This window comes from Rutidosis leptorrhynchoides, chromosome 2 (genome assembly GCF_046630445.1).
Source record: "Rutidosis leptorrhynchoides isolate AG116_Rl617_1_P2 chromosome 2, CSIRO_AGI_Rlap_v1, whole genome shotgun sequence".
Taxonomy (NCBI): Eukaryota; Viridiplantae; Streptophyta; class Magnoliopsida; order Asterales; family Asteraceae; genus Rutidosis; species Rutidosis leptorrhynchoides.
This window is the reverse complement of record NC_092334.1, coordinates 38,908,906-38,980,994: the sequence shown is the minus strand read 5'-3', so window position 1 is coordinate 38,980,994 and position 72,089 is coordinate 38,908,906. Positions and strand designations below refer to the sequence as shown.

At 34.4% G+C, this 72,089-nt stretch overlaps 5 protein-coding genes across 6 annotated transcripts; 1 reads left to right on the top strand and 4 right to left on the bottom strand.

The window, feature by feature from the left end:
* The first annotated feature begins 27,117 nt into the window (after positions 1 to 27,117).
* On the top strand, positions 27,118 to 29,506 carry LOC139890742 (stem-specific protein TSJT1-like). The gene is made up of 4 exons (XM_071873654.1): positions 27,118 to 27,370; positions 28,170 to 28,410; positions 28,540 to 28,660; positions 29,120 to 29,506. The coding sequence occupies exons 1-4, from the start codon at positions 27,168 to 27,170 to the stop codon at positions 29,305 to 29,307; spliced, it is 753 nt and encodes a 250-aa protein (XP_071729755.1). The 5' UTR covers positions 27,118 to 27,167; the 3' UTR covers positions 29,308 to 29,506.
* Positions 29,507 to 29,713: 207 nt separating this feature from the next.
* LOC139890741 (meiotic recombination protein DMC1 homolog) lies at positions 29,714 to 32,804 on the bottom strand. The gene is made up of 15 exons (XM_071873653.1): positions 32,756 to 32,804; positions 32,581 to 32,654; positions 32,015 to 32,106; positions 31,866 to 31,937; positions 31,747 to 31,785; positions 31,574 to 31,631; positions 31,416 to 31,461; positions 31,282 to 31,327; positions 31,002 to 31,063; positions 30,800 to 30,866; positions 30,632 to 30,724; positions 30,459 to 30,527; positions 30,267 to 30,345; positions 30,003 to 30,169; positions 29,714 to 29,921 (listed from the first exon to the last, which is right to left on the bottom strand). The coding sequence occupies exons 1-15, from the start codon at positions 32,767 to 32,769 to the stop codon at positions 29,877 to 29,879; spliced, it is 1,023 nt and encodes a 340-aa protein (XP_071729754.1). The 5' UTR covers positions 32,770 to 32,804; the 3' UTR covers positions 29,714 to 29,876.
* Positions 32,805 to 34,742: 1,938 nt separating this feature from the next.
* Positions 34,743 to 36,893, bottom strand: LOC139890740 (photosystem II D1 precursor processing protein PSB27-H2, chloroplastic-like). 2 transcript variants are annotated; one of them, XM_071873652.1, is made up of 4 exons: positions 36,877 to 36,893; positions 36,592 to 36,742; positions 36,050 to 36,462; positions 34,743 to 35,078 (listed from the first exon to the last, which is right to left on the bottom strand). In XM_071873652.1, exons 2-4 carry the CDS (start codon positions 36,665 to 36,667, stop codon positions 34,941 to 34,943), a joined length of 627 nt encoding a protein of 208 aa, XP_071729753.1. In that variant the 5' UTR covers positions 36,668 to 36,742; positions 36,877 to 36,893; the 3' UTR covers positions 34,743 to 34,940. The 2 variants fall into 2 exon arrangements, with proteins under 2 accessions (XP_071729753.1, XP_071729752.1); XM_071873651.1 differs by lacking the exon at positions 36,877 to 36,893 and having other exon boundaries at positions 36,592 to 36,844.
* A 12,413-nt stretch (positions 36,894 to 49,306) lies between these two features.
* Positions 49,307 to 54,506, bottom strand: LOC139890739 (uncharacterized). Its single transcript, XM_071873650.1, has 3 exons — positions 53,718 to 54,506; positions 52,039 to 52,352; positions 49,307 to 49,879 (listed from the first exon to the last, which is right to left on the bottom strand). Exons 1-3 carry the CDS (start codon positions 54,467 to 54,469, stop codon positions 49,521 to 49,523), a joined length of 1,425 nt encoding a protein of 474 aa, XP_071729751.1. The 5' UTR covers positions 54,470 to 54,506; the 3' UTR covers positions 49,307 to 49,520.
* A 1,794-nt stretch (positions 54,507 to 56,300) lies between these two features.
* Positions 56,301 to 58,898, bottom strand: LOC139890738 (Golgi apparatus membrane protein-like protein ECHIDNA). Its single transcript, XM_071873649.1, has 6 exons — positions 58,785 to 58,898; positions 57,808 to 57,864; positions 57,525 to 57,728; positions 57,339 to 57,398; positions 57,087 to 57,213; positions 56,301 to 56,655 (listed from the first exon to the last, which is right to left on the bottom strand). The coding sequence occupies exons 1-6, from the start codon at positions 58,797 to 58,799 to the stop codon at positions 56,567 to 56,569; spliced, it is 552 nt and encodes a 183-aa protein (XP_071729750.1). The 5' UTR covers positions 58,800 to 58,898; the 3' UTR covers positions 56,301 to 56,566.
* Between the last annotated feature and the right edge of the window lie 13,191 nt (positions 58,899 to 72,089).

Here is a 72,089-nt window from a genome sequence, read left to right as displayed (position 1 = left end):
ATTCAAATGTTCTAAAAGGAAAATGTTGTCTAGAGTTAGTTGTTCTGTTCTCGTGTAGTTCCGAGAATGGAATCCGATTGGTCTTTTTCGCTAGCAGACACTAAAGAACTAGTTTTCTCCCTCCATTCTGAATCTTTTTATTTAGTAGGTTTTATATAAAATTAATATGCTTTTTAAATTTATGTTTTGAATGATTTTAAAAACAAAAATTTACTTTATTTCATTAAGTTTAAAAAATGATTTCTAAAATTCGTCGTGAGTTAAAGACTAGGTCGTTGAGCCGAAATTGCTTTACCCGAGGGCGGGGCGACAAATTTTGTTATCATTTAATTTTATTGATCTAAAGTATGCAAAAAAAAAATATTATATTAATTTTTGAACGTAGGGGTTATATACCAAACTTCAAAAATATGTATATATGTTTGTATTTTATGTTATGTACACAACAGGGTAAAACAGCGCACTTTCAAAGACTGTCATTAAGTTCAACAAAAAGCTACTAATTTTGATGACAAGGCGCAAAATATCAAATGTGATGTAAAATAATATGCTTACAAACTGGGTATTTTTAATCACTTTTCTACGCTAATCACCCTCATGAATTTAAATTATAGTCTGATTTCATGCAAATGAGGGCATTGCATGATCTTAAGTGTGGGGAAGGGTTATAAATTCTCTCGGGTTTACACTTGGTTTATTTGCCAAATTTTGGGAAAATTTGAAAAATTTTCAACTAAATGAACTCAAAATCATGTTTATACATATTTATGAACGATGAAAACTAGGTGATAATACCGAAATTATCGTTACCTCGAAAAGGACATAAATTGAGAAACACCCTAAAACGCTTGAATTCATTTAAAATGAAATAGAAGAAAATAAAAAGGCAAAGAAAGAAACTAAGTGTGGGAAGAATGTACCAAGTTATTCAATTTAAAACATATATCACATATTTTTGTACAAGATTATTGCAGGTACTTTTGCTTTGGACGATACTAATCAGTTTTACCCAGTTTACTGTAATACATTTGAAAGAAAGATGGATCTACACGATGAATCAATTCCATCATTAAAAGGAAGTAAAGTCTTCCGAAAAAGACACGCGCTTCTTGATTTAGGTCATGAAGTTGTCGTCCAGACCAGCTGTAGGTTGACGAAAAATCTAGAAAAGTCATTTCTAAAATCAGCAGGAAATCCACGGACCTCAGCATCAAACAGGGTCGCCAAGTGGTCAGATTTATCCTAACCATGAGAAGGGTTTATCTCGTACAATGGGGAGGCACCGTGCAAATTAGCTTGATAAGACTAATGAATCAGATCCCCAGAAAGGATAATCTCCTTAAAGATTAAAAATCAGCTTTTAAGCCTGATATTACTCAATCCTTGAGATTGACCTTAAAGATTGAGAATTTAAACTCATGGAATTCAATGATATCTATACTCGAGCTTGAACGAGAAAATACTTTGATCAAAATTACAAACCGATTTGTTTTCTGAAAACCCATTTTCAATGCGTTCATTACCATTGAATGTAAAATCCTAGGAATTCACCTGGAATTCATTAGGTCACCTGAACCAAATCGGGTGTCAACCGTAAGAACGGTGGTTGCATAGCATGGTCGGAGACAGGACCTTGTGCCAGACCGAAAAATCATAGGATGATCTTTACTATCGCTCCTACCAAGGATAGTTCTAGCATCCGACACGTTAAAAGACCATAATCATCTGCATGTCATGGGACATTGCCTTAACAGTTTCTTGTTCATCGCTTTCCTTTACAACCGGACGGTAGTTTACCGAAAGGTAATATACGGAACAAGTAAACTGGATGTGTGCTTTCCGATACCAGGATAGCAGTGGATTACAGGAGCCTAAAAGTTTTAGCCAAAATAATGATCCACAAATATATTTTGCAACACCAATGATGGATCAAATCAGAAAACTTGTCTAGGGTAAAATCAAGCTTGAATTTTCAAAAGATTAAATGTTTTCATAAAGATCCAATTTCCTTAAAGGATCTAAATTTTTATAGTCATGTGGGACTGTAAACCGCCTTTCAAATGTGCACTTTGCTTTGGAAACCGAAAGTAAATCGGCTATTTGATTGCAAGTGTCGTTGACCTAAACCCAAAGCAACTGTGGATGACACACCCACCTTTAACCATCATTACTGTCATTGTTTATACCGCTATATCAAAATCACTGATGTACAAAATGTGATGAATAAAAAAGTGATTCATGTATGTTTTTATTTCAAGTTCTGTATTGCTTGAGGACAAGCAACGCTCAAGTGTGGGGATATTTGATAGTGTTCCAAATGAACATATATTTAGTAGCAATATCGTTCCAATATGTAAAGTTTTTAAATGTAATTTCCTTATTTTTAGTTGTAATAGTTAAATAAATAAGTGCGAAGACGAAAGACGCAAATCGCTCGAAAATGAAGATTTAAAGACAAAAACGAAGATTTGAAAGACCAAAACGTCCAAAAAAGCTCAAATGTACAAGATACAATTCAAAAGGTTCAATTTATTGATGAGAAACGTCTAAAATGACAAGAGTACAAGTTACAAAACGCAAAGTACAAGATATTAAATTATACGAAAGGACGTTCGAAAATCCGGAACCGGGACATGAACCAACTCTCAACGCTCGACGCAACGGTGTAAAAATTACGAGTCAACTATGCACAAGAATAAAATATAATATTTAAATAATTCATAATAAGAATAATATTAAATAATAAAAAGTTGTTAATTGAGCATAGTTCAGGGGTCGTAAATGAAAATTCAATTTCATATTTTGCATATAAGGCGATGATTTACGATCAAAATGAGGGACGACCTTTTTCTATCAATTTTCTATCGATCCATCTATCTATTATCAATATCAATTATCAATATCTATATTCTATATCTCTATCATAATGTTAACTTAATAAGATATAACAATAATCTTAATTTTAATTTTAAATTATGATAATAATAAGATTTATGATAGAGATCTTTTGAGTGTGTAAGTCGAAATTCTGTCCGTGTAACGCTACGCTATTTTTAATCATTGTAAGTTATGTTCAACCTTTTTATATTAATGTCTCGTAGCTAAGTTATTATTATGCTTATTTGAGCCGAAGTAATCGTGATGTTGGGCTAAAATATTAAGAAGGGGTTATTGAACTTTGGACCATAATTAAGGTTTGGGCAAAAGACTGACACTTGTGGAAATTGAACTATTGACTATTAATAGATGGGGGGTATTGTCTAATTGAGTGACAACTCATTGAAGTCTGTCGAACCTATCTTCAAATTAATTAACCTAATAATTAATAATGATTATGGTTGTCCTATTTAGTGATGTTCATATGGAATCTGTTATAATCATTTAATTAATCAATTGGGTTGGGTAATTGATTATTCATTCTGATCAAGTGGATGAATTAATATTCATAAACTAATTAAAACAGGGGTGGATTACATACAGTGATAACTGGTGTAATTGTTGACAGAAGTGATAACTGCGTCACAGTTTAAATCCTTAATCAGTTGGAATATTTGACTTCGGGTATAAGGGTAATTTGACGAGGATACTCGCACTTTATATTTATGACCGATGGACTATTATGGACAAAAACCAGATAGACGTATCAAATAAACCAGGACAAAGGACAATTAACCCATGGTAATAAATTAAAATCAACACGTCAAACATCATGATTACAGAAGTTTAAATAAGCATAATTCTTTTATTATATTTCTCATCGTATCTTTATTTACTGTCATTTTATTACTCGCAATTTTATTTACTGTCATTTTATTTATTGTCATTATTTTACGCACTTTAATTATCGTCATTTATCTTTACGCTTAAAATATAGAATCGACAAACCGGTCATTAAACGGTAAAACCCCCCTTTTATAATAATATTACTACTTATATAATTATATATATTTTATATAAATATAGTTAAAAATATAGTAAGTATCACCAGCTCCCTGTGGAACGAACCGGACTTACTAAAAACTACACTACTCTACGATTAGGTACACTGCCTATAGTGTTGTAGCAAGGTTTAGGTATATCCCATCCGTAAATTAATAAAACTTGTGTCATATTTTGTAGTATTTTGTATTAAAAATAATACTATTTCGTACCCTCACGCTACATCATCAATAATTCATGACAAAAATTTGGCCATAACCTGTTTATATCAAAAAGCCCCAAATTGCTCAAGAACACAAACCCTAGATTTCTAAAAATTTTAAAGTTTTTGGCTTCAAATCATGTTAAATAGTATCAATCTAGGTTATACATGCATAAAATACTAACAATTTAACACTAATTACACTAGAAATCAACAAAATTGCATTAGGTAAAATATTGGTAATTATCACAAAAACTAGGATTTTATAGAGTTTAGGGGTGTAATTTTTACCTTTTTGCTGAAGAATGAGAATCTAGGCATGATTAGAGCAAGAAAAATGACGAATTACGGTGAAAAATTGCAAATTTTAGAGGTGATTTTGGGGTTGGTTCGTATATGTGTGTGTTTTGTGTGTTGAAGAACAGAAGCAGACTGCCTTATGTTTGTGGCCTAGAATCCAGCTCCATGCGATCGCATGGAGTTGGAGTGCAATACCCATGCGATCGCATGAGGCTCCGGCTACAGTGTTCTGGGCTTTTGTTTTTTTTTTTTTTTAAAAACTTATACTTTATAAAACATATAATTAATTAAATTCTAAAAATTTTGTTTTCCTTTAGGATCGAGGGTGTTTCGGATCGTTGTCCTAGTCCGTCCCTCGACAAAATTTTAAAATTTGTCACTTTTTAAAGCGCGGTTTTAAAAGTAAAGATTTTTGAGTTTTTTAAATGTTTTTGGCATACTTTAATTCAATAAGATTAAAAATAATGATAATAAAAGTTCTCGTCCCTCCCTTGGGTAAAGAAATTTCGGTTCAACGACCTAGTCTTCAACTCACGACGAATTTTAAAAATCATATTTTTAACTTAATGAGATAAAGTAAATTTTTGTTTTTAAATTCACACCAAACTTAAATTTAAAATGCATAAAATTAAAAATTCATATTTTTAAAAATTCACACCAAACTTAAATTATATTTTTGTTTTTATACATACAAACTTATATTAAAAATATTAATTTTTCAAATATTTACAATTTTAAAGAAGTTTACAATATTAAGTTAATATTTATATATTAATTTTAAAAAAACATGGTAAAAATAAAATTAAAAATCTTTTTGGTCTTTTATCCCACTTTAATCAATCAAATATTATCAAAAATATACGCCCCTCTTTTCGGTAAAGTAATTCTGGTTCCATGACCTAATTTAACTCATGACGAATTTTTGAAATATTTTGAGTTGATTGATTAAAGATATTTATACCTTAAGAATAAACGTTAAATTTCGCAGTGATGTAATAAATTTTTGTATGATATCAATAATTTTGGTCGCAAGACCTAATTTTATTGAATACCAATTTAATACTTTATAGCGAACAAATTAGCGTTTATTATCAAAAGGTTAAAAATAAAAATAAAAATAAAAACTGTACAGACTTACCTGTGAAATATATTTCTTAGTGATATGCTCTAGCCCACTCATAAGATAGTCGGACTAATTGATTTTCCATGGCTACATAGGCGTAACCTCGAGCATTTAATGTTTTTTCTTCTAAACATATGAATGGTCCATCTCTGCATAAAGTAACAAATTCGGTGTTTGAATAGGTTTGATTATTTGAACATTTACCTTCGTGTGACCATTTTCCGCATTTATGACATTTTTCAAGGTGTCGTGCTCTTCTTTTCGCTGCGGATTTTGATTTTCCTTTACCAAATTGTAACTTATTATCTTCGCATCTGGATTCTTTTCTTACTCCGTCCAATTTTTCTCTGATTACTGATACCAGTTCACTCGGAAGTGTGTCATTATTACGTTTAGTGATCAAAGCGTGTAGCATTAGACCATGATTTAGTTCACAGGAAGTCTTCATTTCGTAAAACCTAAAAAAAATAAAAATTCAGAATGGGGAGAGAAGACTAGTTCTTTAGGGTCTGCTAGGGAAAGACCATACGGGTTCCATTTTCGAGAACTACACGAAAACAGAAAATCTAACTCTAACAGAAAAACATATTATCCTTTAAAGACTTGATTCTCCCCACACTTAGTTAGCTATGGTATCGAAATTGTGATTAACATCGTTGTCGACTTCCATCGGACTATCTATGTAGTGTTTAACTCTGTGACCATTAACCTTAAATTCAATCCCATTTGAATTTATTAATTCTACTGTTCCGTATGGGAAAACTCTTTTGACTATGAATGGTCCAGACCATCTTGATTTCAATTTTCCAGAAAATATCTTGAATCGTGAATTGAAAAGAAGAACTCTGTCTCCTTCTTTAAATTCTTTTGAACTTCTGATTCTTTTATCATGCCATTTCTTTGTTCTTTCTTTATAGATTAACGAATTTTCGTATGCTTCATGTCTTAATTCTTCTAATTCATTTAATTGACTTAATCGTAGACGTCCGGCTTCATGTAAATCAAGATTACATGTCTTCAAAGCCCAAAATGCTTTGTGTTCAATTTCTACTTGAAGATGACATGCTTTTCCATAAACGAGTCTAAAAGGTGTGGTACCAATTGGAGTTTTGTAGGCTGTTCAAAAAGCCCAGAGTGCGTCCTCCAATTTAATGGACCATTCCTTCGGATTTGATCCTACGGTTTTCTCTAGAATACGTTTTAAAGCTCGGTTGGTATTTTCAACTTGTCCACTTGTTTGTGGATGATAAGCAGTGGAGATTTTATGAGTTACTCCATATCTTTTAAGAACTTTCTCAAGTTGATTATTACAGAAATGAGTACCCCGATCACTTATTAAAGCTTTCGGTATTCCAAACCTTGCAAAAAGACATTTTAAAAAGTTGACTACAACTCGTGCATCGTTAGTTGGGAGAGCTTGTGCTTCCGCCCATTTAGATACATAATCAATGGCTACGAGAATGTATAAATTATTATGAGATTTTGGAAATGGACCCATAAAGTCAATACCCCAAATGTCAAATACTTCACATACTTGAATGACATTTTGTGGCATTTCATCACGTTGACTTATTTTTCCGGCCCTTTGACAAGCATCACAGGATTAACAAAGAAGGTGTTCGTCTTTGTAAATTGTAGGCCAATAGAATCCAGCATCATAAACTTTTCTTGCTGTGAGTTGAGGCCCATAATGCCCTCCTGTTGGTCCTGTGTGACAATGGTTTAAGATTTTACTAGCTTCATCTCCGAATACACATCGGCGTATTATTCCATCGGGACAACTTTTAAACAAATGTGGATCTTCCCAGAAATAGTGTTTTATATCACTAAAGAATTTCTTTCGTTTTTGGTACGATAATCCTTTTTCAAGGAATCCACATACTAAGTAGTTTGCATAGTCTGCAAACCATGGTATTTCATTATAATCTATCTTCAATAGATATTCATCAGGAAAGTTGTCTTGTATGGCCGATTCATTTAGAACTTCTAAATCAGGATTTTCAAGACGAGAAAGATGATCAGCGGCGAGATTTTCTGCTCCTCTTTTATCTCGGATTTCAATATCGAACTCTTGTAAGAGTAAGATCCAACGGATTAATCTTGGTTTGGCATCTTGTTTCAAAAATAGGTATCTAAGAGCAGAATGGTCGGTATAGACCACCGTTTTAGCTAGAACGAGATATGATCGAAATTTGTCAAAAGCAAAGACAATAGCAAGGAGTTCTTTTTCAGTAGTTGTGTAATTTGTTTGTGCTCCTTGTAACGTCTTACTAGCATAATATATAGGTTGAAATCGTTTTTCAATCCTTTGTCCTAAAACGGCTCCCATTGCAAAATCACTTGCATCGCACATAAGTTCAAACGGTAGATTCCAATTTGGTGTTATCATGATCGGCGCATTAGTGAGTTTTTCTTTAAGAATATTAAAAGATTTGATGCATTCATCTGAAAAGGTGAATGGAGCATCTTTTTCTAGGAGTTTATTCATAGGAGTGGCAATTTTAGAAAAATCTTTTATGAAACGTCAGTAAAAACCGGCATGCCCTAGAAAACTCCTAACTCCTCTAACATTAGTGGGATGTGGAAGTTTAGCAATTACATCTACTTTAGCTCTATCCACTTCAATTCCTTCCTTTGAAATTTTATGACCAAGAACGATGCCTTCTTTAACCATGAAATGGCATTTCTCCCAATTAAGAACTAGATTTGATTGTTCGCATCTAATAAGCATTCGTTCAAGATTAGCTAGACATGATTCAAATGTATCACCGAAGACTGAAAAGTCATCCATGAAAACTTCCATGCATTCTTCTATCATGTCGTGAAAAATCGCCATCATGCACCTTTGAAAGGTTGCAGGGGCGTTGCAAAGTCCAAATGGCATGTGTTTGTAAGCAAAAGTACCATAAGGGCACGTGAACGTGGTTTTCTCTTGATCTTCGAGTGCTATTGGAATTTGAAAGTATCCGGAAAAACCATCAAAAAAATAATAGTAACTGTTTCCGGCTAATCTTTCCAACATTTGATCAATAAAAGGTAAGGGAAGGTGATCTTTTCTGGTGGCGTCATTTAATTTTTTATAATCAATACACACACGCCATCCTGTTACAGTCCTAGTAGGAATAAGCTCATTTTTTTCATTTGTGATAACAGTCATGCCACCCTTCTTAGGCACGCATTGAACTGGGCTTACCCATGGACTATCAGAGATTGGATAAATTAAACATGCATCAAGCAGTTTAATAATTTCTTTCTTAACAACATCTTGCATATTAGGATTTAGTCTTCGTTGGCGTTACACATACGTTTTATGACCTTCTTCCATAAGGATTTTATGTGTGCAATACGAAGGACTTATTCCTTTAATATCATGAATCTTCCATGCAATAGCTGGTTTATGAGCTTTTAACACAGAAATGAGTTAAGATTTCTCATTTTCAGTAAGAGAAGACGATATTATTACAGGTAATTCAGATTCACCATGTAAATAAGCGTATTCCAAATGGTTTGGAAGTGGCTTTAACTCTAATGCTGGTGGTTCTTCTATCGATGATTTATATCGATATCTGTCTTCATCTTTTAGCATTTGAATTTCTTCTATTATTGGTTCATATCCATTAGCCATTAGTGTAGCTAACATTTCAGTTTCATCAATTGGTTCAGTTCCTTCTCCTAAAGAACATTCTCCTGTTCCTTGTAATTCTGGAAATTCTTCTAACAATTCTGCATGTGAATCTATAGTTTGAATATAATAACATGTATCATCTGCAGATTGTGGTTATTACATTGCTTTATCAACAGAAAAGGTAACACTCTCGTCCTCTATACTTAGGGTCAATTTCTTACCAAACACGTCTATCATTACTTTAGCCGTGTTTAAGAATGGTCTTCCTAATATGAGAGGAACTTGAGAATCTTCTTCCATATCCAGAACAACAAAATCTACTGGAAATACTAAAGTACCAACTTTAACTAGCATGTTCTCCATTATCCCTCTAGGATATTTTATTGATCAATCGGCTAATTGTATACTTATTCTTGTTGGTTTCAATTCTCCAAAGTCTAGTTTAGTGTATAGTGAATACGGCATTAAATTTATACTAGCACCTAAGTCTGCCAATGCTTCTATTGAACTAAGACTACCCAGAAAACATGGAATTGTAAAACTTCCTGGATCGGATAATTTTTCTGGTATCTTATTCAACAGCACTGCTGAACAATTAGCATTCATAGTAACAGCCAAGAGTTCTACCATTTTCTTTCTATTTGTGATCAGATCTTTCAGAAATTTAGCATATCTAGGCATTCCTGAAATTACATCAATGAAAGGAAGATTTACATTTATCTATTTAAACATATCCAAGAATTTAGATTGCTCGGCTTTAAGTCTTTCTTTTCTCAATTTACTTGGGTAAGGAAGTGGTGGTTGGTATGGTTTAACATAAGGTTTATCCTTAACTGTGTTATCTTCATTAACCTTTTCAACTACCGGTTCTTTTTCCTTATCTTGTTCAGGTTGTGGTTCTTGTGGAGTAGGAATAGCTTCATCAGAAATTACAGGTATTTCAGGTGGTTTAAGTGTAATACTACTTCTTGTGGTAATGGCTTTAGCTGTATCATTCCGGGAGTTAGCATTTGTATCGCTAGGTAGACTTCCCGGTTTTCTTTCACCTATTAACCTTGCTAGGTTACTTACTTCTTGTTCCAGATTTTGAATAGAAGCTTGTTGATTTCTAAATGCTTGAGTATTTTGTTTATTGGTTTGTTTCTGAGATGTGAAAAACTGCGTTTGAGTTTCAACTAGCTTCGTCATCATATCTTCTAAATTCGGCTTTTTATCATCGCTTTGTGGTGGTTTGTTTTGAAAATTAGGTCTTTGCTGGTTGTAAGTATTATTGGATACTTGTTGATTGCTAGGACCTTGTTGGTTGTTGTATGGAACATTTCGGTTATAATTCTGGTTTTGATTGTAAATTGGTCTTGGCGGTTGATAATTATTCTGATAATTATTTCCAGGCCTTTGGTTTATGTATGAAATATTCTCTCTTTGTTCCATTGTTAGCTCAATACTGAGACAATCTTTTGTCAAATGTGGTCCTCCACACTGCTCACAACTAATTCGTATTGAGTGAATATCCTTAGTCATCTTTTCCATTCGTCTCTTGACAGCATCTATCTTTGCGGAAATGGAATCTAAGTCATGGCTAGAATCGGCTCTAGCTGCTTTAGATGATCTAACGATATCTTTTTCGTGGTGCCACTCATGTGAGTGGGAAGCAGTGTTATCAATAATTTTGTAAGCATCAGTTTTGGTTTTCTTCATAATAGAACCACCAGCTGCTATTTCGATGTCTTTTCTTGTAGTGATGTCGCATCCTTGGTAGAATATTTGTACTATTTGACAGGTGTCTAAACCATGTTGCGGACATCCTCTTAATAATTTTCCAAATCTTGTCCACGCCTCATATAGAGTTTCATTTGGCTTCTGTGTGAACGTAACAATTTCTCCTTGAAGTCTTACGGCTTTAGATGCCGGAAAGAATTGTTTAAGAAATTTTTCAACTAAAACATCCCATGTATCAATCGCCCCTTCAGGTAACGATTCCAACCAATCTTTGGCTTCTCCCTTTAAAGTCCAGGGAAATAATATGAAATATATCTGTTCATCTTTAACTTCTCGGATTTTAAATAGTGTGCAGATCCTATTAAAGGTACGAAGATGTTCATTTGGATCTTCCTTCGGCGCACCACTAAATTGGCATTGATTAGTCACCATATGTAGAATTTGTCCTTTGATTTCATAATCTGGCGCATTAATGTCTGGATGAGTAATTGCGTGACCTTGGCCAGTGCGTTTAGCTCTCATTCGGTCTTCCATACTTAAAGGTTCCAGTTTTCCATGATTGAATTTGTTGAATCTGAATCACTAGATGATTCTGATTTAATGGTTCGTTCCTCAACAATCTCTGTTTGAATGATTGGTGGTTCCGGAGGAAAACTTAATGGTTCAGGATCTATGAATCGTCCCTGAATATTCTCCGGATTCTCAATTGTGAGGTCGGGTTCAAAAAATGGATTATCGGAAATTTGAATTGGAGTACTTGGTCGACTGGATGACGATTCTAAAGAAAAATCAACGGCGACAATATTTGCTAGATGTCTTGATCGAGTTACAGGTGATGAACGTACAAAAGGTGGTGAACGTCTTGCTCGGTACATTCACTGAATATCCTATTAGTTTTTAAAAGGAAAGAAAAATTATATAAGGTATCCAATTAATAGACTTTTCTGATTTTGTCCACGTTTCGAATAGCCAAAAGATGCAGCAGAGGGGCAGGATTCGTTTGGTCTCAATATAATTGAGTACTGTTTGGCTCCAATAACCCGGTCCACGTACAAATCCAACTATTACTACGAACCAGAAAATTTTGATGTCTATCAATTTAACCACTTAAAATAAATTTTCGTAATTTTAAGAAATTTAGATAAGAAGTAGAATAAAAATCTATGTCCTAAAACTAGAATGGCGAGAAATAAGAAAGAAAAAGAGCGCGTCGAAAAAGGTCGAAAAAGAAAAGAGTTGAAAAATAAAAGGCGTCGAAAAATAAGAAAGAAAAAGAGTGACTATAAAACTCTAAAACACTCGACTAACCCAACCTTATTATTATCACTAACTTAAAATTAAAATTGCAAATTGAGATTACTAATTGGAGTGATAATTGATACATAGGTAAAAGGCTTCGAAAAATAAAAATAAAAATAAAAATAAGAAAGTAGCGCGTCGAAACTTAAAAAGGAACTAAAAACTAAGAATTAAAAGTTGCGTCTAAAAATATTAAAGCTTACAAGTAAAACTATATCCCAAATGGCAATATCTTAAAAAGGTACTAAAACATAGATAGGCGTCGCAAAATTCTAAAGCACCTAAATTTTAGTCTAAAGAGAAAGCACTTAAGGGATTTTACGGCAAAGCCTAAAAATCTAGAAGTAAAAATAACTATGGCAAAAACTATGACTTAAAACTAAAAACGAGCGAAAAATACAAAAATTACCCTAAAACAAATAAAAAGGAACAAAATATAAAAATATACTAAAAGTTGTAAAAAGTACAATTTTTATAAAAATATTATTTTTATATTATTTATTTTATAAAACTATTAATTTTATAATTTAATAAAACTAATTAAACTAAATACATAAATTAATTAATAAAACTAAATTAACTAATTAAAAATTAAAAATATAATTAGGGTTTTAATTTAATTATAATAAATTATAAATTATACCCCGTAATTAATGCAAGATTAGGGTTCTGGACACGCGTGTCAGGGTGGCTCCGCGAGTCGCGGTGCCACGTACCAAAAAAACTCCGCGAGTCGCGGTGATTGAATTTTCAAATGAGGTGCAGGCCAAAATCGTTCGGTTTTTAATATTTTTTATTTATATTTTTTATTTTTCTGTTTTAATATTTATATAAAATATTTATATTAATTAAATAAAAACTTATGTTTTAAAAACTAAATTAAAAATAAAGATACTTATAATAAAAATCTTAAAAATAGATTTATATATATATTTTTTTCGGTTTTTTTTTTATATTTTTGATATTTTTAAAAAAAATGTATTTTTACAAAAACTAAATAAAACTTAATAAAAATCTTTTTTTTATATTATATTAGCGTTGCGCTTCCGGCTTTTAAGCTAGATTTTGATCCCCGGCAGCGGCGCCAAAAATACTTGATGTACGCAGAGGTGTATATGAAATAGCTTATATTTTACTAGGAAAAACTATTAAATACTATACAATTTTACACAAGATATTTATTTATTTATAGAATGGATATACTTAAACCTTGCTACAACACTTATAGCCAGTGTACCTAATCATACAGTAGTGTAGTTTTTAGTAAGTCCGGTTCGTTCCACAGGGAAAATCTTTAAACAAAGCTTAACGCTATATTAGTTTTAATTTATAAAAATACAAATATATATATAAGTAATATTATTATTATAAAGGGGAGTTTTTACCGTTTAATGACCGGTTTGTCGATTTTTAAAACTTAGTCGCAGTTAAAACCTAATGTAAAATATTAAAAATAAATATAACTTAATTTTAAGCGTAAAGTAAATAACGATAATGAAATTGCGATAAAATAAACTTGCGATAATTAAAGAGTGCGATAATTAAAAGTGCAATTAAATATAATGACAATAAATTAAAGTGCGATAATTAAAAGTGCAATTAAATATGAAAATAAAGGAATTAAATATGAAATAAAGGAATTATGCTTATTTAAACTTCCGTAATCATGATGTTTGACGTGTTGATTTTAGTTTTATGCCCATGGGTTAATTGTCCTTTGTCCGGGATTATTTAATATGTCCGTCTGGTTTTTGTCCATAACAGTCCATCAGTCATAAATATAAAGTGCGAGTATCCTCGTCAAATTATCCTTATACCTGAACGTAACAATTTCTCCTTGAAGTCTTACGGTTTTAGATGTCAGAAAGAATTGTTTAAGAAATTTTTCAACTAAAACATCCCATGTATCAATCGCCCCATCAGGTAACGATTCCAACCAATCTTTGGCTTCTCCCTTTAAAGTCCAGGGAAATAACATGAGATATATCTGTTCATCTTCAACTTCTCGGATTTTAAATAGTGTGCAGATCCTATTAAAGGTACGAAGATGTTCATTTGGATCTTCCTTCGGCGCACCACTAAATTGGCATTGATTAGTCACCATATGTAGAATTTGTCCTTTGATTTCATAATCTGGCGCATTAATGTCTGGGTGAGTAATTGCGTGACCTTGTCCAGTGCGTTTAGCTATCATTCGGTCTTCCATACTTAAAGGTTCCAGATTTTTCATGATTGAATTTGTTGAATCTGAATCACTAGAGGATTCTGATTTAATGGTTCGTTCCTCAACAATCTCTGTTTGAATGATTGGTGGTTCCGGAGGAAAAATTAATGGTTCAGGATCTATGAATCGTCCCTGAATATTCTCCAGATTCTCAATTGTGAGGTCGGGTTCAAAAAATGGATTATCGGAAATTTGAATTGGAGTACTTGGTCGACTGGATGACGATTCTAAAGAAAAATCAACGGCGACAATATTTGCTAGATGTCTTGATCGAGTTACAGGTGGTGAACGTACAAAAGGTGGTGAACGTTTTGCTCGGTGCATTCACTGAATATCCTATTAGTTTTTAAAAGGAAAGAAAAATTATATAAGTTATCCAATTAATAGACTTTCCTGATTTTGCCCACGTTTCGAATAGCCAAAAGATGTAGCAGAGGGGCAGGATTCGTTTGGTCTCAATATAATTGAGTACTGTTTGGCTCCAATAACCCGGTCCACGTACAAATCCAACTATTACTACGAACCAGAAAATTTTGATGTCTATCAATTTAACCACTTAAAATAAATTTTCGTAATTTTAAGAAATTTAGATAAGAAGTAGAATAAAAATCTATGTCCTAAAACTAGAATGGCGAGAAATAAGAAAGAAAAAGAGCGCGTCGAAAAAGATCGAAAAAGTAAAGGGTTGAAAAATAAAAGGCGTCGAAAAATAAGAAAGAAAAAGAGTGACTATAAAACTTTAAAACACTCGACTAACCCAACCTTATTATTATCACTAACTTAAAATTAAAATTGCAAATTGAGATTACTAATTGGAGTGATAATTGATACATAGGTAAAAGGCGTCGAAAAATAAAAATAAAAATAAGAAAGTAGCGCGTCGAAACTTAAAAAGGAACTAAAAACTAAGAATTAAAAGTTGCGTCTAAAAATATTACAGCTTACAAGTAAAACTATATCCCAAATGGCAATATCTTAAAAAGGTACTAAAACTTATATAGGCGTCGCAAAATTTTAAAGCACCTAAATTTTAGTCTAAAGAGAAAGCACTTAAGGGATTTTACGGCAAAGCCTAAAAATCTAGAAGTAAAAATAACTATGGCAAAAACTATGACTTAAAACTAAAATCGAGCGAAAAATACAAAAATTACGCTAAAACAAATAAAAGGAACAAAATATAAAAATATACTAAAAGTTATAAAAAGTACAATTTTTATAAAAATATTATTTTTATATTATTTATTTTATAAAACTATTAATTTTATAATTTAATAAAACTAATTAAACTAAATACATAAATTAATTAATAAAACTAAATTAACTAATTAAAAACCTAATTAGGGTTTTAATTTAATTATAATAAATTATACCCCGTAATTAATGCAAAGATTAGGGTTCTGGACACGCGTGTCAGGGTGGCTCCGCGAGTCGCGGTGCCTCGTACCAAAAAAAACTCCGCGAGTCACGGTGATTGAATTTTCAAATGAGGTGCAGGCCAAAATCGCTCGGTTTTTAATATTTTTTTATTTATATTTTTTATTTTTCTGTTTTAATATTTATATAAAATATTTATATTAATTAAATAAAAACTTATGTTTTAAAAACTAAAATAAAAATAAAGATACTTATAATAAAAATCTTAAAAATAGATTTATATATATATATATTTTTCAGTTTTTTTTATATTTTTGATATTTTTAAAAAAATGTATTTTTACAAAAACTAAATAAAACTTAATAAAAATCTTTTTTTATATTATATTAGCGTTGCGCTTCCGGCTTTTAAGCTAGATTTTGATCCCCGGCAGCGGCGCCAAAAATACTTGATGTACGCAGAGGTGTATATGAAATAGCTTATATTTTACTAGGAAAAACTATTAAATACTATACAATTTTACACAAGATATTTATTTATTTATAGAATGGATATACTTAAACCTTGCTACAACACTTATAGGCAGTGTACCTAATCGTACAGTAGTGTAGTTTTTAGTAAGTCCGGTTCGTTCCACATGGAAAATCTTTAAACAAAGCTTAACGCTATATTAGTTTTAATTTATAAAAATACAAATATATATAAATAATATTATTATTATAAAGTGGGTTTTTACCGTTTAATGACCGGTTTGTCGATTTTTAAAACTTAGTCGCAGTTAAAACCTAATGTAAAATATTAAAAATAAATATAACTTAATTTTAAGCGTAAAGTAAATAACGATAATGAAATTGCGATAAATAAAATGTGATAAAATAAACTTGCGATAATTAAAGAGTGCGATAATTAAAAGTGCAATTAAATATAATGACATTAAATAAAAGTGCGATAATTAAAAGTGCAATTAAATATAATGACATTAAATAAAAGTGCGATAATTAAAAGTGCAATTAAATATGAAAATAAAGGAATTAAATATGAAATAAAGGAATTATGCTTATTTAAACTTCCGTAATCATGATGTTTGACGTGTTGATTTTAGTTTTATGCCCATCGGTTAATTGTCCTTTGTCCTGGATTATTTAATATATCCATCTGGTTTTTTGTCCATAACAGTCCATCAGTCATAAATATAAAGTGCGAGTATCCTCGTCAAATTATCCTTATACCCGAAGTCAAATATTCCAACTAATTGGGGACTTAAACTGTAACAAGGTTTTAATACTTTGTTATCAATTATGCCAAGTGTCCTTGTACATAATTTCACCCCTGTTTTAATAATTCTAGTGGCTATTAATCCATTCCCGTGTCCGGTTAAATGAACGATTATTCGTACATATAAATACCCCGCCCATCGTATCCGATCGAGTGTATATGGTTATTTATAGGGACGTCCAATTGTAAATCTTTATATTAAAATTAACAAACTATCATTTAGTTAAACAAATATAAAGCCCATTAATAGCCCATAGTCTAATTTCCACAAGTGTCGTTCTTTTGTCCAAACCCCAATTATGGTACAAAGCCCAATTACCCAATTTTAATATTTAGCCCAACATCATGATTACTTCGAATTAAATAAGCGTAATAATAATTTAGCTACGAGACATTAAATTAAAAAGGTTGAACATAACTTACAATGATTAAAAATAGCGTAGCGTTACACGGACAGAATTTCGACTTACACCCTTACAACATTCGCTAACACACCCTTATTATTAGAAATTAAAATTAAAATTAAAATTATAATATAAATATAAATATTATACGCTGAATGAGGAGAAGAAAAAGATGTTGTTTGATGTTCACCAAGCTGCGAATTTTATAGGCATGTGGGCTGGAAAAGTGGCTCATGCGATCGCATGAGCTTTGCCCTTCAAGGCCATGCGATCGCATGGCCAGCTGGAGAGGCTCAAAAGTCTACAAAAACGTGGGCTGCTTATTTATTTATTATATAATATAATATATATAATTAAATTTAATTATATATATATTATATTATATTCTTGTACTCCGTTGACTTGTAATTTTTAGTCCGTTGCGTCGAGCGTTGAGAGTTGACTTTAGTCCCGGTTCTGGATTTTCGAACGTCCTTGCGTATAATTTAATATCTTGTACTTTGCGTTTTGAATCGTGTACTCTTGTAATTCTGAGACGTTTCTTATCAATAATTGGAACCTCTTTGATTGTATTTTGTACTTTTGAGCTTTTTGGTCGTTTGCGTCTTCAATTCGTCGAATCTATCTTTTGTCTTCACCTTTTATTATACAAACGAATATCACTTGTAAATAGAACAATTGCAACTAAAAGCTTGTCTTTCTTGAGGAATAATGCTATGAAATATATGTTCGTTTTTAGCATTATCACAGAGTTCATTGGAACGCAAGATGAGGACCCGAGTTTACTTGGGAACGTGAAGATCAAATGAAGCAAAAGTATCCACATTTGTTCACTGATATCGCTCATAACACATGTACTACTCAAAATTTCAGGACGAAATTTTCTTTAACGGGGAGGTACTGTGATGACCCGAAAAATTTCGACTTATTTAAACCAATTCTCTATACGATTTATTATTTTGACACGTTAAACAAAGTCTGTTAGATTGAGTCTCAAAATTTTAGAACTGTTTCATATATTCAATTACCTTTGACTACTCTCGACGATTCATAAACAATTATATGTATGTATATATATATATATATATATATTATAAGATGTACAAGTAAAAAAAAACGACTTTGCTACAGTAAAACACTATTTGCTACAGTAACACTATTGCGACAGTAAACACTATTTGCTACAGTAAAACACTATTTGATGCCGATGAACTAGCAAACAAAAGCGGATCAGGCGGCCATGTGATCGCATGACAAAAACACTGAAAACTCATGCGATCGCATGAGCTACAGTAAATGAAAAAGTACTATAAATTCGCCAGTTTGCTCGACGAAATAAGATGCACATTCCTTCTTTTCTTTCTGTGTTCTATATTTATATTTATAATTTTAATTATAATTTTAATTTAAGTTTAATAATGATAAAGTATATACGAGGGTGTTTTAATTTGGGTTTCAAACCGTTTAAGCTAAGGAAATATTGGGTATTGTTCGGGGTATTGTTCTTGAATCCAAGGTCAACCATACAGTCATCTACCATCATTACGTCTACGCAATTTGCCTACAATATTGAGTCTCAATATTGAACCGTGAGTTTATAGTCTCCCTTTTTAAATACTTTAAATATTTTTAGGCTGAGAATACATGCAATTTATTTAAACGTAATAAGACACAAGTACATACTAAATTCTACACTGAGTTAAACCGAAAATCCCTTAGATTTGGTAACTAGTAGCTACCAGTACATAGGATATGGACTGGTGGGCGCGAATAATTGTATATGGATCCATAGGGCTTGACATTCCAATCCGAGCTAGAACGCTAGCCTTTTAACGGACGTATGTTATTTGAGTTTATGACACGTTGGTTTGCGTGCATTAAAATGAATGGGGTAATTTTTATTATAGCGTTAAGTTTAGTTACCATGGTGCTCTGTTACGTAGAATCTATTGATAAGATTTTGATGAAATCTTGTGGTCTATCTTTATATACTTATGACTCGAGCAATTAAACCTATAACTCACCAACATTTGTGTTGACCTTTTTATCATGTTTTATTCTCAGGTCCTTAGACTACTTCCTCTGTGATGTGCTTGTTGCCTGCATGGAGTCTTTCATGCTTTGTATAAAGTTTATTGCATTCTAAATAAAATTGCGTTGTGTAATAAATAATTGGACTGTGATGTCAACCTGTAAATTAAAGACATGTACTTTGGGGTTTTGCTTATACCTAAGCACTCGCCCACATGATTATGACTTTCTATGTTTAGAAAGTCACGTATTTTAATGAATGCAATATTTTATCAAAACGTATCATATAGAGGTCAAAACCTCACTGTGGAATAGCGATTTTGACGGGTCGTTACATTAATAGATTATGAAAATGCTTCATCCAGTTTTGATTCTTGGTATACTCCTAACTTTCATATCTATCATTCTTCTTTTTCATCTGCCGCCGGAGGAATCTATTCACTTTTACTATACTCTTGGCTTTATAGTGTTTTTAGTTCTCCCGTGTCTTTACGTTGCAACACTTATTGATATTCATGGTTTGTAATTTATGTGTTTTTATCGGGCTTTATATTCTCCGTTATATTTCGAAGCTTCATGCTTTCGTTCTCTCTTCCCGCCTTCAAGTCAAGCGAATAATGGTCCAGAATTTGTAGGTATGGATTTTGAAATGAACATAGTTAATGTTCTAAGAAAGAAATTGAAATGACACGATCTTGATTTGTCAAATTACCAGAATATCCGGAAAAGACCGAATCATCAAGAAATATATTTTCTTGATATATTTAGAGATTATATAGAATGAAAGAGTTATGTAACATGGTTCATGATGAGGGTGTGATCTGTGAACCTTTGTCACGTTCTATTAGAAACTCAACATGACTTACTGTAATATAATCACGTTGATCAAGTGTCATTATATTATACTAACTCATGCTTCAGTTCCCAACATTACTTCAAAACATCCATTTTTTCGAATTTTTCAGATTTTAGAAACTAAAATAGTTTCTTTTATGATGTAACACAGATAGCGCGAAGAGGTAATGATTTCAGATAAGAATGGTTTCGAAAAATATCTTCAGAAATATGGAGGATATTTATAATGAGAGATACGATGATATCTTAGAATATTTAAGATAAGATGATGATGAAGAATATTGTCTGTAAAGGTTTTAGAGTAAGGAGCAAGGTATTCGCTAATGATTTCAGTAGATACTGAATCATTTGGATTCTTTGAAGGTAGATTTAGTCTTTGTGATTTGTCCACAGCCTCCTTCATGGTCTGCTCAATCCGTTTTTCAGTTCCAAACTTTATCTTTTTCTCAGCTTTACCACCATACTATTCTTTATCATCAAACTTTTGACTGTTAAAGTCATTTACCGTTTTTGTTGCTTCATCAGCATTGTCCCAATTTCAGAGAACTAGTTCATAGTTTGGGATGTTTTTCAGAAACTTCACCTTCGAAGTATGTAAGTCTAGAAGATAGATGTTATCTATATATAACTATTGTCATAGAAAATGCTGCGAGATTCAAAATACTGATTGCTAATTCCTGGTAGTTGGTATGGCAATTACCGTTACAAGATGTGGATGAGTACATGATAGGGTTTCAATGAGTATAAGGATTTTTCGGAAGGTCAAGGATCAATGAAGTTGTTGGTAAATTTACTGCTAATGTGGTGGAACATAAAAGGTTCCCTGGTAACAAAAATGTATATGTCAAGGTTATAATAAGGCTAATCTGAAAAGTCGAAATTGACTGGTTGGAAGTGGGGTAAAACTGGATACTTTGAAAAAGAAATTGCAAGGTTATTTTCAGTAAAAACAACGCTAAAGGATCTTGCACAGTTTTGAAGTCAAAGTATAGATTTGAAAGATGTAGAGATCTAAGAATGATGTCACCGGTTCAGAGTTATGACTTGGATTCTGATCCGTCAATATCAGAATATGTAATTGAATTTATATGAAAACGATTGTATATCATTGTGAGCATTGTTAATAATTTTTGAATCAAAGTTAAAGAATGTACAGTGTAACATATTAATTGCGAACTTATATATTTCCCGGGTATTACCTACCCATTAAAGATTTCACAAATAATACTTTGTACAAAATAATTTTTATTACCGTCTTTATGAAAATATATGTATGTATATTTTCTTCAGATGTAACACAGATTTAATGAGTTAATATCATATTAAGCTCATTTAATTTTCGGCTTGACTTAGAAATGATTAATATCTAAAACATTAAAGATTACATAATTTTTGCGGAGTATTTCGCTAATGTAATCGATACTTAATTATTTATTCTTATTCCTCGGTGAAGGATGTTGATGCTCGTGGAATTTTTGTGAACCTTACAAGGCACATATGATGTTTTCTGGAAAGTTTCGAGTACATCGAAAATGAAAATGTAAAATCAATTATGTAATTGAATAATACACTTGGTTTATTATGAAATGAAATTCATTAAGTTGGAATAGAGATTGTAGTTAACAATGGTTAAGTTGTTAAGGAAGGATGTACATCATTGCATATTAGTAATATGAACTAACCGAGTAGTACCTACCAGTTAAGATTCACACGTAATAGCTTAGTACGAAAAGATTTATTTTGATTTCAAAATTCATATATGTTAAATATACATAAAATTTCTTCAGAGGAAATGAGTTAATACTTCATTGGTTATTGTTGCTGGTATTTCTTGGTAACTACGATGCGTATGACGTTGATGTTCAAGGTACATATTGTGATGTTGAGGCTTGCGGTACGGATGTTGTTGGTGGTGGTAATGGTACTGTTGGTGGTGTTGTCGGTGGTACTGTTGATGCCGGCGATTCTACTGGTGCTTGTAACCTTTGCACCATATTCTCCAAAGCCACTACCCGAGCGCGAAGCTCGTTGACTTCTTCTACTACACCGAGATGATTGGCGGTTCAGACGAGCGGATGAATAAGATCCAGAATTTGAGATATTATATTATCGTGACGAGATACTCTGGAAATGAGAGAGAAAATGGTGTCTCGAACAGGTTCGCAGGTAAGTGCTTCAGGTTCTTCGCCAAGAGGGCAATGTGGTGGATGGAAGGGATCGCCTTCTTCTTGTCTCCAATAATTAAGTAGGCTACGAACCCATCCCCAATTCATCCAGAATAGATGATGGCTAATTGGTTAATCCATTCCGGTTACACTGTCTTCGGAATTCAGGTGAATATCCATATCGGAATAGCTGTCAGAGTTTAAGGAATTTGAACTAGATACGGGATCCATTTTGTATAATTAGGGAGATGATTTTTGATATGAATTAGATTATAGAATTTAGTTTGGTATTCTTCAATACATAATTTACATATGTATATATAATACCAAATTCCATAAATCACGGAGAAATTTTCGGAAGATGTCAGAAAAAGTTTACAGTAACAGATACGCTAAGATATGAATTTTGTCTATACACTATTCATGCAATCAATGCAGTAAAACGTGTCTAGACTAGGAATGATAAGCAAGTAATTTTTGACAAGAAATGATAAGCAAAACTTTTGACATGCAGACACGGTCGAAGTCCAGACTTACTAATGCATCCTAACAACTATCAGTTAGATACACTCATGCAAGACCTGGTTCGCTAGGACCAACGCTCTGATACCAACTGTAATCTTCAGTTGGGGACACCACACGTCCCACCCAGTGCCTTCCCATCTAACCTCCTGGTGACCACTGAGTGTACCTCAGATACTGATTTTAGGGCCTGCCTCTCGGCAATTGCCAACCCTCGTAAGGGATCGCAAGGAGTAAGAGCCAATGCTTCGTCACATGTAACACTGTGAGAACCTCCTTTACGACTAACCCGCCACACATGGACGGCGTTATACCAGCTCTGATTCCAACTGTGACGATCGCTCCAAATCCATATGGACGAACACGTCATTCATCGATTTCATTGCGAGGTATTTGACCTCTATATGATACGTTTTGTAAACATTGCATTCTTTTGAAAAGGCACACCATAAATGAATATTTAAATCAAAGGTTTTCGACAGCTGATGATTTCTACATATAGACAATCACCTTAAATAATAGTTTACAATAGTACTTCCGTTGACAATGCAGTCAAAATAAGATACATGGTGATGATTTGGTGAATGCAACGTTTCCTTGAAAAATATGCCATGTAAAACTTCATGCACATAGCTTGTCTAACATATAAGCAAACAGCGGAAGACTTCTAGGGAACCTGAGAATAAACATGCTAACAAGTGTCAACACAGAGGTTGGTGAGTTCATAGTTTTAATGTTTTGCATAATCTGTACATAAAGGTGGATCACAAGATTTCAGTTGTTTCATCCAGAAACGTTTATCAAAATATTCTACAAGATTGATCACCCTGGTAACTAAACTTTAGCGTCTATATTATAAGTACCCCTGTTTTAACATACATGCAACCAACATGTACAATACACGTAAACCAACGTGTACTAAACTCAAATAGCATACGTTTGTTTTATAGTTCAGGCTAGGGTTTCTATACCTGGAACAAACGGGGATGTCAAGCCCTATGGATCCATATACAACTACTCGCGCCCACCAGTTCTTATAACCGGCAGTTACTAGTTACCAAAGCTAAGGGATTTTCGGTTCAAACTCAGTGTAGAATTAAGTATGTACTTGTATCCATTGCGTTTAAAATAAAGTGCATGTATTCTCAGCCCAAAAATATAGATTGCAAAAGCAATTAAAAAGGGAGCATATGAAACTCACCTTAGCAGCATATAAAGTCGTTCACCAAAATGTGACCGAAACTCGGATTACCAAATAACCGTAGATCTCAACCTAGAGAACATATGTTGGTCAATAAATGTCTATCAAGCCAGGTCAGGTCATAGTGTATCACAATCCTAATGCTCGAGATCGACATACAAAAGTTATCCAAAGTTGTTTCAAAAAGTCAATTTTGACATTTGTTTAACAAAACGAGACATGTCCTATATAAGGATTTATTTACTCGGCTGGTTATATTCAAAAATTTACTTTATCGATCTTGTTAACAAGTTGTTTAAATATCAATTGCAGATTCAAAAGCAATTTTAATTAACGTTAATCATAATTCAGTTGATCATAACTTTTAATTCGTTCACCGAAATTACGCGATTTCTAAATGAAAAGTTATTGATTTTTCGCCAGCTTTCCAACGACATGCATATCATATACCTTTTATCAGTAATATATGTATTTAATTCGTGATTCATCATAAACTATCTAACGACGAAATTTAGCATAAAAGCATGCATAAACATATATACTCGAGCACTAGACATGTATACACTATTAATATAAAAAAAGATAAGATATGAATGCTCACGTATCAATATTGTGATTCAATATTGCAGGAAAGTACGTAGATGTAACGGAGATGATAAACACTAGGTTTGACTTGCGAATATTATCCATGAACATTACCCATAACCTCCATGGCAATAGCCCATAATTTCCTTGACTCTAGCTTGCTCGAAAACTCGTTTTGAAATCATTTGGACATCACTCCGTCGTAATATTTTATGTATATTATTATTTTGTATCGTAAAAATAATAATACTAATACTATTAATAATAAGATTAATAATAATAATCTTAATATTAATAATATATATATATATATATATATATATATATATATATATATATATATATATATATATATATATATATAGAGAGAGAGAGAGAGTCGAGAGATAGATATATGAATGAATCAGAAACAGAAATCGCGAATTTATAGATGTGGCCAGCAAAAGGGTGCCATGCGATCGCATGACTTCCCAAGCCATTTCCCATGCGATCGCATGGGAAGGTATGACAGCTCACAACTGTTTTTGTCCTACGCTTGTCGACATATTTATTAATTATATTTATAATATATAATTTATATAATTAATTATATATTATATTAAATTCACGTGCATAGTTGACTTGTAATTTTTGTTCCGATAAGTCGTACGTAATCACACGACTTATGTCCCGGTTCCGGTTTTTCGAACGTCCTTTCGTACGCTGAGAAAACTTGCATTTTTCGTTTCGTGACTCGTACCTTTGTCAAAATATAGACTTAAATTATCCATAACTACGTCACTCGAAGTGTAGCTTTAATCAATTAAGTGTTTTGGTCATTTGCTTCTATAAATCATCGTCTCGTTGTATATACATATACATATATACATTTTCATTTTGAAATAGTGTTTTACTGCAGCAAAGTTTTTTTTTACTGTAGCAAATAGTGATTTTCGAAAACACTGTTGGTTTTTGGGTACTGCAGAAATTCGAAAATACTGTAGCAAATTAGTGTTTTACTGGTTCATCTTAAACGTTTTAGTTAACTTATCTAAATATCAATCGAATCAATAATCGAATGTTACTATCGTTTACTAAATAACTTGAAATCATATATATATATATATATATATATATATATATATATATATATATATATATATATATATATATATATATATATATATATATATATATGATTTCAAGTTATTTAGTAAACGATAGTAACATTCGATTATTGTTCGTGAATCTACGAGAACAGTCAAAGAATAATTGATTACATGAATATAGTTCCAAAACTTTGAGACTCAACATTACAGACTTTGCTTATCGTGTGAAACGTTAAAGATTAAGTTTAAATTTGGTCAGAAATTTCCGGGTCATCACAATTTACAACTCTTTTTCTCAATCTCCACCATATTATCCAATAACCTTTTATTTTCAAAAAGCATGTACAAACCTTCATTTCATTATTAATGGTTTTCTCAAAGAATTATTCTCTTTTATGTGTTGTTTGATGATGAAAATTATCACACATTGAATATTTTATTATTGTATGTTTGTTAAACAACAAAAATCTGAAAATCGGTAACACGCGTCAAATCATATTGTGACTATTTAAAATGAAAGTATATAGTATGATAGAAGAATTAAAAAATAATCATGATTTTCGCGAGGTTGAACCATGTATTTTCAATCTCCCTTTTAATGTTAAATAAGTATCATTTATAACAATGAAAATTGTAATTGTAATGAAAATTGAAAGAGAATGGTGGGAGAATGAATGTAGTTCATTTATGCTAACCAAGTTAACGACAAGTTTCTTAGTCGAAATATGTGGTCCCACGGGTCATTAAAGTAAATGACTTTAGCATTTACATTCACTTAATACCTAAAACATATTATTAAACTGTTTCGTTTAAACAAACCTCTGGTTTCACGGGTCATTTCATTAGTTATTATTAATTTTTTATTATATCCATAGAAATGGTTATTCCCATGGTTGAAAATCTACTCTTTCCGTTTCAAAATAATTTTGATTTTTTTCCTAATTTAAATATTTATAATATCTGCACTCCAAAAAAAAAAAAAAAAAAAAAAAAAAAAAAAAAAAAAAAAACAAAAAAAAACACTGTAATCAACTCATATATACGGAGTAATATTTAGAAAAGCATTTATTAATTAAATATCTGTAAATAAAACGTAGTCAGTAATACGTGTAACTCAATATCCAATCACAGCTTTACATATATAAATACTGGTCTAACTCATATCCCATCACTCATTCATTCTACGAGTTTCTTCATCCCATTATCCGATCAAAAAAACAAGCGATCAAATAAAAAATGTTGGCTGTATTCCAGAAAACAGTTGCAAAAAGTCCCGAGGGTTTACAAACACAACAAGAAGCATCTTCATTTAATGCACTCAAAGATGCTTTTCTTGCTACCCACTTTGCATCTATCCATCCTTCTGCAGTCACCATTAATCTTGGTCATTCTGGTTTAATCTCTTACTCTGTTGATAAACAAAACCCTCTTTTACCAAGGTATATTTGACAGTTTTCACCTCTTTTTATACTTTAGTCGTTGTATCATTGTATTTGTAGGCTTGATCTGATTATATGATTTTAGTAACCTTATTTAAGCTAAGATTTACGGAGTAATATTTATTTAGGAATCTTTGTGCTAATTGGGGAAAAAGTTTTGACCTTTGTGTATTGATGAATCTTAATCGGTTTTACTTTGATCTTAAAATTGGAGTTTGGGTTAATCTAATCAGTTTTTGCTAGAATCTCTGATCTAACTTACAAGGGTATTGTAATGTAGTGAAGTTCGTCACTTGGGTTCGGTCAGGAATTAATTTCATATGGATTTGATGATAGGGTATACTGGAATAAGTATAGCCTTAGGAAAGTTTGTTTGGTTTATGAGATGCATATAACTAATTTTTTTTTTTTTTTCCGTAAGAAATAGGAGATTGGTTTTAAAGGGTTTGTGATGGAAAAATAGGGCATATATATAAGGGGTTATGGAATGACTAACGTTACACACCCTCCTTTTTGGATTGATGTTATGATTCCCAAACCCATTGGCCATCAGTCAAGCACTCTTAATGGGTATCATTGTAATTATTATGATTCCTAATTTCTAATGGCTAACTCCATGAAACATGATACATCCCAAAGTATAGCATATTTTGAGACTAGGTTCAAGATTTTACTTGACCAAAAATACTGGTTTGCTGTCTTGTTTACATATTACTTATTATCTTTATTTTTGGTTCTTGAAGTAGCATTATTATGTCACTGTATGTTTTTGTGTTGTTATGTGGTGCCATGGTGGCAGATTGTTTGCGGTTGTGGACGACATATTCTGCTTATTCCAAGGTCATGTGGAGAATGTTGCACCTCTCAAGCAACAATATGGATTAAGCAAGACAGCAAATGAAGTGATTATTGTTATCGAGGCATATAGAACTTTAAGGGATAGAGGTCCCTACCCTGCAGACCAAGTTGTGAGAGACCTCCAAGGAAAATTCGCTTTTATCCTTTATGACAGCACTGCAAAGTCCACTTTCATAGCTGCTGTGAGTAATATTAACGCTATTTATTTTTATTTTTTTGCGTAGGAGATTGGGTAGTGTTGTTGTACGTACATATGTTACAAGTATCTTACATGTGACTTACAAATAGCAATTACCATATCTGCAATACAGGATAGTGATGGCAGTGTGCCATTCTTTTGGGGTGCTGATTCAGAAGAAAATTTGGTGCTCTCTGATGATGTTGAAACTGTGAAGAAAGGATGTGGGAAATCCTTTGCACCATTCCCAAAAGGTTCGTGTTTTCTGTTTCTTACATTTTATTTGGTGTGGTCGAGGTACTTATTTTTTGAAAGTGCAGTCTTATGATCATTTTATATGGGGTGGTATAAGTCATTTGTAAACTACTTAGTAACATGAGAGTAGTTTGTAAAAATGTTTTGGATGCCAACAGTGTTTTGATTTGTTGGCATTCAGATCATTTAGAGAAATGGTGTCACAAAATGGACGGGTCGGGCATGTTTGTTAAGTAGTCAATTAGTAATATTTTCAACCAAGAAAATTTGTAAATATTCTAATTGATGACGTAAAGTGAGCAGAGGGGTTTTAAGCATTAGAATCCGTATCGGGTGGCTTTTGGCCTTTTCAACCCATTTGACCCGATTTGAACATGTGGATAATAAACATTCTCAGGATCATACATTATGTTTATTGATATGTGTCCCCTTACAGTTGTATTTCATATATTATTCAGGGTGTTTCTTTAAAACATCTGGAGGGTTGAGGAGCTTTGAGCATCCTTTCAATGAATTGAAGCCGGTGCCTAGAGTCGACAGTTCGGGAGAGATGTGTGGTGCGAATTTTAAGGTGGATTCAGAGTCGAAGAAAGAGTCAGGAATGCCCAGGGTTGGGAGTGCTGCTAACTGGTCCCAACACTACTAAACTGAATCTCATAAATATGGGGCACAAGACTAGTTATTATTGTACCCACTTATATAAAAACCATGTTTTATTGGTTTCTTCCTACTGTAATACCCGTCCTAGGGCTAAGAGAGAGTACTTTATAACATGAAACAATATGTTTATCGTAACTCTGTTAATTTAGATGAAATATGTCGTGTGTTTCGCCAGTTTTTAGGAATTGTATCGTATTATGAGAAAGCAAACACCAGAATAAAAATCCAGAAATGAGATCATGACACTAATATGCAGGAACAGGGTTTGGCACTCTGGCTATCATGAAACTTTATGATTTTATTTATAATCAAACATTATTATAGCAAAGTAGAACATATAAACTGTAATATATATTCACTAACATATATCAAGCATATTTAATAGTTGCAAATTCAGGATGTAAGACCAATATAACATAAACTCTCTAAAGTACTTTGAAATCTAAAGTGGGCCCATGGACCTACCTTGAGGCAACACAGATGACAGATTCACCTCTGATATTTATCTACCAAGCATTTATTAACATACTTCTAGTTATAGTTACTGCAGAAACGTCAGTCCTTTGCATCTGCAATTCCTCCTGCTGTTATCTGAAATATGTGATTTTTTGGTCAAGAAAAACATATGTGATCATAAAAAGTTCGTCACAATTGTGCATATAAAATGGTCTGTAAGGATATTGCTTCTGACTCAGGGAGATTTGGTGCATCAAACACCTTGCAGACCCGCTGTTCACCTTTGCCTTTCCTAAACATCAATCTCACAGTGGCTGCATGAGCAAGAACGTGCCCCCCTGCTGGTTTCTTTGGGTCAGATATGAATACCCCGCCACCTGGATCAGCTATCACTGCAACAGTCACAGATTTCTATTGTTAATGGAACAAAGTATAATGCTGCACATAAAGCCAACTTATTGTTTTTAGATTTTCGTAGTGATGTAGAACCTTGGTTTGTCATGTACACTGCTACATTGAACTCTTCAGCAATCTTGGTTAATCGGGAGAGCATCTGAGCCAGCTTTTGCTGTATAAATTATTTAATGCATGAACAACGGTCATTTATAGATAGAATTGTAGAACATGCATAAGAAACTGGTTTTGTCAAAGTTGTTTTAAAATAGGTAATAGAAGGTAAACCTGTCGGTCTGCAAGTTCTCCTCTTCCTGTGAAGTCTACTCGGAACAGAGCAATAACAGAATCAACAATCTGAAAAATAATTAGGTTCGATTTATAATATGAACCAATAGATTAAAAAAGGAACAGTATTTGATTTGTATGGACTTGGGAACATTAGCTCGAAATTGAAATACCAGTAGTCTGAAAGGCTCCTCAGACATCTTTGCTGCCAAGCCAAGTAGCAGGTTGTATTGATGCTCATATGTGTATGCGCGTGCATAAATTATCTTCAATATATGTGGGCGAAAAAAGTCAGATAGTAGGCGAGATAGCAATATAAATCAAGAAAGAAGTAACATTACATTATCAAGAACAGCTCCAGGATCCATGCCAAACCTTTCAGCAATGGGTACAATACGATCAGGTCGGCTGCAAGCACGTTTTGTTAAGGAATTTCAAGCAGAGGTTATCCTACTTATTGTAAGGGCTGATAATTTTGGCAAGCAAGTCAAAAGAAACAGGGAACTTAAATTTATACAAGAGTGACAAAACCAACAAGGATACAAAGTTCCCTCAGTATCAATATAAGCAACCTTCCCATTCCCTCCTTTCATGCTAGTAGGAAGCTGCATGGATAAGTCAACCATTGCTTAAGAGCTGAGGGTTTGGCCAGTACAAGTAACTACAAATCAGCTGATAAAGTCCAGCCATAATAGTTTAAGAATGTATGTTTTAGTGATGTATAGGAACAACAGTTTTTAGGATGAAGCAGATAACCACAAAGAAGCAATGCATAACAAACATATGTAATCAAAAGACGAGTAGCGTAATTGTGAGAGAGAACCTGTGTTGAAACACAAAGAGTATGCGCCAGCTGTGTCTTTCCAGACCTGGAAAGTAACATTGATGAGGGCATTATAACAAAAATAGCATGAAGATTTATATAAACCGGGTATGCAATATGCTTAATAATCACACCTGAACTCCCCAAAAGCTTCAGTAATTTGTAGAGTTTCAATACCACCTTGCCAAATTCATACACAACAGTTAAATGTTAGTCCTCTACAACTATTACACTTGCCTAAACGAATTAACTAAGTTAATAACAAAATACTAAATAAAAGTCAAATTTACACCTCCTAGCAATTCATCAAGAGCTTGACTTCCAGTAGTGATGCGGACAACAGCTTTCCTCTATTTCACAGAGCATAACAGAATATCACGTAAGCTTAACACATAACTCAATTAGCTAGTTAACACAAATCATTAAGCAATATGCAATTACAAGTCAAACTAATGACTATCTTACTTTTAGCAGAGCATCACTTCCAGTGATATAGCCAAAATTCTGAATAACAAAAGGAACCAAATCACTTCAATAATATAGAATAAGAAGAATAAGTAGATAACAGTCAAAAGAGCACTAACCACTATCTTCTCAGCAGCTTCACATATTTTATCAACTTTAGCCTCAGATAATCCTTTTATACCAGTCAAGTTCTACAGCATAAAATGATTTCCAACTGTAAGTTATCAAATATTAATCCAACAACATGCATGTTTTACTCAATAATTACCTTCTTTGTGTGCATCATTAAGCCATTACATGTATATATTCCTGCATCTTGCAGTTTCTTAACATCTCCAGCATTTATTCCATGAGAAGTCACTGACAATAACATAAACACCAAATCGTCTCACACTATACATGAAATTTTAGCCCTAATTACACTAAACAAATCATATGAAGCCAGCATGTACAATTATTTATATATTCACAAATTAAACAGAATCATGCATCAATTACATACACACTTTAAGTTCACCTTAGATAGGTAGATCTAATTACTACGAGTTCGATTAACAAACTAGATCATAGTTATACCGATTCTGAATTTAATTACGAAATTTACCACGGACATTAAACTCATCAATTCACATAACAAATAGAAACGTAATAAAATTCATGATCTAATCAATACGAGTTCAGTTCAAAAAATTTAACATAGCGGTTTAGGTACTTAATACTGAAACACAATTTGTACGGACGAACATCACGTAACAAACAGCATAAACATGAATGATGAGCGAGCGCAAAAACTATAGAAACATTTAAATACAGATATTGTAAGTATAAGCTTACACTTATCAATTGCTTCGAATAGATCTTCATCTTCGTCGATTTCTTCACGTTCGACGAGCTGCAATTCTTCGGACCTGTAACGCAAAACGTAAACATAATAGTTAATACATAACGTTAAAGTAAAAAAACGTAACATGATTTCAGATTTAATCAGTTATCATTGAATGAGGTTTACTTGAACGATTGCATTTTCGAATTGAGTGTGAAAATGCTGTAAGTGTGAGTGAGAGGTATGGAGGGAAACTCTGATTGCTTTTGGAAATCTGATAAAGGGGGTGTTATATAGACGCCGAATTGAGAGGGTTAAAAGTGTAAATGCTTGTTGCTGTAAATTCTGGTAAAGCAAGTTGATTTTTATTTCAAGTTGTCTTAATCAAGCTGATTATTGATTTAATAATAATTACTGTAGTACGCAATAATTAATTACGTAGTATTAATTGAATTGAATTCGGTTAGTGTGCTTCATTGGACAACTCGGTGGCTACTCATGCAAGTCTGTGTGGTTAATCCAAATAATTCGTTTAGAAAGAGATTATAACTTTTAGCTAAAAACTTTTGGAGTTTTTTTTTTATAAAGCAATAGAACTTTATTATTTTCGAGAATACAATATTAATTAGAAACACACACTAGCCATTTCCGATTTTGTTGTGAGGATAAGCATCATTAACGATTGGATTTGTAAGTCATGTTAGCCACTCGAGATTTGTTTGTTTCCAACGATATGTGATTCACTCGAAGCTTTTTACTTGAATCTCGTTGATCATGGAAGCACAAGTAGATTTTCTTTACCAAAAAAAATATTGTTATGGTTTTTCCAAATTGTGTACCCGGTGATCCATGTGATTGCTTGCCATATTTTGGACCCGAGGAACGATTTAATGTCCGGATTTTACCATCAGAGGTATTCTTCACACTTGAGATATTTATAATCCCAAGGGACCACCATTTGCAAATTTGTTCTCATACTTCAGTCACGATTTTACATATAAATAAGAGTGTTCAATAGATTCTAGATCATCGTCGCAAACCGGACATGTAATGGAGTCACGATTTTACATTTAAGCATAGATTCTAAAAACCTGTGTAGTTTGGCTATGTGACATGTAATATTTTGATACAAAGCATTCTGAGATCACTATTTTCGATTTCATTTTTTACGAATACTATTCAAATTGCATAGGGCAGCAGCCACTACTAAGTTTAATTGTAGAACCCTATATGTAACTGAAATTTATGGTAAGGTAAAATAATCACCGAATATAATTAGCCTACACTTAGATAACCCTTTAAACTTTGATTCCTTTAAACTTCGATTCTAGATTCACCACCTTAATTACGTTTTACATTAAGTTACATTTTGGTTGGTATCAAAATATATTTTTTTGGCATATGTCATGTTTAAATTGAAAGTAGTAACTAGTAGTAGTAAGGGTATGACCGTCTATATATTACCTATCTATACTAGGCTAACGGGTTGATGCTGTCATGTTTAAATTGGTAACATCATGTACACTTTACATTTACTCATACATACAAATTATATGTTATATATTCAAGTTTGAAATGTTTTTAGGGATTTTTCCCCCGCTACAACTTATTTAGATATTATGTGTTATATTCAATTTTGAAATGTGTTTATAATATGTATTATCGACAGTTTTTTAGTTTAACATATTTATGTTATCCTTACATTTGAATCTATTACGTAGAATGTAGAAGAAGATGGAGTTCCAGATTGACCCCATTTCTGCCGGATCCATTCAAGATTCAAACTGGGTCCGCCTGTCCCTCGGGATGGTTTAAGGATCGAGTTCCTGCAATGTGATTCGGGTTTCCTCCCGAAAGAGCGTGTGTGCGCGGCAAATGAGATTATTCGATGCCGACTAGTTGCCTTTCAAAAAAAATGTAGAAGAAGATTGAAAAATAAAGCTTAATTATAGATTAATAGTGCAATTTTATATTCTAGGGCAATAATCAACTTTTAGCTGGAAACATAAGCTGGTTTTGGTTTGGTTCCTGATTGAACGGGTCGATTTGGTTCAGTTACAGATTTATGGTGTACTCTGGTTACTTGAGAAGGTAAAAAGAAAGTGAAGTCAATTGAAAAATGGGAGCAACATTCTGTCAAGTTATGTTAGAAGAATAAGGTATATAGTTGTCTTTGTTCTATCCTTAACAATCACTTATGTTGCAGCATGCATCAAAATATTATGTTACAGTTTCATAGTTTTTATGAAACTCTCCATCCAAAACTGATGATCTAAGACCTTAATGGCAAAATGGACAGATAGCCTTTACAACAAAAAAGTTTAAAAATTTGCTAAAATTTCTTGAACATATAAAACCCCTATCTAAAGGCTCACAAAAACTTCTCTGCTGTATCAAGGTTGTTTAAGATTTCTGACTTTACTTGTTCCGGAAGTGGAGCAGATGGACCTGCCTTTGAGTAGAAGCCTGCCAGAGTCCTAATGGCTTTTTCAATCACAACATATGATTCCTGCAGATAAAGCAAGTCATAAAACCTTTCACCGGCACAGTTTCATAACCATGAACACTTTAAATATCAGATTGAATTAATACCAAAGTGTGTGTGGGTCAAAATGACCCAACCTAACATGTGCATACACAATCACATTTTGCCATCTCTAACCATATGTTTTGTTTATAAAGATAAACAAAAGGTAGAAAGGTTCAACGAGAGTCTTCAGCTTTGACAGTGTGCCTGTACCACATTTAAGGGTGGGAAGTATTTGCACCCAAACTTCTGTGTTTTTCTAGAGGTAGAGATTTTGACCCATTTACTTGTGAATGGGTTGATTTTGGTTATGTTTAATCTCCAATGGGTTAAACAGGTCAAACAAGTCAAAAGTTACTCAAGTTGTAGTTTCAATGCTTAAAGCCTCCTAGGCTCCTGCATCATTCTTTTGAAAAATATTTTAAGTCAATCATATGCTTTTTGTAATTATATTTTAATTCACCAGATATATAAATATAGATATATAATTGAAATAAAAAATTATAATAATTTTAGGTCAATCGAAACCAACATGTTTACAGCTACCTGTTATGACCCATTACCAATCCTGCTCGACTCGTTATGTTGGTATTACACTATTTCTCACTTCCTGTAGAGTTCCCATTACGAACCATTTACATATAAATGGGCAGATTCGGGTTACATTTTACATCTAGTAGGTTACAGATAAGTCAAAAAGAGGTCAGCTATAACTAAAGCTGCTCAAACAGGTCGAACGCAACAAACGAATCAATAGTCAAGTGAAGTGTAATTTAAAGAATTAAACATTTATGACAAAATTTTGAACAACAATATTTACACCCTTTATACCGATGCCAACGGCGTAATTTGTTGGATTATCATAAAATAACAACAAATTATATAACGAAATTGACATGCTAACTATTTATAAAAAATGCATAAACCTTGGACAATAGTACCAAGAAAGTTACCTCATTGATTACAGTCTGCTGTCCCCTCCAATTGCCTAGATAATCTCGTATTGACGCCTTAGCAGCATCTGCAACCCGTCTAAATTTAGCCATATCATTCGGGTCTTCCTTTAGTGATTCACGCAAAGTTTTAACCACTTCTCTTGCTGAATTCAAGTAAGCCTTCGGCAACACTTTTCCAGATTTAGTTTTCTCATTAGGATCAAACAACGACTTCATGGCCCCAACTAAACTTTCAACTTTCTCCTCCTGTAATTCATTAGGTTCATCTAAGGCACGTGCTATTAGAGGTGGAAAAACACAGTTGTTAAAAGCTATAATTGAAACTAATGAGACACCACAATTGGCTAACACATGCCGCCGGCTAGTTTGTATCTCTTGATGGACACTATTACACTTGATCTCCGAAATATCTGTGATGTAAGATATATTGATTATCAATGTACGGAGTAACTAAATACAGTACAAAAAATTATTAAATAAAAAAAAAACAATCAGGTTTGGTTATTACTAATGAAATAAAATAGAGATAATGAACTTACATTCTCTGTGTGATGTGATTTTATCAGTTGAATTGAAAATAGGAGTGTGAATGTTGAGGGAGAGCAAGGATGTCATTATTTATCGCAAATTGTCAGCAGCTATGTTGATAAAGTTTAGATAGCATAACATTTATGTGAGCATGTGATTTACCTTTAGCACAATAAGGAATCATCAGTCAAACAAAGATTAACTGATCTGCTATATGGTATAATTATCATAATTATCAATTATCAAATACCATATAACTTAACGATTAATTATTTAGACCCATTAAGAGTAAATACCTGGCGAGGTGGAATTCAAGGTGTCGATGAGAGAAATAGGATAAGACTATTTCTAACTCTGCCTGATGTCACAGGCAAAAGTGCATTTTTTGGGTCAAAAAGTGTACAGTAACTCTGGCCGGACAATGTTAAATTTTGACCCCAATAAGTGTACGGTGTCAAATGAATGTAGGGTCCACTAATTTATTTATTTTATTCATTTTATTTATTTTGTTTATTTTATCATATTATATTAAAACAATAAATTATTAAAACTAATTTACTTTATTCCAAAAAAAAAGGTACAACGTTTAAAAAAAAAACACACATTGAATTAAAAAAAAAAAAAACCGAAAAAAAACATTAAAAAGACATAATTAAATAAAACTAATCTTCATCGGATTGTTCTTCGTCGGTGTCGAGATTTTGTGGTTTCGGTGGGTTGTCGAGCAAAGGCTTAAAATTATCAAGGTACATTCGCTTAAGCCTTGTGAGGAAGTCTCGTTGTTCCGGGTCGGTGATATCTTCGGTTTTCACCGATAAAACACTTGCACCAGTTAAAGCGGTGCGGAGGAGCTCCTGTTGATCTAAAAGTTTAATACTTTTAGTTTGTGCCTTTTTATGCTTCGAAATTGCGTTCAAAGCATCCTCCGCCTTTGACGAACGAGACGAACGAGACGATTGACTAGAATCGGAGTCATGTGATTTTTTGGCCTTCTTTTTAGCCTTGTCCCGTCCCATAGGCCTACGAACAAAATCATCCTCAAAAAGATCGTTTTGAGACAACGAAGGTTCAAAACTCTCCTCATCCGCACTAAGATCAACTCGACCACCCGAACCCGGAACATGCCACTTTGATTTATCTTTCAACACATACCAAGCGGCTAGGTTGTTAAACTTTTTCCCTTTTGTATTTAACACGTAGATTTGGTGGGCTCGTGTCAACACATCGACATCATTTGCTCCACTTTTCCAATTGCGTTCCGCCTCGTTGAACGCCGCTGCAAACTCACTACAAGCCTTGTTGATATTTCGCCATTTTGATGACAATTGGTCGTCACCTCGTACCCAGCCATTGTTGTTGTTGTTGAACTTGTTGTGAATCGTACCCCACAAAGAACCATACTTTTGATTATTTCTCTTTCGATTATCCTCGGACGAATCAACCCAACACTGAGCTAACCACGCTTCTTCCTCAGGTGACCAAGCCGTGACCTTCTTGGTTGCCGGTGTGTAACGAACTTGATCCTCGCCTACAAATATAAACAAACAATTAATAAAATACAACAAATACATATACATTTACTTGAAAAACAAAAAATTAAAATATATATACAACAACAAAAAAACCGAAAGCAAATAAAAAAAATAAAAAAACAGTTAAAAAAACGAAAAAATAAAAGAACATAAAAAAAAATTCGGCCAAAAAAAATTACCTAATTAATAAATATATAAACATATATATACCTAATTAACAAATACATTTACAGATTTACATAAAAATCGAAAAAAAAAAAACAACAAAAAAAACAGAAAAATATAGCAGGAAGCAAAAAACAGTGAAAAAAACGAAAAAAATAAATAAAAAAATACAGAAAAAAAACCGAAAAAGTATAGATTGGAAAAAAATAATACCTAACTCGACGTTCTTTTTTTTGTGCTTTCGTTTGGCACGATCTTGTGTTTCCGGAACCGTTTCGGTAGGAGTTTTCGGCACCGTTTCTTGGTAAATCGGAGTCATCGGGGTTTGAAAGTTGCGAAATTGTTGGGCTTCCTCAATACGCCTTTGTTGTTCCAAATATAATTGATGTTGTTTTTCGGGTGTCAATACGCGAAATTGAGGCGCGATCGACGGAACTTGTTGATAGTTGTTCGGGTTTGAGGAACCTCCTCCGATGTAAGTTCCGTACCAATCGGGTGGAGTGTTTGGTCATTGATTTGGATTTGCCATAGTTTTTTGATGAAGATTGAAAAAAAAAAGTTGGAAAGGTTGTAGAGAAGAAGAAGAATGAGGTAGAAGATGAAGAAAGTTGGAAAGAATAAATAAATAAGTTAAAAATTCAGATTTAATAAAAAAAAAATATCTCAAACGAATATATATCCGTTGGATTCGCAGCCAACCCATTCACGCCACCTGTCCCTGACCTCAATTTGACCCGACGTCAAATAGTGCACTGACGCCCCAACGCGTCAGAATCTGACGCCGCGTTGGAGGCGTCAGGGGCGTCAGATGATGCCAACTGGTCTGACGCGATTGAATCTGACGCCGCGTTGGGATTAGTCTAAGAAAATAGGAGTTGGAGATATCAATCAAAGTCAACTTCCGGTCAAGAGAGAGAGGACAATCCACTTAATACTGAAACCGTATACAGTATAGGATATAAAAGTGTTTCAGATGATATATATCGAGCTTAAAATATGTTATTGGTTAGGCTCTGAATTCTTTACAAGAGGTATTAGGTTTAAATCTGATATGGTCTAATTAGGATTACAACAATCGAAATTAAACCTCACAAATCAACAGAGACCTCAATTAGTAGAAAAAGGTCTGGAATTGAATTGCACAATATTGAAATTGTTTGATACAGAAATTGGGAGAGAAAATGTGAATTACACAATGAAAAAACCTATTCAATCTAAGTACTGAACTCGTTTAAGTATCAGCTAACAACCGCCAACATCCTAACTAACTAGTAACTGCATTCTGTTAGTCATTTGAACGAACGAGCTGATGGTCAAACGAAGTCAACAACAAGCTGGATCAATTGAAGAAGATGAATACATGTGCCAGTCACGTGCTTCATTTAAACTCCAAGGCACGTGCTAAACATGTGATCAATTTTAAACTCATAACAATACCCCCTCCTTAAGAACATTCTTGTCCTCATGAATGGTGATTCAAATTGAAAAAGAGGGAAATCGCCTGATGAAATCATCACTAAGCTCCCAAGTAGCATCATCAACATCACCATGTGCCCATTGAACCAGGAAATACACGGCATCACGATTATGCCTCTTCATGATTTTACGATCTAAAATCTTCAAAGGGACTGTAGCAATTAACCCATTTGGGTCCAATTGAGGAAATTGACCCATTGTAGCTGGAATAGAGCCATGATAAGCTTTCAGCTGAGATACATGAAAAACGGGGTGTATTTGAGATGTAGCAGGTAAGATCAATCTGTAAGCAACAGACCCAATTTTTTCTTGAATTTGAAATGGCTCAAAATACTTGGGTGAGAGTTTGTGTTGGTGCTCACCCCGTAAGGTAATCTGTCTGTAAGGTTGAAGCTTGACCAACACCCAGTCAAGCACATTGAAATTCCTGTCACTTCTGTGCCTGTCAGCATAATGTTTCATTCGGTCCTGTGCACGCTGTAAATGAAATCGAATGAGCTTAACAGCTTCAGTCCTAGCTAATAAGGTACGATCAACAGAATCCACCCTACTATCTCCTTTAGCATATAGAACTGGTGAAGAAGGTGGTTGACCATATACAATCTCAAAAGGTGTAGTATTGGTTGCATTGTGAAAATTGGTATTATATCAATATTCAGCAAGTGGAAGCCATTGTAGCCATGCTTTAAGCTTATCTCCTGTCATGCACCTAAGGTAGCATTCCAAACATCTATTCACAACCTCTGTTTGTCCATCACTTTGAGGATGGTAAGCAGTTGACATGTGAATACTAATATGCAGTAACTTGAAGAGCTCCTGCCAAAACAGACTAATGAAAACCTTATCTCTATCACAAACAATGGTTTGAGGTAACCCATGTATCTTATAGATGTGATCCAAGAACAAGGTGGCTACTTGCATAGCAGTGAAAGGGTGGGATAGAGGAATGAAATGGGCATATTTACTTAGCCTATCAACAACCACCATTATAGTAGTTTTCCCATGAGAATTAGGTAACCCTTCAATAAAATCCATAGAAATGTCAGCCCAAATTTGAAATGTCCCGTTCTTATTGATTAAAAACGTTCCATATTAATTGATTTCGTTGCGAGGTTTTGACCTCTATATGAGACGTTTTTCAAAGACTGCATTCATTTTAAAACAAACCATAACCTTTATTTCATCAATAAAGGTTTAAAAAGCTTTACGTAGATTATCAAATAATGATAATCTAAAATATCCTGTTTACACACGACCATTACATAATGGTTTACAATACAAATATGTTACAACAAAATAAGTTTCTTGAATGCAGTTTTTACACAATATCATACAAGCATGGACTCCAAATCTCGTCCTTATTTAAGTATGCGACAGCGGAAGCTCTTAATAATCACCTGAGAATAAACATGCTTAAAACGTCAACAAAAATGTTGGTGAGTTATAGGTTTAACATATATATATCAAATCATAATAATAGACCACAAGATTTCATATTTCAATACACATCCCATACATAGAGATAAAAATCATTCATATGGTGAACACCTGGTAACCGACATTAACAAGATGCATATATAAGAATATCCCCATCATTCCGGGACACCCTTCGGATATGATATAAATTTCGAAGTACTAAAGCATCCGGTACTTTGGATGGGGTTTGTTAGGCCCAATAGATCTATCTTTAGGATTCGCGTCAATTAGGGTGTTTGTTCCCTAATTCTTAGATTACCAGACTTAATAAAAAGGGGCATATTCGATTTCGATAATTCAACCATAGAATGTAGTTTCACGTACTTGTGTCTATTTTGTAAATCATTTATAAAACCTGCATGTATTCTCATCCCAAAAATATTAGATTTTAAAAGTGGGACTATAACTCACTTTCACAGATTTTTACTTCGTCGGGAAGTAAGACTTGGCCACTGGTTGATTCACGAACCTATAACAATATATACATATATATCAAAGTATGTTCAAAATATATTTACAACACTTTTAATATATTTTGATGTTTTAAGTTTATTAAGTCAGCTGTCCTCGTTAGTAACCTACAACTAGTTGTCCACAGTTAGATGTACAGAAATAAATCGATAAATATTATCTTGAATCAATCCACGACCCAGTGTATACGTATCTCAGTATTGATCACAACTCAAACTATATATATTTTGGAATAAACCTCAACCCTGTATAGCTAACTCCAACATTCACATATAGAGTGTCTATGGTTGTTCAGAAATATATATAGATGTGTCGACATGATAGGTCGAAACATTGTATACGTGTCTATGGTATCTCAAGATTACATAATATACAATACAAGTTGATTAAGTTATGGTTGGAATAGATTTGTTACCAATTTTCACGTAGCTAAAATGAGAAAAATTATCCAATCTTGTTTTACCCATAACTTCTTCATTTTAAATCCGTTTTGAGTGAATCAAATTGCTATGGTTTCATATTGAACTCTATTTTATGAATCTAAACAGAAAAAGTATAGGTTTGTAGTCGGAAAAATAAGTTACAAGTCGTTTTTGTAAAGGTAGTCATTTCAGTCGAAAGAACGACGTCTAGATGACCATTTTAGAAAACATACTTTCACTTTGAGTTTAACCATAATTTTTGGATATAGTTTCATGTTCATAATAAAAATCATTTTCTCAGAATAACAACTTTTAAATCAAAGTTTATCATAGTTTTTAATTAACTAACCCAAAACAGCCCGCGGTGTTACTACGACGGCGTAAATCCGGTTTTACGGTAATTTTAGTGTCTCCAGGTTTTAAATCATTAAGTTAGCATATCATATAGATATTGAACATGTGTTTAGTTGATTTTAAAAGTCAAGTTAGAAGGATTAACTTTTGTTTGCGAACAAGTTTAGAATTAACTAAACTATGTTCTAGTGATTACAAGTTTAAACCTTCGAATAAGATAGCTTTATATGTATGAATCGAATGATGTTATGAACATCATTACTACCTTAAGTTTCTTGGATAAACTTACTGGAAAAGAGAAAAATGGATCTAGCTTCAACGGATCCTTGGATGGCTAGAAGTTCTTGAAGCAGAATCATGACACGAAAACAAGTTCAAGTAAGATCATCACTTGAAATAAGATTGTTATAGTTATAGAAATTGAACCAAAGTTTGAATATGATTATTACCTTGTATTAGAATGATAACCTACTGTAAGAAATAAAGATTTCTTGAGGTTGAATGATCACCTTACAAGATTGGAAGTGAGCTAGCAAACTTGAAAGTATTCTTGATTTTATGTAACTAGAACTTGTAGAATATATGAAGAACACTTAGAACTTGAAGATAGAACTTGAGAGAGATCAATTAGATAAAGAAAATTGAAGAATGAAAGTGTTTGTAGGTGTTTTTGGTCGTTGGTGTATGGATTAGATATAAAGGATATGTAATTTTGTTTTCATGTAAATAAGTCATGAATGATTACTCATATTTTTGTAATTTTATGAGATATTTCATGCTAGTTGCCAAATGATGGTTCCCACATGTGTTAGGTGACTCACATGGGCTGCTAAGAGCTGATCATTGGAGTGTATATACCAATATTACATACTTCTAAAAGCTGTGTATTGTACGAGTACGAATACGGGTGCATACGAGTAGAATTGTTGATGAAACTGAACAAGGATGTAATTGTAAGCATTTTTGTTAAGTAGAAGTATTTTGATAAGTGTATTGAAGTCTTTCAAAAGTGTATAAATACATATTAAAACACTACATGTATATACATTTTAACTGAGTCGTTAAGTCATCGTTAGTCGTTACATGTAAGTGTTGTTTTGAAACCTTTAGGTTAACGATCCTGTTAAATATTGTTAACCCAATGTTTATAATATCAAATGAGATTTTAAATTATTATATTATCATGATATTATCATGTATGAATATCTCTTAATATGATATATATATATATACATTAAATGTCTTTACAACGATAATCGTTACATATATGTCTCGTTTAAAAATCATTAAGTTAGTAGTCTTGTTTTTACATATGTAGTTCATTGTTAATATACTTAATGATATGTTTACTTATCATAGTATCATGTTAACTATATATATATATATATCCATATATATGTCATCATATAGTTTTTACAAGTTTTAACGTTCGTGAATCACCGGTCAACTTGGGTGGTCAATTGTCTATATGAAACATATTTTAATTAATCAAGTCTTAACAAGTTTGATTGCTTAATATGTTGGAAACATTTAATCATGTAAATATCAATCTCAATTAATATATATAAACATGGAAAAGTTCGGGTCACTACAAAATTTGAGTAGGAATTGGTAATGGTTGTAATAAACCAGGGTAGCTAGCCAAATCTGGTTTATTTCTTTGGCAAATAAGACATTCCCTTACAAATTGCTTCACATCCTTTCTCAACCCTTTCCAATAAAACATAGCAGATAGCTTTTGAATGGTGGCATGTGTACCAGAATGACCACCAACTGAATCTTGATGGTAATGCACAAGCAATTCTTTTCTCGAAGGAAGATCAACACCCACCACTAGCTTACCTTTTCTTTTAAGTTGACCATCTTTCCAGGTGAAATGTTTAGAAGCATGTGGATTTGTAGAAAGTTGACTAATTAAAGTCTGTAAATCCACATCTGCAGTGACACTATCAATGATTCTTTGAAACATAGTGCTGTTAATTGTAGAAACCATAATTTGACACAATTGAGCACCACTATCAACTCTTGATAAGGCATCTGCAGCCCCATTCTCTGTGCCTTTCTTATAGACTATCTCATAGTCATATCCTAACAACTTTGAAAGCCACTTCATCTGAGTAGGAGTAGAAATTCTTTGATCAAGCAAATATTTTAAGCTCACATGATCAGTCTTGATGATAAAATGGTTATCTAACAAATAACCCCTCCATTTTTCTAGAGCATGAATCACTGCCAAAAATTCTTTTTCATAGGTTGATAACACTTGATGCCTAGGTGCCAGGATTTTACTCAGGTAGGCAATGGGGTGTCCATTTTGTTGTAGGACTGCTCCAATGCCTTTATCTGAAGCATCTGTTTCTATGACAAATTCTGTATTAAAGTTGGGTAGCTGCAACACTGGAGAAGTCTGCATAGCTTGTTTGAGTTCTTCAAAAGCAAGTGTTGCTTGCGGAGACCATTTAAACCCCTCTTTCTTCAACAATTGTGTCAGAGGTTGACTTATACAAGCATAATTTTTGATGAACCTCCTATAATACCCTGTTAACCCTAGGAAACCCCTCAATTGTTTAACTGACTTGGGTTGTGGCTAATTCTTAATTGCTTCAATTTTGGAAGGTTCAGTGGATACCCCTTGAACTGTGATAATGTGGCCAAGATATTCCACCTTGTTAGTAGCAAAGACACACTTGGATTGTTTAGCAAATAAGGTGTGACTTCTCATCAACTCCAGGATGAGTTGCAAGTGATGTATGTGTTCTTCAATGGTAGGACTGTAGACCAAGATGTCATTAAAAAAACTAACACAAATTTCCTCAAATATGGCTTGAAAACCTCATTCATGAGTGCTTGAAAAGTTGATGGGGCATTAGTCAATCCAAAAGGCATGACTAAGAATTCATAATGTCCTTCATGTGTCCTAAAAGCAGTTTTAGGGATGTCATCTGTACACATTCTAATTTGATGGTAGCCAGACCTAAGGTCTAATTTTGAAAAGATAGCAGACCCACTAAGCTCATCTATTAGCTCTTCAATAATGGGAATAGGAAATTTATCCTTAATTGTGTGTTTATTCAGCTCTCTATAATCAACACACATACGCCAACTACCATCCTTCTTTTTGACCATGACAATAGGTGAAGAAAATAGGCTATGACTAGGCCTAATCACCCCAGATTCCAATAGTTCAGACACCATAGTTTCTATTGCATCTTTTTGTGCAGGAGGGTGCCTATAGGGCCTAACATTGATAGCTGTCGTGCCTTCTTTCAAAGGTATCTTATGATCATGGGTTCTTGGAGGTGGTAACTCTTTAGGTATTGCAAAGACATCAGAATATGCATCAAGTAATTGAGTGATAGCTTCTGATTGCATTTCTGCAGTAGTCTTACTTGCCTCTATCATTCCAAACTGAGCAGCTGGATATACACACACATACATGGAAGCTAAATGGGCTTCCTGATGAGTAATAGCTTTACCCAGTCTCTTTCCTTCAACCCACTGTACACCTTGTTTTCTTGTGCCCCTCAATACCACTTTTTTATTCTTGTAGGTAAAGGACATCTGCAGGCTGTCAAAATTCCAGAGAATATCCCTCAATGGTTTAAGCCATTGAATTCCCAATACCATATCACAGCCTCCTAAGGGAATAAGTACCATGTCATCTTCAAAATTTTCAAAATGCATTTTCCACTTAAACCCTAAGCACTCACTAGTACTTAAAATTTTGTTTCCTCCAGGTACATTCACATTCATAGGTCTAATTTGTTGAATCTTACATCCTAACCTTCTTGCCACATTTATATCAAGAAAGTTATGTGTACTGCCAGAATCGATTAATATGTGAATGGTTTGGTTTTGTACCTTCCCACAGACCCATATGGTCTGATATGAGTTTGTTCCAGTAAGAGCATTTAAAGAAATATGTGGTGAATACTCTATCACCTCCTCTGAAACATCTTCAAACTCTGCAGCCTGTGTAACTTCTGCAATTGTGTTGTTTCCTTCATCTTCATCTTGTAATATTTCTAAGGAATAGAGTTGCCCACTGCATTTATGACCTGGAATGTACTTTTAATCACAATAGAAACATAAACCCTTTGCTCTCTTATCCTCCAATTCTTTTTGTGTTAACTGCTTCTTCTGGTTTAGGTGTAGGCAAGGCCAATCTTGTAGGTGTAGAGGGCAATGTCATCACAGTGTTTGATGGTGCATTTGTTGTGACATTTCTTGACTGATAGCTAGTATAGCCTGTCCTTGGTGTTGGTAAAATTGGAGCATATTTCTTCTTGGTGGCTTCAATGGTATCTTCTTGCAACTTAGCCAAACAAAAAGTATCTTCCAATGTATTAGGTTTGAACATTCTTACTGGAAATTCAATATCTTTTTGTAAGCCTCCCAAATATAGACTAATGGCTTGCTTCTCACTTATTTCAACTTTATTTAACAGATTCTCAAATGCATCTTGGTATGCCTGCACAGATCCATTTTGCTTCAAATTCTTAAGTTTAGCCATTGGATCTTCAATTGTGGTTCCAAATCTTTTGAGGATTGCTGCTTCATAAGTATTCTAGTCTACATCTTCACCATGTATCTTGATGTATTGTTAGTGCCAGTGTAGAGCTTTCTTATAAAGGTGAATTGAAGCTACCTTCACCTTATCTTCCTCTTCTATGCCATCAACAAAGAAAAATTGCTTACATCTGTACAGCCAATCATTAACCTCGTCTCCATCAAATTTTGGAAAATTCAGTTTAGTAAGCCTTGTGAGTTGTAATGATCCTTTACTGCTACCTCCTTCACCGCCTTTAATCTTCTGCAACTCTTTAGTAACATAATTCTGTTGTACTAACACATTGCTTAATTGAGCTGTTACATCAGCCATCGCCTTCCTGATGTCTTCCAATGATGCATTCACCAACTCAGTGATGAACTCTTTGGTGTTGTCATCCGTAGACGAGCCTCGTGTAGCAACCACCATGATTCCTGAAATTTTTTGTCAAAATTAGATCAATTTCACCATGAAATCGCTCTGATACCAAATGATATGGTCTAATTAGGATTACAACAATCGAAATTAAACCTCACAAATCAACAGAGACCTCAATTAGTAGAAAAAGGTTTGGAATTGAATTGCACAATATTGAAATTGTTTGATACAGAAATTGGGAGAGAAAATGTGAATTACACAATGAAAAAACCTATTCAATCTAACTACTGAACTCGTTTAAGTATCAACTAACAACCGCCAACATCCTAACTAACTAGTAACTGCATTCTGTTAGTCATTTGAACGAACGAGCTAATGGTCAAACGAAGTCAACAACAAGCTGGATCAATTGAAGAAGATGAATACATGTGCCAATCACGTGCTTCATTTAAACTCCAAGGCACGTGCTAAACATGTGATCAATTTTAAACTCATAACAAAATCATGTCTAAGACGACGAATATTAAGTGATAGTTAAGGATGAGTTGGTTACAACCATGGTCCATGGAGTGAAAACTTCATTTTTGAAAAGGCTTTTATATTTTCACCATAGTTTTTACTACATCCATTATATATATGTACATTAAAAGATTGTACGATACTACATGTTAATGCATAATTTATGATAATGTAGTAAAAATAATAGTGGATATATCATCACCTTTGTGAAATTGAACATTGTGACTCATTTTTTTATTTTTTTATAGTATATTAAAATAAAAAATATCAAATCAAAAACTTTTATTGTGTCGTTCAAACAAAAAAAAAAAAAGACTTATTGTGCCCATGTAAGTATGTAACACATTTATGTGTATTTAGTAAACTCACCATTTTTTCCTTAAATATCAAAACTTATAATCGATACTCACATAAAAACAAATATTAGATTGAATTACAACAATAACTAATCGATATGATGTATACATAACCCAACCCAGAGTCCCGGGTTGACTTTTTGGGGAGCCCGTTCCAGCCGTTGTCACATCCCTGAGACTCTGAGAGAAAAATGTGTGCCCATACCTTCAAACAAAGAAAGTCATCCTTTAAAGAGACTTATTTTTTGAACAACAAGATTGAAGTCACTGACAGGAGACCACCAAAAGAATTCCACCCGATCATATCCTTTCCACACGTCAAGGATGTTCGATCATATCCTTTCCACGTATCAAGGATGTTCCACCGAATAACTGTTATAGGACATGCTCAGACAACGATGCCTCCAGAGGACTTCATAAACTACTGCAAAGTAAATTGCATTATGAAATCCCCATGTGAGATTGGAACTCGAGACCTCACGAACGCCTAGAAGGGCGATAACCAACGAAGATGGTTTGTAAAGAGACTATTATAATGTTATACTCTTTCATCTTTATTTATTTATTATTATTATTATTTTTGAACAGCAGTTTAGGATCAGCCAATGGACTTAACCACCCACGCGATCATCTCCTACAGTTGCATAACTCATCCCCAACTGCTGCCTTGGAAGAAACCCAGACCAATCCAAGGGCATGGCCGGTAAAACCCCCCTCCCTGCTGCCCCCACAAAGATGTGCGAAAGGCGACCTTAGGTGGAATTCGAGATCAAGGGATATCCTTGTGTGCAATGTTGTCATCCCATGGAATCGAAATCTCAACATCTAACAAAGAGGTATGAGCCATTAACACTGGATGCACTAACTTCAGGTGCTTACATTGTCCAAGTCCAGAAGATATATCAATGTCACACACTGGTATAGCATTCTGCTACTCACATTCTTTTTAGAAAGCTTGATACAAATAATTCAATGTTGTCCCCCTTGTGATGGATGATATGACCCTAAAGAACTTGGGTAAGAACAAAAACTACATGCACAAGAGTCACCAAAAGGGTTTACTACAATATAATTATATAAACAAGAACAAAAAAAGAAATACATGTCAAACTCATTCTATATCCAGAGAAATGATCCACCACTAGTTTCTATCACAGGCTATCGACAGTTCAATACCAATGTACGAGAACGTTAGTTTCTATCAAATGAAACATAATCAAACAAACACAACCGGAACACAGCTCATGTAAGTTGTGCTTTTACTCTCTTGCTTTCAATAGTGACCTTTTGTTGAGTATCAAAATCAATAACATCCAGATCAAATACGGTTCCCAAATACCCGTATAAAATTCTCTCTTTCTTCCCATTCTCGTTATCCAACTTTACAAAGTTGGGGTCTTTCCTACCACCTCTCGTTGGTCTGAACATGGACTTTATAGAGGCCCAAGACCTACGTCCATGATTCTGTTTCTCCAAGAAATCTGCAAGTCTCATGGCATTTTTCAGACCTGATTCGTCACCAGCAAACTTAACACAGGTTGTGCCCATGTGTCCTTCTCTTCCGTACATTGACTTTGACTTTCCAGTGGTGAATCCAAAACCTGGGGAAAAAAATAACACAAGATTCACATAAAGCCTTGTTAATAGCAATACCCACCCAAATTACCTGATGAATTACTAATGCTTTTGACATGTGATCATAGTACAAGCAATTAAATTTAGATGATAACAATCAATAACAAAACAACAAAGTGCAGTTGCCATCACATATATTGCAGAGCTTAATATTTTTTATTTATTTATACAAGCTATTCTGCAAAACAATTTTGCTAATCGATGTCATACAGTATGAAAGGATTATTATCTACAGATCACTATAGCCCTTTGATACGAGGGTTCGGTATATGCATAGTGCATGAAACATAACACTCTACAGGTTGGCTTTTATCTCAATTATTACTCCAAAACGGGCCAACAAAAAGAAATCGGTCAAAAGAAAAAAGTCAAAAAGATCAAATGGGTCAAGGCCTACTTTTATACAACTGAACATCCTAAAGTGTTCTATCTGGAGCTCTGGATTGTTGCTGTGCCAATATTGTAAGTGTACCTATGGATAACTGAATTATTGGTTAACCGAACCCAACCAATCGTGGTTCAACCTGTATTACATAACGACCCATTTGGACCATTTAGACAAATATCCCGGCAAGTCCACCTTGCCATTTCTAATGCCAAAGAACAAATTCGGCCCAAGCTGAAAACAACATGTTTTGCCCATTAGACAATCTGCCTAACTTGCCCATCATACCACCTATAATCAAGGTTGCAAAAATCGCTATTCGGGGAGTACTTGGTCGGGACTTTTGAGGGAGTGATCGGAGTGTAATAACTACTCCTTCCGTCCCAAATCTATCGTTCTGTTTCGAGGTCTTTTTTCCAACTTTGACTTTAAATTATTTTTTATGTGTTATATAATACTTGACGAACGTTATACCATTAAAAATATATTCAAAAACCAATCCAGTGATACAAATTTCATCGAATAATATATAATACAAATGGAAATATTTAAAGTCAAAATTGAAGAAAAAGACATCCAAAGTTAAAAAAACGGGACAACAGATTTGGACGGAGGTAGTAATAAGCAATAATTTTCAAAACTATATGTGTAAATATTCAAGAAAATCCATAAACGTCTATATAACTGTCTAGACACATATACATAATCTTCATTTGTTCTCTATATATATATATATATATATATATATATATATATATATATATACATATATATATATATATATATATATATATATAGGGGCAGGATCAATGGGGAAGTAACCAATCGGGGGGAAGCGGGGGGAAGCAAAAAAAAAAATTTCGTTTTTTGAAAAAACTTTGTTCACGAACATTATAGATTGGATGAAAATAAGAACATTTAGAAAAGACACTTCGTGATGAATGTTATTATTTTGGCGGGAAAACGATCGACAAAAATAACATTCAAGATAATATTGTTCGTGAAGAATGTTAACGTTTTTTTTTCATGTTTTGTGAAGTAAAATTTAGCCCGATTTAGAGTTTAGGGTTTAGGGTTTAGGGTTAGGGTTTGGTGTTTTGGGTTTATTCCATAAACCCAAAACACCAAACCCTAAACCCTAAACCCTAAACCGTTCGTGTTAAAAACTCAATCTAAACCCTAAACCCTAAATTTCTAAACCCTAATATCTAAACCCTATAAACCCTAATATCTAAACCCTAATATCTAAACCCTAATGTCTAAAACCTCAACATACGCTCGAAAAACACGATAATTGTTATATATTACTTCTTCGAGCGTTTTCCCGCCAAAATAATAACATTCATCACGAAGTGTCTTTTCTAAATGTTCTTATTTTCATCCAATCTATAATGTTCGTGAACAAAGTTTTTTCAAAAAACGAAAAAAAAAAAAAAATTTGCTTCCCCCCGAATGGTTACTTCCCTCTTGATCCTACCACTATATATATAATTTAATTTCATATTAAAATGTTGACCAATATTGAGTTTGACCAATTTTGACCGACTAAATCCGACTTTGACCCATTGACCTACGTTGACCAATTAATTACTCGGATTTTGGAAACTTGGATTGGTCGGTTCCTATACAGGAGTAAACCGAGAGTAATTGACATTAATCGGTGAATTTTACAACACTGCATCTAATACAGATGGATATAAAAGAAATGCAAAGCAAAGGTAGACATAAATATATTTATACCTCTAAGTATCATGTCAACTGCTTTACTGCTTAAACCCGTCATACGTCCATCCTTGCCCTTTCTGGAAGCTGTGTTGTGTATGATGACATGAGGTGGCCACAATATGAGGTCATCGCGATCGGCATCAGCTTCTTCAGCAGATAACTGCTGATATGATTTTGAATTATCTGGAGGCATAGTATATTTCCAGCCCATTAAAATGCAAAATGCTTTATGCAGACCCAAATGATCAGTAACTTGGTCAGAAGTTGCTATTTCTGGGTTGTATGTGTGCATGATTAGACTATGGATATCTGGAAAACCTTTGGAGAACCTGTATTTGCATAAATGACTTATTCATCACTTCAAATTTATTAAGGCCTAGAATCATGTTAAGAGGTCCATAAAAGATAGCAGAAATTGGTATTTAATGTAGAAAAAATTACTTGGGTCGTCCCTGATAAATACTTGAATTATCAATTTCAATTAAACTGCCATCCCACTTTGTATCCTAAAATTAGAGCACATCCATGAACTTGCAGAGCAATTTCTCGAAGACAGGTCACCATAAGCCAAATTTGCTAATATTTTCCCAGGTCCAATAATCAGATATAAACACACTTACAACAACATAATCAGAATCACTACAACAACAAACAAATAGCTGTGCACTACAACTGTCACAGTGAGGCTAAAGATAGAACACCCTAATTATAAAAACTGCAGATGTTACGGATACTAGTCCCGACCAGCAACTTTTACAAACTCACTAAAAAAGGGGGCATATGTGTCAATATCAAAACCTAGTTAGCAACTTAGTGAGATAGAATTAAACCCAAATAAATTCTGACTATCAAGTAAGATAACTACTATGCGAAAAACAAAATCAACCACACCTAAACTGCACCAAAACCATAGAATGAACAATGTAGTTATTTCTACAATGTGAGCATAAATGATTGGTTAATGAGTCCAAGCCATATTAAGAGAAAATATCATTAAATACTGAACACACAAACTTTATCCTACCATTGATCATCATGTGATTGACACCCTTACCTAATACCCATGAAAAACTATGTCCATAATATAAAATAGAGGGCCCACAATGAGATCTTACTGTTCAGAGAACAAGCAAGTACAGAGCAAGAAGACAGGTTTTCCCTGAATTAGATGACTGTAATATTGAATATATCACCAGAACAGAAACATATACATAGTAATATAGTGAGTGTGTGTGTGTGTGTGTGTGTGTATTTATATATACATATATAAATATATACATATAAACATATATGTAGCCCTCTTCGCCAAGTGGGAGCATGATAGATTGATAGTTAAACAAGATTGCCTAAAATAAAGTATAAATTCGAGCTGTGCATACGAGCTACTAGCTAATGTATCATAAACAAAAAGAGAAACAAACTCTAAATACAAGTCATCCAAAAAATTGTGACTAAAACGGTAAATTTACAATCGTGATCTTCATTATATCACTATCAATCAGTCTAATTCAACCCTCTAAACAATTCATAATAGATTTATCTCTACTTCAAATAAAGATTTAAACATTAATGCCTCATGGCATGCGAATATAACATGAAAAGAAAAAGCTAGATAAGTACTAGGAGCAGAATATATGCACATACAACAAACCAACATATATACATATAATGTGTATATGGAATTCAAACCAAACCTGCCACAAACAAGACACCGAAGAGAAGCCTGTTTACCATCAGCCAAAAACTTCTTCTTTAGATTAGCACTCTCATTAACCAATCTAATATAAATCAAAAATGCATTTTTCAACTTCTCTTGATCCACTTCATTAAACTTACTACCCATCACTTCGTTTCTATTACTACTAAAACCCGCACCGGCATTCGTATTCCCATTCTGCAAAAGCTGTTGCTTTTGTCTTTCATATTCATCACTAAGATCTCTTACATCCCCTAGTTTTCGTTTGAGCGAACCATCAACACCTAACGGGTTCCTATAATCTTGATTATCTTGTGTGGAATGATCATTTGTAGCGCCGGGGACAGGACGACCGGGTGGGAATTTTCTATCGAAACCTAACCGTGATTCAGGACCTGGAGGGCGAATCGGAGCCCTAGGAATCTGTAGGGGAAAATCTTGGTAATCAGGTGGTAAAGCGAAGTAGGATCGAGCACTGCCGTCCGCGAAAACGATTGTTCGACGATCAAGCATGTGGAATCCATTCGTCGGTGGTAGAGGTGATGGTAATTGTTGTAGTGGTGGTGCGAAGTTTTCGGGTACTGGATTAGGGTTAGGGTTAGGGTTAGCATTTGGTTTGGGGGATGGTTTGTAATTTGAAGGAGAGGGTTTTGGATTAGGGTTAAGGTTTTTGTTGGTGGGGGATCGCCGATGAGTTTTACGGAGGTGAGAGACAGAGGAAGAAGTTGAAGCCTTACCACCTCCGGACATCTGTGTAAATCAGATTGCAACCTGCAATCTTGGTGTTTGATCATGAAAAATGAAAAATGAAAAATTATGGTAGTATACAAGTCTTAACTCTTAATTATGTAGAATCTGCATTTTATTTTTCAATTTAAACTTCAAATCAAATATTTTTATTAGTATGTTATACAATATTTGATAAATAATTCTAAATGAAGTGAATTTTTAATATATTCAACTAAATTGGTATAACTTTTATAAAGTATTACGGAGTATATACTATATGACACAATTAAAAGTTAGAATTGAAAGTGAAATCGAAATTGAAATTGAAAGACTTTCAAGAATTAAAACATGACACTATTATATATTCCGTAACACATATAATAGTAGTATAAGGTGTTGTTTGTTTTTTAAAATGTTAGACGTCTGATGTCTAAATACGTTGGTAAGGAAGATTTGGAGGGAAGGGGAGACATACAAAAATAAAAAATAGTTTAAAATGTCTTTCAAAGTAAGAAGTTAAATTTTATGTTTGTTTGGTTCGAAGATATATGGATATCCTATTTTCATATGTGAGGTAATATTTTTACATAATTATTTTATAGATTCATTCATATTTATGCATTGATAGATATACTGTACAATCAACTATTGCATAAAAAATAATCTGTATTCAAGTGGATTTATCATTACCCATTTTATACATATATCCTCATAAAAACAAAGATCTTATGTAAATATGTCTTCCATCCGCAATATAATATATAATAAAGAAAAACAAACAACACTTAAGTATTCAAAATTTATGACTAGAAACATTTTTTAAAACATTTGTCATAAAATAATATAAAGACCGTTGTCACAATGAATGAATAAAATTAAGGGTTAACGGAAAGTGGCGAGAAGATTGTGGGTGATGTGAAAAATTTGAGATAACGTTGTGAAAAAGAGGAACGTATAAGTTATAGGAAGGGTTATGGAAAGGAAAATGGTGATGTGACACAGTAGTCCCATCATTTTTATTCGTTAAAGTTCAAACAAAAAAAGAAAAGATAAAGGGAGATGCGTGACCCGCAGTTTGATATTGTCATAAGAATTGTGGATGAATAAAGGCACCTCCACAGCGTCCCTCTCTAAACTCCCATTAGGAGTAGAGCATTTTAGAATGTAACGAAGGGTTTAACAAATGTGTAACAAATGGTCAAAAAGATTGGAATTTCTGTGATGATTCTTTAAAAAAAAAAAAAAAAAAAAAAAAAAAAGGTTGTTGACAGAATTAGAAGATGTCTTAGCAAAGTGTGTTTCACCCGGATATCAAAGCCAAATATGCATTGCTGGCAAGTTCTCTGTAAGCCCACGGGAAGGGAAGGGGGGGCGGTGATCAAATAAAAGAGACTATTTGTAAATAAAAAAAAGGAGAGATGATGGGTTGTATAATCTCACGATGGCATATGTGATCTATATAGGGTTCATGGTGTATTTTAACATCCACCTGACAATTTGCGAATAACCAAATTATCGCATAAATGAAATAGTCAAAAACTTGCAAATTACTTTTGTTTTATTGTTGGGAATTTTTGGCTAAAATTGAAAAATTTATACTGAATCTGGGTAGAATTACTTTTGTTTTATTGTTGGGAATGGTAATGGGTAGGATTATTGAGTGAAAACGGAATTGGAATCATCTCTTAAACATTCATCCAGTATCATTCCCACTCATCCTCATCCTCATCCTCATCCCCATTCCCATTCCCATTCCATTCCCACCACCCACCCACCAAAACCCTCAATCCAATCACACCTATTTTTATGATCAGGTGAAAAATGTGTCCTATTTAATTTAAGACCCAACAAATAATAAGAACTTTCATAGTTCCATGTGATGCCTATATAAATTGCCCACATAATATTCGCAAAAGCTTTAACAGACATGGGGAAATGGTAACGCAGTAAACACGTTATGATTTGGTATGATTCGAAACAACTAAATGAATTATTCATACCAAAAAAACAAGGGAAAAAGATAAGGTTTTGACTGATTATATCTAACAAAAACTATCACGTTCAACTTAAATTCACATAGTATATAACGTACAACAGCAAACCAAGGTCTGTCCAAAACTAGACAACGCTAAATGCAGACTGCAGCGTCGATGAAAACCGATTTGCAATAGTCTGGGAGGCAAATTGTTGAATCTGCTTCTTTGCATCTGAATCAACACAAATGTCCAAAAAATCAAATTTTACCAACACCACTTGCACAATAAAAGACAACTGTAACTTTACATCAAAAAGTTAACAGAGACAAAATAAGATTGACATAATATTGTATCCATTATTCTGTATTACGTTTCCATCTTTATATAGCACCCAAATCAGGTCACTTTTATAAAGGGTCAGGTTGGGTAACGATTTCTATTTCTATCTCCTTGATTTTGAATAATTTTATTCAAGCTCTCTCAACGGTATGTATTAGAAAAAAATAGATTGTGTGTTATTAACCATCTGACACGTTAAAGACAAAAGCATATACATAATTAACCAGATAATGTGAACTCAAACTGGTATAATACACAAAGCATTCCATAAGTTACGCAAATCCTAGCAAAAATCTAACTATGTTGAAAAGAGTTATACATACCTTTGCGGCATTTTGTGAAGCCCACAATATTTGCAATGCTGAGAGTCAAGCAAACTCCAACAACAAGAAGATAATCAGCTTGGAACCTTATCAGAGAGAATATACCAAAGAAGATCCATACAACCGCCTGCAAAAAGACAATAGCTTAGATGCAGTCATTAGTAATCACTATTTTAGCTTGCAATCAAACTTTCTAGATTGAAATTAATCGTGCAATATTAGTGTTGCAATTGAATTCAAAAATCTACTTACAGTCAAGTAAAGGGTCCACCAGAACAGCCATGAATCCTTTTTGTTCATTCGAGCTAATGACTGTTAAAGAAAGACACAATATATATAAGCCACGAAATACAGGTAATATAGAGCCGGTTAATAAGATTGCATTTGGTCTTTGAATAATGGAATGAATAAAATAAAAAATAAAATGTAACAACACGCCTCTTGGTCAAGACATTCAAATTTCCACACACTTTCACCATTGTCATCGATTTCATTCCACCACCTCAAACCGACTAAGATTCGACCGCTGACATTTTTAACTACCCAGAAATCGAGAGCGGCCAGAAGAACAGTCACCACAAAAATTATGACAAAACTATCAAAAAACAGAGCGGATAGAATATAAAATGCCAATGCTCCAGCCTGTATTGACAGAGAATAAACAAGATTAATATGAAATGTAGTAAGGATAAAGAAAAAGAGATCATAAAAAAGACTAGACCTTGAAGAGCACATGAAAGAAGCATATCCTTGGGTTCGCATAGTTTTCCCCTTGAGGCTGAGCACAAATAAACAATAAGTAAGCCTCTATAACCAGAAACCATAGCATTACAAGCTTATAGTGCAAAGTAGGATATTCTGTTAAAAACTAATCGTATGCTAAGAGCTTTCAGATTTTTACCAACTGAAAATGCATTGTTGACCCTTACTCTTCATCGTACACACAAAAGAACATGATGCAGAATGATTTGCTCCGAAAAATATAAAACAGATACTAAAGCTTGAGTATATGGCATGTTATAGTTCAAATTTAAATTTATTCATTTTTCAAAAACAAATCCTAGAATATGATGCACAATTCACTGTCAGTTTCTAAAGCTAACTAATTAGCTCAAAGTAGCAACTTAACAATTACCTAACAGCACAATGTGAAAAATATACAACTTATCGTCAATCTACCATTAAAATAAGTAATGTACACTACTTACAAAACATAAATAGAAACAATCACTGGCCTCTGAGTCCCCGAGCATATGAAAAACCAAAACAAACTTATAAATCGTGCTTTATTAACTATATCAGTAATCGACATAATCATGTGCAAGTGCAACAGCATAATAAAAAAAATGAATACATGATCCATTTTACTACGCAGTCTCAGCTAAACAAATGAGTAACATGTCACTACCGAACAACAATTCTCGCAAACTTATCAGTCAGTTTCCTGTCACCAATACTGCCTAATAAAAGATCTAGGGCTAAACAATTAAAAGCAACAAAGAAGAAAACTACACTTCATAATTTCAACAACTTAGATTATAGAAGAATATTGTGAATTGTATGCTAAATCAACACGTGATAGAAACTTAAGCATATTGTATGGCCCAAGCAATTTCGGATCTAACAAACGGATGATAACATACACTGTATATCATAACATGATTCTTAAAGCAGCTAAATAGTAATTGTGAATCAAACCGGATTCAGATCCATGATAACGAAGAATCAGCCTTCGATCCTCAGCAAATTCGCGGGATTTTAAACGCGTCGTTCACTGCAATGATGAAAGGATTAAGGTTTTGGGGATGAAGTTTGGGCGTCGCGGATCTAGTTTGTAGATTTTTCAAAAAAGCTCCTTATGTTTGATTATTTACACGTACAGCCCTTGATTGTTTCACGTCTCTAGACTTTCACAAAATCCTCCTTTCTCATCTTTCACGTCTCTAGACTTTCACAAAAACCCAACAATTTATCAAAGCATATCACACACATTATTGAGTGTAATGCTATTGGATTTCACTATTCGCTATCTTGCTTACATTAACACTTTAATGAATTGCTACGGTGTACTGCATGCATTGTTTGGATATTTTGATGTAAAGTGTTATGATTTGATTTCGTTAATAAAGGTTTGAAAGTGTTTGGTATAAATGTTTGGATTTGATTTTAAATGTGAAAACTTAAGTTCATATCTTTACATATGAAGAAAATGACTAAATATAGAGAAACAGATATTATTGTAGCGACCCGACAAAATTGTCATTGACGACGCCGTTAACTTAGGTCCCGTTACGTGGGCATAGTCACTATATGAGACGCGTTTGACCAAAATTATGTCGCATTCATTTGAAACGTACAAGACTTACAAAGTTTAGCTTATCAAACGGTTCGACAACATGTATAAGTTTACAAAAGTAGTAAAGTATAAATGAAATAACTTGCGGCATAATATAAGTTGAAAATCACAGTTTGCTATAAATAGCGTAAGTATGTATGCTTAAGTTAAATCCAAAAGTGCTATCGCTAGCGTATGCATGTATGCTTGACTCCAAGCAAGTAATCAAAGTGTGCGGAAACATGTTTCAAGTAGCCAAGTATGAACCTGAGAAACATATAGAAAACTGTCAACGAAAAACGCTGGTGAAATCATAGGTGTAGTAATAAACGTTGTTTTTGAATCACAAGATTTTTGTATTTCCATAACGTTGATTATCCAAATCGTTTGCATTCCAAAAGTATGTTATTCGCGAGCACTCAATTATCAAGGCTTAACCAACGTTACCCCATCACACAGTGTTAGAACCTACACTAAATCACGAAAATATATTTCATCCGCATAACGGTAGCGAACCGTCCGAATGAGGGTTTGTCAAACCCATATGGCCATACAACATAAGTTCTCGCTGACACCCTACAAGTGTAACTAATGATAATCGAATTGAGGCTTTTTGTTCTAACTCGCACGTGGAATGTTTGTTTTCGTACTTGTGTTCAAAGTATAAAAGTAAGTAGTACAAAATGTATACAATGTATATGTTTCTCAGCCCACGTTTTAAAAGTATAAAAGTTGTTGAAAAGGTGGGACTATGATCTCACCTCGAGTGCACGAGTATAAATGTACTTCACAAAGTAAACGGGTGCATGAAAGTTGCTTAGCCTTGATCTAAACAAGTAAGTTGTATCAATTAACCGGTCACGACACAAGGTCGGGCGAAATGTGTTCAATTAGTCCTATGGCTCGTTATGACTCGATTATGTAGCATGTGAATCACGTTGTCAAGTTTCATGCAAGAATCAAGTATAAAATAAGATTAGAACGATTGCATAAGTGTTTTGTTAAGTTTGACTAAAAGTCAAACTTGGTCAAAGTCAACGAAAAAGTCAACGGGGTCGGGTCGGGTATCCGACAATTTTTCTGAGGTTTTTAATCATATATAAGCATGTTGGCCAAGTTTCATGTTGATCGAGGGTGCGTAGCATAGTTAGAATTAAACGAAAACGGGCATTTTTGGACAGCCGGGGCCCGGAGCGGCGCTCCAAGACCCTGAGCGGCGCTCAGTATGTCTGTTCAGCAAGTCTGACAGTTTTTGAACACTCAAGCACGAATCCAACTTCAAACAACCATAACTTATGAACCGTAAACATTCAAAACACGTATCTTATATCGTTGGAAAGGTAATTTGACGAGGAATATAACTAAACACATTTCATCAATCAAATCCATCATTAATAACAATGAAAACCTCAATAAATTATCATTATTTAACGTTTCAAGCTCAAAAATGCAAACGGTGATTCGGAAATCCAATTTACGCATACGATACGCCGTTTCGAAGGTAATTAAACATACATTGCAACTAAACACTTATTAACAACATATCATAGCATTTAATGTATCAAAAGTTCATTTCAAAGTTCATCAAACCCTAACCAAAATCAAGAATTCAATCATTTTGTAAATGGAGCTTTTCTAAATCAACCTACACATCAAAATGAAGCTAATGATGCTAGTACCACATTTAACACATGAACTTTAACATTTAAACAACATTTAATCATTCAAAATTCAAGATTAAGCACACCCATTTTTCATATTCAAGCTAGTTACTCAAAACAACAAATCGAGCAAACCAAACACATATTCATGTTAGACTTGAGCCATAGACATTAATTAACACCATTTCAAGTCAAAAACACTAAGAACATGAAATCTAGAGTTTTAAAAATGTTACCCAAACGAGATGAAATTGGTACCAAAATGTAGAGGATGAAGAGAGGATCACGAATGTGTAATTTGTTTTATTGCAAGCTTCCTAGATCGAATTTAGATGATGATTTAGTGATATTGGTGTTTGAGATCAAAAAGTGGAAGTAGAGAAAATGGGGAGGTGGAAGATGGAGTGAATGAGTGGATGAGATGGTGGGTTGACTAGTTGACCTAGTCAACTAGTTTTCCCACTTGCCAACTTTGGTCCCTCAAGTTTCAAAGCGGGTGCGTGAATTAACCGAACGAATATTTTAAAAACGCTAGAGTAAACGAGAGATGTTAAATCAAATAACGGAAATATTAAGAACGTTAGTTAATGAAATATACGAATTTAGATAACGAAAGATATTATCTAAAAAAAAGACGGTGTTAAAAATAAATTTAACGAAAAAACGCGGGATGTTACATTACCCACACCTTAAAAGAAATTTTGTCCCGAAATTTAGTTGGAAGTAGTAGTTGTTGTTTCTTCTTCGAAACCTTTGCATTGCAAATTCTACGAATAAGTGAAGGTACTCCCTTGGTCATTTCTGTAACACCCGTTTTTCAGTTACACGTTATTTCGAGCGTCATTCGAAATACGAGGCATGTAAGTGTATATTTGGATCCCAAATAAAGTTGGAGTTGATGTTCTAAAACCTTACCATTGGATAGTAAATCTCATTACGTTTCCAACGATATTTGATTCGTCGAAAATGGAGTTACGGTTTGAAAGTTACGACCAAAACAAGTTCAGTTTCAGACTCAGTTCATTGGGACTCCGTCCAGACTTTAGGACGCCGTCCAACAATGAAGGTTAGGACGCCGTCCAAGCTTTTTGGACGCCGTCCAAAATGCCTGACAGGCCAGCAGCTGTATTTTAAAGGTTTTAAAAGAGGGTATTTGAGTCTTTTCACTTGGGGGTCGGTTTTGAGCCATTAAAACTGATCCACTCTCATTCTTATCCCCATTTCACCTTCTCAAACACTCTCATCAAACCCTAGTGAGAGAGAGAGGTTCTAGCGAGAGAGAGTTGGGGATTTGGAGAAGAAGAAGTGTGATTCGGGTCGGGTCTCAAGAGTTAAAGTTGTTCACCTCGTTCACGGCTACGTGGTGGTAGTGTTGGTAAGCTCTAAATCCGAATTTCTTTGTTAAGATTATTGTTTGAGTTAAAGTTTGTGCTAGTTAGAGTTATAACCCATTTATTGTGAAGTTTGGGGGTTTTTGGGGAAGATTCATGTATGTAAACCCGAATTGGTGACTTAGGGTTTCAATTGATGGAATTGTTAGTTTGGACCTTGCATGTGTTAGTTAAATCTTAGAACACTTGTGTTGACTTGATTTTTGGGTGTAAACCCTAATCTAGGTCAAAATGGGTCGAATGGGTATTTTGGGTCAAGTAAGCTTGATTCGGTGTCAAACTAAGTTATGGGTCAAGATTTGATGAACCAGGTATATAAATGTTTGATTCAAGTGTTAAATGGTATTTCAGAAAGTTAGTCACTAGTTTTTGTAATTAAAGATGAGTCTTGGCCATTTATGGACGGTTTTGGGTGTAAGTGAGTTATTTAATTCTTTTGGGTCACTAAATGCTCGAGAGTGAGTATTGTGGTTAATTCCACAAGTTGTGTATTGAATGTGTACTTATGTATTAGGTACCTTGCTCGAAGCATACGGAAGTGCTAAATCACCACCGACGTGATAAGGTGAGTGGAATAATTATACATGTATGTATATAGTGTATTTATTTGTGAATGTTATGGTATGAACCACGAGCCGGTAGTACCATAGCATGTATGTGACGAGTGTGAACCACGAGCCGGTAGTACTATAAAATAAGATGTGAACCACGAGCCGGTAGCATCGAGTGTGAACCACGAGCCGGTAGCACTATAAAATAAGATGTGAACCACGAGCCGGTAGCATCGAGTGTGAACCACGAGCTGGTAGCACTATAAACTAAGATGTGAACCACGAGCCGGTAGCATCGAGTGTGAACCACGAGCCGGTAGCACTATAAAACGAAGTGTGAACCACGAGCCGGTAGCACTATAAAAGAGTATGACTCGAATGCGTATGGTGTGAACCACGCGCCAGTAGCACCATAGCGTTATGGTTAACCATATGGTATTGTGTATGTGTTGTAGTGTAGCATGTTATATTGTTTGAGTATATGCTATTGGTTATGCTAGCTTGCGATATTGGAGGTTATTAGCTTGATACTTGAGATGGTTTGCTAATTATGTTGCTAGCATGTATGCGATATGTTTGTAAGTGTATGCAAGTAGGTACATTATGTATGTATATGTATAATTATTGCATTCACTAAGCGTTAAGCTTACCCCTCTCATTGTTTACCTTTTTACAGGTATTGTGATTGTGATGATAGCTAGTTGTAGACTAGATGCGTAGGAGCGCTTGGGCTCGATGGGGTAGCTTTTTGGGGTTTTGGACGCGAATTGGGGATTTGGTAGTCCCCGGGATTATGCTCTTGGTATTGGGTTGGGTTGTAGAGTCCTAATCTGTCTAAAGAGTTAAATGGGTCGAAATCGTTACATTATTTGTAAAACGGGTCATTGTGGGCCCGGTGTTGTAAAACTTATTCTTATTGTGAAATTGGTTACGTTTAAAAGTGTCGGGAAGCGGGTTTTCCACTCGCGTGTAAATAAAAACTGATCAGTCCACTTTTGTTCATTTGGACGCCGTCCAGAATCATGGGACGCCGTCCTGGTCTTCATCTCTGGACGCCGTCCAGATTATGGGACGCCGTCCAGATACGCGGTCTGACAAAAAAAAAAAAAAAATTTTAAGGCGTGTTTTTGGTAAAACGATGTCGGGTTGTTACAAGTGGTATCAGAGCATAGTCTAAGGGAATTAGGTGACCTTGGAATAGGTGCCTAGTCTTAGACTTATTGACAGTGGTGCATTATTTGCGGGACTTGTAGGATTACGGGTCGGATTGAGATTTGTTAGTGCCTTAGAGTAGGTGACTAACTAGGACTTGTTTTTGTCCAAAGTGTGATGATGTAGGGCCTTATTTCACGTGTAAATTAGTGCCTTAGATTGCTAGTGCCTAAGGTAAGTAGGCGAACTTGGATGTTGTTTTAGTGATAGTCACCTAGGTTGTAGGTTGACTTGTCGTTGTGGTGTACTTGTGTATGTTTATTACTATTGTATATTGGTGTATATATATATACATGTATCTAATTGGTGCGTTGTCTTAGAGATGAATCTATTGGAGAGATTCAAAGGTTTGGCTGTTTTGAGTGATCAAGTTCACGGTAAGGACTTTGGTCATTCGGGTACTAGGAGTTATCGCATGTTATTTTGTGTGAATGTTGCGTCAGTCCAGGTAAAGTACTTTGCGTGACCATGTGGAAATGGTAAGGTACGTGTCATAACCCGACCTTAACCATAAGGACGAATACAATAACATATGATTTCATCACGAGGTATTGACCTCTATATGCGACATTTTTCAAAAACTGCATTCGTTTTTACAATACAAACCATAGCTTTTATTACAAATACAAGGTTTAAACAACTTAATAATGATTATCATTTAGCGATAATCTTAGACTTACAAACTTTACATGTGATAATAACAATACGACCTCCAACATATTTTACATTACAAATCCTCCGATATGCAGTTTTATTTTTGACACAGATATGCATACTCAAGATCTTGCTTAAATTCAACATGTTGCAGCGGAAGCTTTTAGTTATCACCTGAGAATAAACATGCTTAAAACATCAACATAAAGTTGGTGAGATATAGGTTTAATGCCGGCAGCGTTATAAATATAGACCACAAGATTTCATATATAAACATTTTAATAAAAATATTCTAAGTTGTTGAGCACTTGATAACCATACTTAACATTTAATCAACGTCGCATATTCCCTTTATTATGAAATCTTACTACACCGTACCAAGTGTAGTCACCGAAACGAAGTACTGTGCAACCGTTGAATACTGGTCGTCCAGTCCGGTTGGGGTTGTCAGGCCCGATAGATCTATCAACAGGATTCGCGTTTACAATACCTCATGTAAATAATAGTTACCAAGTTACAGGGAAGTATGCCAGTGGTACAACTCAACGTAGAATATATATTTTTAATCACTTGTGTCCATAACGTAAATCATAAAATGCATGTATTCTCATCCCGAAATATTTAGAGTTTAAAAGTGGGACTATATACTCACTTTTGCCTTGAAGGTATTTATCACGACTTGGTCTCCGATTGATATCACAAACCTAACCATATATAATATATCAACATATTTTCTTTTCAAGTAATCGTTACATATATATATATATATATATATATATATATATATATATATATATATATATATATATATATATATATATATATATATACTTTTAATAATTTTAATATTTTCTTAGTCCGTAGTTAGCAGTCCGATGTTAGTGGTCCACAATTAGATGCTTAAATAAAATAAATAAAGACCCCATCGTATTCGTATTGATCAGAATTAATCTTGACCCATGGTACCATGTTGTCAAATGACGTGTTGCGTACATAAAGTACCGTGTTGTCAAATGACGTGTTGCGTACAATCATGAGGTCTTATGATTAATCTTCTCGTGTTGTTTACGGGTGGTCCTGAAATATATAAAATCAAATCATAAGTAAATATATATTAAATATTATGTTAATTAGCCAAGATATGATTAATCCGATTTTTTTTATAATATGATATATTACAGGTCTTGAAGTGTTTTTAAAAATCAAATTAGAAGGATCTATTTAGTTTGCGAACAAGTTTGAAATCACTCAAACTATGTTCTTGTTGTTAAAATTTTACAACACAAAATAAGATAGCTATATAAATATGAATCGAATAAGGTTATGAATAAGGTTACTACCTCAAGTTACTTGGACAAAGCTACTGGAAAATGTAAGAAAATCTTGGAATCAAAAGAGTGGTGGAGTGGGATTGAAAGACTGGAAGTAATCTCCTTGAAATCGGATGACTATATTGATACGTTCTTGAGTAGGTAAATGAAGAGAGATTTGGGAGTGAATTAACTTGAAAGAAAATTGGAAATGAAATTGTATGTGTGTGTGTGCAAAATAGCATGATTATGGGATGGATATATAGGAGATTTAGTTTGTTTTCTTACACAAAAGTCACACATGAGGTTAAATGGCTGGTTCCCACATGTAACATCATGTCTAGTGGCTGATCATTGAAGTTTATTGTTGGTATATACCAATAGTAAATATGTATAGAAGCTGGGTATGATACGGTTACATATACCCTAGATATACTTGTAAAAATTTTGAGGAATCGGAACGAGAATTCAAACATGGACGGGTTTATAACTGTAAAAGAGGCTCAAAACTGGGCTTTTATTTTTGGGTCAAACCGGGCCAAAATAAAATTTTAAGACATTTTTAATAAAGCAATGTTAGCCCAAAAAAAAAAAATTCCAAGCTGACCTGGCAGCTCGACCCCAGCCAGGGGCTCTGCCCCTTGGACCCCGCTTATCGGGGGCGCTGCCCCCGAACCCCCGTCATAATCAAGATAAGTTCAAACAAGTGTGCACTCCACACTTCCCCAAACTTGTTCGATATTTATCAAGATTATTTTGGTTACAAATTAATCGCATTACACTTAAATCATATTGGTGACATAGATCACCAACACATTATATATTGTAAGTATATATGTCAAAGAATGTTACATATAGTTATCGTTTTGATAACTTAAGTTAGTGGTCTCAAAGTATACTTATAACTCATTGTTGTTAGTTCACAATGAAATGTTAAACCATCCTTAAATCATGTTAAATATGTATAGATATGTACATATACATAATCGTATAATTATCGTGTGTTATATAGTTCGTGATATCATCGGTCAAATTGGACGGTCAAACGTTGTGTGAAACTCTTTTCAAAAACATAAGTCTCAACAGTTTGGATTGCTTATCATGTTGGTAAGGTTTATTTTATGTAAATATTAATCTCATAAGTATAAAACGATCGGAAAAATCCGGGTCGTTACAGTACGCATTTGTAATAGTGACCGATCACCATTATTACGAAAGTGTATCTTGACATCAAGCATGACATGACAAGTACCGAACGGAGGAGACGTGGCATGGTTGGGGTAGAACGGGACGAATTAGGAATCTTTTATTGGTTCCTAGGATATAGTAGTCTTGAGTGATGTGCTTGTTATCACATCAGGTTCTTTGTGAGTCGGGAAGTGTACGATGGAATCGGTTAGTTAAGTAAGCGAGCTAACTCACGAGTTTGGTGCGTGCTTAGCCACCCTAAGTAGTGGGTGCATTATTGAGATTGTAATTGGTTTTAGTTACCCATCGTAACTAGGATGACCGATTTACGCTTGCGTGTGTGCGACGAGGACTTGAATTCCGTAATGGAATGCGACAAGTCTAATGATTGTAGTTTTGAGTTACACTCGGTAGAGTGTGTGGGTAGAGAATCGTGTTAGGATTCTAATTGTGAGTCGCCTTGGAATTGGCGAATCGAGGAGTCTTCGGTTCATTAAACTCATGGGAGTGAGACCCATATGACGATGTTTATGATAGTGTGTTGGTGTGTTGTGGATTATAGGGTAACATTCCTAACGGAATACCCCTGTCGTTGTGACTGTGCCGATAGGTGGAAGGGTGTAAGACTTGGTGTTCTCAAGCATCTCCTTAGTGTTATATGAAGGGTTTCGTTAGGCTATATCATTTTGGCCTTGTGAAAATTGCGGGTAGCGTGTGATCGCTAGGAACCTTCGATAAGACGATAAACCGTAAGGTTTGTAGGGTATGAATGACTTCAGATCATTATTATAGAGAGACGGGTGACATCGGGTGTATGGAACCTAAAGATCGAGTTCTAAAATTTAGTAGGTTGAGGCGGGAGTCTGTATGACACTGCGTCAGGTGCCTTCGTATACCTGCTAGTGTGATGTTCAACTCCGATGATGGTGTGATCACTTTGTGCTTAGGGTGCCGGTGAGATACCCTTGGAAGCAGCGGAGATTATAATAGTGATCGACGGGTGATAGTAATTCGACGGTTGCGAAAGTCGAAGTTTAAGAGCATTGTGATGAATACTTATTATGAAGTGACGGGTGAGCGAATCTTGTTGCTCTTAAGTCATAGACGGGTAAAGATGACCGGTGAGCCGGTGACGGACTTAATGGTCGGTTAGTCCGAAGGGTTTTGATGAAGTGTTGATATTGTGATGGACGCAATTATGGTGTCAGAATTGATTACTCTTCTCCATTAGAGTGAGCAATTGTTGATAACGATTCGTCAAGTGGAAGGTCGAGTGATCTCGACTGAGAATCACGACTAAGTAAGCGGCGTGACATATGCCTAGGCTTAGAGGCATATGTAAGACTTTGGTGGAGTTTGCTTTTCGAACGATTAAGGTAGTTAGTTGTGAATTGTGGTATGAAGGTGCGATTTCATCACGTGTACGACGTCTCAAGTGATTGTGCATGTCGGCTCTGAGAGCCTAAAGCGAATTTGCGGTGAATTGATGTTTATGACCAACGGTGAGAATGGTCAGGTGTGACGTGGAATTACAATTCCGCGGGATGTTATCATCTTGGCGGTGAGAATAGGGAGATAAATCCTAAGTGGGGGAGTTTTTACTGCCGCCCGAGGAAAACTCCAGTGGTGTTATGTATAGTGAAATGTTGGAGCGTACCGTGCTAAGCCTCAATGGGTATTCGGAGATCCTAATGAGGAGGAGTGATGGGTTGCTAATGTCGACTCGAGATCGTGCTTTACGATTGTGAGTTACAACTCTGGAATGTTATGCGTGAAGATTGTGATGATGGGATCGAAGGAAGTGTAAGACTTCCTATGTAAGGTGGTCGTGTAGTACCAATGTGCGGTATGAGACCAATGTGAAGTTTGAGATCCCGGAGTGAGAGAATGAAGTGTCGTTGCGAGTGCTCCCGTAGTGAAAAATCTGGGTTGTCATGAAACCCGGACAGTATAATTAAATGAGAACGAGTTTGATATCGTGGCGAATATCGTATTTTCCCTGTCGGGAAATGCAATCGTGAAGATTGTCAGTGGATTATTCCACTTTATAGACGAATGTGAGGCGGAGAGTGTCGATTTTGACTGTCTCACATCGAGACACGCAGATGTTGTTTGTTTGCGAGAGTGTGCTCCCTAGTGATGCGACTGTTAGTTGCATTGAAATGTTGAGACCATCCTTAACGGACGGTCTAGGTAGGAAAGTTCACCCGGCGTGGTGAATATTTTTGTGAGTTGTGTGGCGAATTCCGGAAATTTTGTGATGATGATTCGCCGTTGACGGGATTTTGGTATACGAATAGCTTCTATGCTAGTACTAGGAAGCCGTATTGTATGGTTCAGAGGAGAAACCCTATGACGATGTGTTGATGTTTCGTCTAATTCGTGGTGTATTATTGTCGTCCTGGATTAATCCAGTGACGTATAGTTGTGTGTGGATCGATCGGCGGGAAAGTGGTGCTTCTTAAGTGTTATTGCGGGGTTATTAAAACTTTTTCGTTGAAGGAATGATCCGGTGTAGAGCCGGAGGGAGTTTGGTTCTTGGCCTAAAGAATATTCAGGAATGATCGGTCGAGTAGTACGGTTATGAACCGAATGAGTAAGAAATTTTAAGGAAGCATGAATCCTTCTCGATTTGGATTAATGTAAGACTTGGTTCGCGGCGTAGTGAATTTAGAAGATCGCATAGGGCGATATAGTTATGGATGACGCTTGTTGCGTGTTGCAGCCGTGAGAACTTGAAGGAAAATGTGGTATTTTTCGTATTTCCTAAATGGAAATTCTGGACGTTGAGTGTATGAGATATCGTTTATTGCGGTAGTGCACGCTAGTGATCATTAGCGTGTGGTGGGATCTTAGAATTCACGGATGATGTTATGGATGACGGGCTTTGTTGTGTTTTGTAGGAATCGTGAGGTGTGACGACGATGGTTGCCGGTGAATTGTCCTTCTTTTAGGACGATTGTGAAGTACGGTTGTTGTATTATGATGCGTTAGTGCACGAAGCGAGGATTCGGATGAGTTTACTACTTGTGTGACTCCGCGTTGGAAGCGGAAATGTTCGTGGGAGAAGTGCTTAACTTCTAGTGTTTGTGCGGATCACGAGGACGTGATCCAATTTAAGTGGGGGAGAGTTGTAACACCCGTTTTTCAGTTACACGTTATTTCGAGCGTCATTCGAAATACGAGGCATGTAAGTGTATATTTGGATCCCAAATAAAGTTGGAGTTGATGTTCTAAAACCTTACCATTGGATAGTAAATCTCATTACATTTCCAACGATATTTGATTCGTCGAAAACGGAGTTACGGTTTGAAAGTTACGACCAAAACAAGTTCAGTTTCAGACTCAGTTCATTGGGACTCCGTCCAGACTTTAGGACGCCGTCCAACAATGAAGGTTAGGACGCCGTCCAAGCTTTTTGGACACCGTCCAAAGTGCCTGACAGGCCAGCAGCTGTATTTTAAAGGTTTTAAAAGAGGGTATTTGAGTCTTTTCACTTGGGGGTCGGTTTTGAGCCATTAAAACTGATCCACTCTCATTCTTATCCCCATTTCACCTTCTCAAACACTCTCATCAAACCCTAGTGAGAGAGAGAGGTTCTAGCGAGAGAGAGTTGGGGATTTGGAGAAGAAGAAGTGTGATTCGGGTCGGGTCTCAAGAGTTAAAGTTGTTCACCTCGTTCACGGCTACGTGGTGGTAGTGTTGGTAAGCTCTAAATCCGAATTTCTTTGTTAAGATTATTGTTTGAGTTAAAGTTTGCGCTAGTTAGAGTTATAACCAATTTATTGTGAAGTTTGGGGGTTTTTGGGGAAGATTCATATATGTAAACCCGAATTGGTGACTTAGGGTTTCAATTGATGGAATTGTTAGTTTGGACCTTGCATGTGTTAGTTAAATCTTAGAACACTTGTGTTGACTTGATTTTTGGGTGTAAACCCTAATCTAGGTCAAAATGGGTCGAATGGGTATTTTGGGTCAAGTAAGCTTGATTCGGTGTCAAACTAAGTTATGGGTCAAGATTTGATGAACCAGGTATATAAATGTTTGATTCAAGTGTTAAATGGTATTTCGGAAAGTTAGTCACTAGTTTTTTGTAATTAAAGATGAGTCTTGGCCATTTATGGGCGGTTTTGGGTGCAAGTGAGTTATTTAATTCTTTTGGGTCACTAAATGCTCGAGAGTGAGTATTGTGGTTAATTCCACAAGTTGTGTATTGAATGTGTACTTATGTATTAGGTACCTTGCTCGAAGCATACGGAAGTGCTAAATCACCACCGACGTGATAAGGTGAGTGGAATAATTACACATGTATGCATATAGTGTATTTATTTGTGAATGTTATGGTATGAACCACGAGCCGGTAGTACCATAGCATGTATGTGACGAGTGTAAACCACGAGCCGGTAGCACTATAAAATAAGATGTGAACCACGAGCCGGTAGCATCGAGTGTGAACCACGAGCCGGTAGCACTATAAAATAATATGTGAACCACGAGCCGGTAGCATCGAGTGTGAACCACGAGCCGGTAGCACTATAAAACGAAGTGTGAACCACGAGCCGGTAGCACTATAAAAGAGTATGACTCGAATGCGTATGGTGTGAACCACGAGCCGGTAGCACCATAGCGTTATGGTTAACCATATGGTATTGTGTATGTGTTGTAGTGTAGCATGTTATATTGTTTGAGTATATGCTATTG

Coding starts and splice junctions, on each gene's coding strand:
- LOC139890738 (XM_071873649.1), bottom strand. Junction 57,729..57,807: donor TCTTTCATGTGCTCTTCAAG/GTCTAGTCTTTT, acceptor CTGTCAATACAG/GCTGGAGCATTGGCATTTTA. Junction 56,656..57,086: donor CTTCACAAAATGCCGCAAAG/GTATGTATAACT, acceptor GTGTTGATTCAG/ATGCAAAGAAGCAGATTCAA.
- LOC139890739 (XM_071873650.1), bottom strand. CDS start 54,469: ATGTCCGGAGGTGGTAAGGCTTCAACTTCTTCCTCTGTCTCTCACCTC. Junction 52,353..53,717: donor CGGTGTCTTGTTTGTGGCAG/GTTTGGTTTGAA, acceptor ATGCAAATACAG/GTTCTCCAAAGGTTTTCCAG. Junction 49,880..52,038: donor AGTTGACATGATACTTAGAG/GTATAAATATAT, acceptor TTTTTTCCCCAG/GTTTTGGATTCACCACTGGA.
- LOC139890742 (XM_071873654.1), top strand. CDS start 27,168: ATGTTGGCTGTATTCCAGAAAACAGTTGCAAAAAGTCCCGAGGGTTTA. Junction 28,411..28,539: donor AGTCCACTTTCATAGCTGCT/GTGAGTAATATT, acceptor TCTGCAATACAG/GATAGTGATGGCAGTGTGCC. Junction 28,661..29,119: donor CTTTGCACCATTCCCAAAAG/GTTCGTGTTTTC, acceptor TATATTATTCAG/GGTGTTTCTTTAAAACATCT.
- LOC139890741 (XM_071873653.1), bottom strand. Junction 31,632..31,746: donor GAAGTGATGCTCTGCTAAAA/GTAAGATAGTCA, acceptor TCTGTGAAATAG/AGGAAAGCTGTTGTCCGCAT. Junction 31,328..31,415: donor GAAGCTTTTGGGGAGTTCAG/GTGTGATTATTA, acceptor GTTACTTTCCAG/GTCTGGAAAGACACAGCTGG.
- LOC139890740 (XM_071873652.1), bottom strand. CDS start 36,667: ATGACATCCTTGCTCTCCCTCAACATTCACACTCCTATTTTCAATTCA. Junction 36,463..36,591: donor AATCACATCACACAGAGAAT/GTAAGTTCATTA, acceptor CTTACATCACAG/ATATTTCGGAGATCAAGTGT. Junction 35,079..36,049: donor AGCAGACTGTAATCAATGAG/GTAACTTTCTTG, acceptor CTTTATCTGCAG/GAATCATATGTTGTGATTGA.